The following is a 71,631-nucleotide window of genomic DNA, read 5'->3' on the forward strand; positions in this document are numbered from 1 at the left end:
CAAAATTTTCACAGGTGTGTTATGATTTTATGCAATGCTGAGATACACCAAGTGAGAAGACTGGTCTTTGACAAAGGTGTCTAATGCCTTTAATGGTGGGTTGAATATTTGTTTCTAAAACTTGTTACATTGTCTTCCGTAAATCAAACCGGTGTTCTAGCTTTTGAGTAGAAAAAAAAAACATGCAATAAACAAGGTCATAAAACCAAGGATTACTTTGTCTAATTAATAATGATAAAAAGACTAAAAACACACAAGTCTCTCAGGGTAACTCGTCAGATAAAAACCAGATTATATTGTCCGGGTTAGACAAAGAGGTGGAGTTTTCACGAGGACAAGTATTAATACACAATGTCCTACAGACCCATAGGCTCCCATATTATGGAAAATGGGCGTCCGTTAACTTTAACAGCCGATATCTAATGGCCAGTGTCAAAGTTATCTTAAAGGAACACGTTGCCTTGGATCGAACGAGTTGGTCTATAAAAAGGGTTTATAACCGTTTTTTTTATAAAATGCATATGGTTGGAAAGATGTATTAAAAGTAGAATACAATGATCCACACAAATTTGCCTCAAAATTGTGTGGTTTTCCTTTTACTGTGCGAACTAACACGGTCGGCCATTTATGGGAGTCAACAATTTGACTCCCATAAATGGCCGACCGTGTTAGTCGACGCATGTTTGTGTGGATCATTGTGTTCTACTTTTACAACATCTTTCTACCCACATGCATTTTATAACAAACGGTTACAAACGCTTTTCAAAGACCAACTCGACCGATCCAAGGCAACGTGTTCCTTTAAAGCAGCTCTGTGAAAGTTGGGCCCAGTAGATAAAAAAAAAAAAAACATGCTTAGCAGATACAAGCCACTTGCCAAATCTCATGAAGTTGATGTTGTTCTGACTTGCTGCCCATTTTCTGCAAAAAATCGTGATAGGCAGTATTTTCTGCTTAGTAGTTTTAATGATTTGGGCAAGGGTTGCATCAGGAGGAGAATTCTTGACACGTTGGTACTGGAAACACAAACCTCTACCGTCGATTTTACCAAACTCTTCCTAACTTAGGATTAATCTTAGGACTTAGGACGGGTTCAGCTCTGTATCCAAATACTTAGGACGCTTTGAAGTCATCCTAAGTTAAGACGGGTTACTCGTCCTAATTTGAGTTAGGATTAATCCTAGCGATTCGTGAAATCGGCTGCATGTCAAGTTGAACTCCATCACTGTCTCCTATTGCACATTGCCTCACATGGCCATTGCAAGCCATGCTCTACACTGCAAGAAAAAGAAAAAAAAGGAAACGAAGTTTAAGTAGGATTTGAAACTTTGCATGGTGGAAATACGGAAAGGTTTGTGGTAACACCATTTAATGACTATCTCTATCTCTTGACTGGTTTCAACTCGACGTTTCAGTCAGGAGAAAGTTTATTAAGTAACAAAAAAAAACTCCAAAACATCACACAACAAACACACAAAAATATCCATATTACTGATAAATAAAATTCACCCTAACCATCCGAAATAAAATTAGATTTATTCTTAAAAATTGCACGTTGCTAAAAAGAGCATATTGGTTGAGCAGGCCAATATATAAATATTTAGCTACTCAAGGCCTTCTGTTAAAAAGGTCAACCTTTGTATACAAATAAAGGTCTACAAAACTAATGACAAAAATTCTTTTTTAACAAAGCTTTTGAAACTATGCAAAGATTTCACTGAAAAAATTATTTTTTATAGCTTTAGAGAGGAATGTATGTTATAACAAAATGCTAGGGAAAACTGACTGAGTAAATATGTAACGATTTGGGGTTGAACAAAGACAAAATTGACCAGAGCAGGATTTGAACCAACGACTTCCAGTGCTATCTACCCCTATGTTGGCAGTCTGAATATTTTGTCAATATCTAGGTCCAGCGGCCAAGAAACGCTAGGATTAATCCTATCTAGAGTTAGGACGAGTAACCCTTCCTAACTTAGGATAGGTTCACTGCCCACGTCTTGAGATAGGGAACTTAACCCGTCCCAAGTCCTCAGATGAGTTTTGTGAAATCGACAGGCAGGGGTGCCACTCAAAAGCTGAGTAACCATTAAAGATGCTATGTCAGATTTTTGGCCCCATACATTAAAAAAATAGTTTTTTTTTTAGTGTATGGTATTTCAAAGAGTATCACCCGCTCTAACGAAAACAAGTTTAACTTTTATTTTGAATGGTCAGGAACCATGACAAAAATTTAAAACGTTTCTTATAAAACACATAAGAAATGGTCACGTGATATATTGTCGGGATCCCGACAAAAACTAATTTTAAGCACTTTATTTCACTGCTACTAATAATAGGCGGACTTTCCGAGCAATGGCTCAAATAAAGCTTGTAACTTTCTCGACCCCCATCAAAAACCTATTGAATTTTAAATCAAAATTTGGGGGTAAAATCGGCCAAAAATCTGACATGAGCATCTTTAACTGCGGTGTAAGCCAGGGTCCACAATCAAGTTCACGATACAACCTGAAAGCGCCAGCACAGTGCTGCGTTTATTTCAGATGTCAAAGATTAAACCACAAGAATGTATCTTGTATGTTTCTCCATTGTGAAGCAATGGAACTTTTGTCAATTACAAACGAGATTGTTCTCCACTACTTTTTGGACTTCATTCTTTTGGGCTGACTTTGACCGAATTTAAATAAAGGCAAAGAAAAAAAACGAAAAAAAACCCCAGTTGAACATCCCTTGCCTCATCCTTTTTGAGGCAGCATTCTTTTTTTAATTATCTTTCTGTGTATTTCTCATTTATAGGCAGTGGACACTATTGGTAATTACTCAAAATAATTATTAGCATGAAACCTTACTTGGTGACGAGTAATGGGGAGAGGTTGATGGTATAAAACATTGTGAGAAACAGCTCCCTCTGAAGTGGAGTAGTTTTCAAGAACAAAGTAGTTTTCCACGAATTTGATTTCGAGACCTCAGATTTAGAATTTGAGGTCTCGAAATCAAGCATCAGAAAGCACACAACTTCGTGTGCAAAGGGTGTTTTCTTTTTTCATTATTTTCTCTCAACTTCGATGACCGATTGAGCTCAAATTATCCCAGGTTTGTTATTTCATGCGTATGTTGAGATACAGCAAGTGAGACGACTGGTCTTTGACAATTACCAATAGTGTCCACTGTCTTTAACTTACTAATCATTTAAGAAACTTGTAACTACATGAAGTAAGTGGTGACTTTAAGCTGAAGAATTGGTGAGCAGTTTATATTAAAATGTTTGGCGGCCAGCTTTGAAAAAAAAAAATGGAAAAAAAAAAATCTTCATCCTCTTTTTGGAAAAACCTGGACAATCAACTGGTACAATTTTTTACTTGGCCTTACATGATGGTATTTCAAAAGGATTACCATGATTAATAATGTCAAACCAATAATGACACTCATGACTTGACACAACCAGTCCCTCAAGGTCTACGAATTGTCAAATAAAATCCAAGATAATTTAAAAACAAATCAGATAATATTTAGCTTATCTCTTTATGCCATCACCAAATAAGGGACTCAAAGTCCAATATCGAGCACTATCGTCTTGGGCCAAGACTACACATTTACCATGAAAATACAAAAAAGTCCTCTTTTCCACCTAAAAGATTGTTATATTGATAAAAAATCTCCACCAACAAGATTAAAAACACGCTTCTGAAAGAATTCAGTAATTTCAGCACTTCAGTAGGCCCCTAAACTAAACAGTACAAATTGTGTAACTAAACAAATCCTCATTATTATTTTTTTTGTTCAATTACATCACAGCAAATAATTCAGAGATTTGAAAACTGGTGAGGATTTCCGGCAAATGTTTATAAACAATAAAATTTATTAAAAAGCTGGTGCCCAGAAGAAAGTAGCGACTAAAGCAAAACCCTACGCAACATGCGTAATCTAATTAAGGTGTATGATCTACAAAAATCTCGGTAAGGCCTTTTTGCGGGTCAGGTCAGATTACCAGTCTACCTGACACACCGCCATACTACTACAGTGAGAGCGGCCTATTAGCCTTGATCAAGGCGCTACAGCCAGCCGCGATCTGCAAAATCCCAGTCCCCATCACTGAATTCCGCCAGCGCACCCCCATACATTAATTAACACAGTGCATATAATATGTGTTCAGCGTATGTACACATACGTACTGTACATGTACATGTACCATCTGTATACGGTACACTTACGGTACATGGGCACTTCCTAAGTAGCCACGTGTGCGAGGTTGAACGTAGAAAGACACGACCGTACTCACGACTATGCTATACTGTTCTCGCTGTACAATGTATGGTAATGTACATTTTTTATATGCACTGCATGCGTGTGCAGCGAACCGGGCCACAGTACGTCAACAGCCTTGATCAAGGCTAGCGGCCTATAAATGGAATCAAGAATTTCTTTTGCTGGTAGGCATTTCAAAGAAAAGAGTAAAGATTCCTCTGGTCGTATCAATTTCGGAAGTGATAATCAAAGGATGATCATGGTTGATTGGTCAAAACAAATCTTGTGATAGCAAAAAGAAAATATCTATAGATGCTGGTGGTGTTTTGGCAACAGTCATAGAAAAATTTAACAGATTTTTTTTGTGAGTGTACTTGCGGTATCTACAATGCATCGGGTATATTGACTAGTCAGTCAATATTTAAACACACAAATTTGGGGGTGGTTGATTTAAAAAAAAAATTAAAAAATTGTAACGTTGATTTTTCTGAATTGCCCTAACAGCATATTTTATATGCATAAAGAAACCATCACTTTTTACAACTGAATTTCCCTAATAAAGGTCATTTCTCGGCAGTATTTCCAGACAACTTTGACAAAATGACTCTTAAATTTATTCACTGAGCAATAGTAACCATCAGTTTCCGTTGACATGTGTCAACTTCGTTAAAAAGGGTTGATTGTGCTTTGAAATGATGTACAGAGTGTGTTGCACATACATGTAGACTCCTCTTTCTCGCAAGAAGATTTTTTGCCTATCGACCTATTTCAAAATGCCAAGTACTTTTTAAGGTACTGCCGTCGATTTCACAAAGAGTTAGGACTCGTTTTATCTCGAGACTCGTCCTAACTTAGGATTAATCTTAAGGTCTGCATGCTACAGTGCAGGGTTGGGACTCGTCCTAGTCTTAAATTAGGAAGAGTTTTGTGAAATCAACGGGTGGGCACCTTTGGTCAATTTGAGCTCAATTGGTTATCATAGTTGTGAGAGAATAATGGAAGAAAAAACACCCTTGCGTTCTTTCAGATGTTTGACCTCAGCTCAGGTCTCAAATTCAATTCAAGTATTTTAAGGAGAAATTACTTCTTTCTCAAAAACTACGTTACTTAAAAATGGAATCGTTTCTCACAATGTGTTATACTATCAACATTTCTCCATTGCTCGTTACCAAGTAAGGTTTTACGCTGACAGTTATTTTTTAGTAATTACCAATAGTGTCAAGTGCCTACAAGTAGAAGTCCATAGCAAAGATCCTATAGCGTTGCAAGATGAGAAGACTGGTCTTTGCCAATTACCAATAGTGTCCACTGTTTTAAGGTGGATTATGCACTACATTGTTATTTTTTCTATGTGATTTCTGATCCCCTTATCCTACTCTTTGAATAACCATGAGCATTTTGTAAACAAATACTTCGAATCATACATGTAGGTGTGGTTTTTTTTTTAATTGCAAAATCATTTACCGTTTTTCTTTTATATTTATATAATGTTCTCTTAAGAATGTTATAATGTTCTCTTAGTTAAAATGTTCTCTTCCGCCTATAACATTTTATTGAACCATGTTACCTACAGAGTACAGCAGGTGCATGTAGAGAAAATCAACCAGTATGTTTGCTTTCCTCTTGAGATTATTTTGTTATTTTAAATTGCCTCACCCACAATTTGGTCAAGACGTCCTACACCACCCGCATATTTTTACAACCTCCCTTTTTTATATAATCTCAAAATTGAGCTTAGACACAGTTTTTGTCATACACTACAACAACCAGGAGTTACTGGCATTCAGCTGGTTGCTTATAAATCCTAAAAAATACGTGGAAATTTGGTAATAATCCTGTTTTTATCAAGGAAGAAATTTTATGCTAAGCCAATTATTGTGCTTTGCAGCTCTATGAAATTGGGCCCTGGTTCAGGGGTTAGACTTTTCCAATATAAAACTCTGGAAGTCAAGGTCAAATGGCGCTCATGTGAAAATAATGTGACATTTTTTTTCCGTTTTCGCAGCAAGTACAGACAATGTCTTTAGCTGAAACTTTCACATGTGACTAATAAATCAGAATTCGAGTGACAAACGACCAATCTATGACCATAACTGAACTAAAAAAAAGAAGAAAACAATTAATAAATAAATACCCACAATGGTACTAGTAAAATACACTTTGCTTTATGATTTTACGCACATGTACAGACAGGAAGCATAGGTCACCTGAAACACATCGACTAGTTTCTTTTCAGATAAATCACAAAATTTCACTTTATCCCATGAATCAAGGAGCTGGCGCGGTGCCAATCACGCGTAGAACGACTTCCGCATTTTTAGGGCGAAGGTAAGTGTTTTTCATGAAGCTGCTGGTATGTACACAGTTCACACCTTGTTTTTCCCGTTTCCACAAAGAGGTTTTTTTTTAAAGGAATTATTAACAACTTAGTATCAAGGAAGAAATTTTATGCTAAGCCAATTATTGTGCTTTGCAGCTCTATGAAATTGGGCCCTGGTTCAGGGGTTAGACTTTTCCAATATAAAACTCTGGAAGTCAAGGTCAAATGGCGCTCATGTGAAAATAATGTGACATTTTTTTGCCGTTTTCGCAGCAAGTACAGACAATGTCTTTAGCTGAAACTTTCACATGTGACTAATAAATCAGAATTCGAGTGACAAACGACCAATCTATGACCATAACTGAACTAAAAAAAAGAATCAATGAGCTGGCGCGGTGCCAATCACGCGTAGAACGACTTCCGCATTTTTAGGGCGAAGGTAAGTGTTTTTCATGAAGCTGCTGGTATGTACACAGTTCACACCTTGTTTTTCCCGTTTCCACAAAGAGGTTTTTTTTAAAAGGAATTATTAACAACTTAGTATCAAAACAGTTGCAAGGTTGAAAACACATTGCAGTCCTAATGACGAGTCAGCTTCATATATTGCAATTTTGATTTAAAAAAATAGCAATTAGTTTCCGATACATTATTGTACTAAAGGCATCGGACACTTTCGAAGAAAAAAATCAAAAAAGAAATCACAGATTTCCAAATAACTTACTGGGTTGTTTGTTTGTTTGTTTGAATGATCTTCCCATCAAGGGAACTCGGCAAACTCTCACAAATGGATATAAACACCAAGCTGGAAACAGCCAATCTCTCTCATACAAACATTGGTTTAACGTCTATGATTATGAATTGCACAAATCAAGAAATTGTGATTCCTTAACTAGACGACAATATTTATTCTAGTCATTGTGAAATCACAGAAGGTAATGGTGAAAGACTTCTCTTAAAATATTATTCCATGTAATGCTATACTTTTTGAGAGAACATTAAAACAATATAAATTCTCGATATCGAGAATACAGATTTATTTTAAACACATGTCATGACACGGCGAAACGTGCGGAAACAAGGGTGGGTTTTCTGGTTATTTTCTTCCAACTCCGATGACCAATTGAGCCTAAATGTTCACAGGTTTGTTATTTAATATATAAGTTGTGATACACGAAGTGTAGGCCTTGGACAATACTGTTTACCGAAAGTGTCTGATGGCTTTGAAGTATTAAAACCTAGCAAAGGGCACCACAGCAAAAGTCCAGGGCATCCTGGCAGTTGTTGTGGGTGCCAGGGGTTAATTCGGGATCTGGACTGGCTGCATGCAAATCCAAGGATACACAAGACACTTATGACAACTCACTTCATGCAAAAAGGAGTCTAACAGAATGTGATTTTCCTTCAGTTTCCTCCCCTTACTTTACCGATGTGTGAAAAGTACCATACACATGGGGTGCTCCCGTCCTACCCACTAAAACTTAAGAAAGGGTGGTGACCAACTTGGTCCTGAAAGTCCCAAAACATGCGAGACTTGCACAGTCTATCAAAGCTATTCATGGATGAAGAAAACTAATCTACATTAAGTTGTACATCCCGACTTCCACAAAGAAGCCACTGGTGCAAAGGTTGTGGCTTTTGAAGTGATTGATTTTACATGCTCTTTATTGGAAAAAGGAATTTTAGTGGTACATACCTCTGGCTTAGAAATTCCTAAAGAAAGGCTTTAAAAGCAAGAAAAACAGAAAGATTATGAGAATTCACAAATGATTTTTCTTTTATTCAAAGCTATCTTTATACCAGCGCATTGTATCTCTATACAATGCAGTTCTTATTTTATTTTTATTATCATTATTGTTAATCCAGCCTAAATAATCCATGGTTCCATAACTAGTACGGATCACATAAGAAGAAGTTAAAGGCAGTGGACACTATTGGTAACTGTCAAAGACTAGCCTTCACAGTTGGTGTACCTCAACATACGCATAAAATAACAAACCTGTGAAAATTTGAGCTCAATTGGTCATCGAACTTGCGAGATAATAATGAAATAAAAAAACACCCTTGTCACAAGAAGTTGTGTGCGTTTAGATGGTTGATTTCGAGACCTCAAGTTCTAAATCTGAGGTGTCGAAATCAAATTTGTGGAAAATTAATTCTTTCTCGAAAACTATGGCACTTCAGAGGGAGCTGTTTCTCACGATGTTTTATACCATCAACCTCTCCCCATTACTTGTCACCAAAAAAGGTTTTATGCTAATAATTATTTTGAGTAATTACCAATAGCAGAATAGTGTCCACTGCCTTTAAGAAGGTCATACTATTTGGCAAGGGCCAAGGTACACGCTTATGTATTGTTTATCTGTCTGTCAATAAATGTTACATAAAATGAATATTGTGTCATTGAATAACGATTGCACTTTACACAACCCTCAACAAAGACGAAAAGTTGAGTTCCAAAGCGATCAAAGTTGATTTCCCAAGAGAGCAAAGTGATTACATGAAGGTACACATGCAAACAAACATACAGATAAGGACTGTCAAAAATCGTTGCTTTTAAAAGGTCTGGCACGTCTGGTGACTTTTTACACAATGTCCACAGATTTTACATTAAACTTAAACAGCTTTGAAGAGAATTAATGATGGTAGAAAGCTTCCCTTAAAATATTACCTGCTGAGGTGCTGTAGTTTCTTGAGAGATGAGTAAAACAATGTCACAAAAGTTATTTTAGAATATATTTTTAGGGAAGCTTTCTACCATCATTATCTTCAAACTGAGTAAGTTTATTGTAAGTCTGTGGAAATTATGTTATTTGTAAAAAAAAAAGTACCAGGATCCTTCAATGGGTCGTTCATAATTATCAACATTTTCACAAGCGTAAATAGCGCACACTTTCCCGCCCCTAAAAGTGTACAAAGAATTTGTTGTCGTCTTCACACTATTCAACATCTAAATGTAGTGATACTTGAATGTAAATTACATGCAAACCCTGTTTATTAAGAGCACAGCTGAAAAAAAAACATATTTAAAGAACATGATACATAATGTTGTTATTTCCTGCGTCCACACACCCGGCTAAACAGGCGTGGCCAAATGCACAAGGCGCAATGGATTTGACCAAAAGGCATCCCCTTTTTGACCACTGCAGCGATGTCTTGAACATGAGATCTGGTTTTGCGGTTACATTTATAATACTGGGTTGATAAGATTGCAAGGAAAAGCATGAGATTTGATCCATTGAAAATACTGGCAAACTTTGTGGGGGGGGGGATGTCAAAGTTCAGCTAAATGTACCTCAACTTTTGTGTATAAAGGCACCGGACACTATTGGTAATTACTCAAAATAATTTTTAACATAAAACTTTACTTGGTAACGAGCAATGGAGAGCTGTTGATTGCATTAAACATTGTGAGAAAAGGCTCACAATGACAGTGATTAGTCAACTCTATGTAGGGGTTGCGTTATGGTTCTTTGGCTTCCACAGGCGGCCCTGTGGAGAAGGCCTCTTCCAACCTTTCCTAGGTCAAACAAGATTGGTAAAAAATGCTTTAAAAAACACAACTTGTAAAAAAAGGGTAAAAAAGAGAAGAAAATTTCATAAATATTTTTGCTCTTCATTTGTGCAATTTGCTTCAATTGATAAAATCATTTTGTGCTACGTGCTTGTACCATGCACTATTTTTTTTTATTCAAAGCTATCTTTATACCAGCGCATTGTATCTCTATACAATGCAGTTCTTATTTTATTTTTAGGTGTTCGGACTCGAGTCCGAAGACCTCTTGTTTTTGTTTGTTTTTTTTTTTTTTTTACTTCGTCTTCTTCTACGTGGTTTTTGTCCGCTAACAAAGACATACTTGCTAAGCTCACATAAACTTGAAACTTCACACATAGTTAGATATTCATTAGTAGATGAAACCGTTTTAGTTTCGTCATGATGACGTCATCAGGTGTCGAATTACAAGGTTTTTAGGTTCAAAAAGTGACCATTTGCTTTTCGCTATATGTCTTCGAATTTTACAGTTATGATATTCATAATTACGCATCTGATAGATCAAGACTGGGACTACATTTGAAAAGTTAACGTCAAAATCGTATGACCCCTCCTTCCGTTCGTACCGGAAGGTCAAAGTTTGCAATTGGATATATTTTTCTTCAAAAATACATCTCCGTCCCTTGCCCTCTAACAAAAGCACACTTCCCAAACATGTATGAACTTCTAACTTCACACATAGTTAGATATTTATCAGGAGAAGAAACCGTTTGAGTTACGTCACGATGACGTCATCAATTCTTGAGTTATGAATTTTCAAAGTTTATTATTTCAAAAAATCATAACTTTTGATCTACATGATGAGTTGTTACAATCGACACATCATCGGAAAATTCGTTAAAAACTCCGTAAATGCCTCACAGACATAATCCCATTTTGATCTCGTCTTCTGGTTCAAAATCGAGTTTGAAAATACATAATTTCATGTATAAAGAACTACGAAATTTCCCCATTGGTTGTGCCTAACAGGTGTGTCGTACACGTGTAGTGTATTAGGCATCATTTATTTGGTGGCATGCTGCCAAGTTTATTGTACTCTGTGCCATAGCGTGGTATGCATAGAGCTATATAGCTTTATTATTTAGAGCTGTATAGCTTTATTTATGCAGAACGCTGCGAAAATGATTTCCTCTCAATCTTCGGCGTCAAAATTGTTCAAATGTTACCCTTCTGATGGCTTAGTGGTCAATGTGGAATTGAAGACGAAGTTTCGCTGAGATGGCCACCTACTTCAGTGATTCATGGGACTTTTAATTATATGAGAAAACAACAGTACAAAATGACGAACATTGGTCATGTTTTGGTCTTGAACTTAGCATAATCATCAATTGTTTTGATTATTTGTTAAAACAACTATCCAAGTTATTCTGATTTAAATACTTTGAAGAAAAAAAATCTCTGGAATAACATAAGCCCTTTTAAACTTTCTCTAGTAGGAAAGGACGTTACGTAAACTAATCTATTTCTACCTCCATGCACAGACATGGATGTTACAATACAAAACATTCAAAGAAAACAGAATGGTTAAAGTAAAAGGCCCAAGCAATTAGGAGTGGTCTTGCTAAAATAAACTGCCGGATTAAACAAAACTTTAGTACAAACAAATAAATAAAACAATCCAGATTTTCATCTTCTTCTTCTCTTCGTCCCTTGTCCTCGAACAAAAGCACACTTCCCAAACTCGTATGAACTTGAAACTTCGCACATAGTTAGATATGCATTAGGAGTGGAATAATGTGTTAATTAGGTCATGATGACGGCATCCATTCTTGAGTTATAAAAATTCAAAGTTTATTATTTAAAAAAAAACATTATTTTTGATCCACGTGATGGATTCTTACAATCGATACATAATCGGAAAGGTCGTTAAAAACTCCGTAAAGGCCTCGCAGACATGACCCCATTTTTACCTTGTCTTCTGGTTCAAATCAGATTTTTTGTGTATTTTCGTCAAAAATACATTTTTTGTTTTGACTACTACCGTACTGCGTTGATCACACCGGTTCTCGTCCGATCAGTGAAGTTAAGCAACCTCGGGCCCGGTCAGTACTTGGATGGGAAACACGCTAAACCAGTTGTTGATGGTTTTTTTTTAAGGTGTTCGGGCAACAGCCCGAACAACTCTTTGATTTTGTTCGGTTTTTTTTTTTAGGTGTTCGGGTAACAGCCCGAACAACTCTTTGTTATTGTTCGTTTTTTTCTTTTTTGGGTTTTTTCTTCTTCCTCTCGCTGTCGATTGTCCGCAAGAAAAAGCATAGATGCGAAGCTTGCATTAATTTGAAACTTTGCACACAGGTAGACAATAACCAGTAGATGATGCAAAAGTTGTTACGTCACGATGACGTCATCAGTTGACGAGATACACTAATTCAAAGTTTATTATTTCAAAAAATCATAACTTTTGATCTACATGAGGGATTTTTACAATCAATACATCATCGGAAAGGGCATTAAAAACTCTGTAAACGCCTCACAGACATAACCCCATTTTGATTTTGTCTTCCGGCTCAAAAGAGAGGTTGAAAATCTCAGAATTCATGTATAAAGAACTACAAAATTCCCCATTGATTGCGCGTAAAGATTTTACGATTACATGTACATGTACTTTGTCACCATGTGTAAGCATGCGGTGCAATGCGGTCACCACGTGTAAGTATGCGGTGCATTGAGGAGCATAACCACGCTCTGCACCACGTGTTGATCGTTTTAGTCTGCGTTCAAGGCGTTCTCAACACAATGTCAATTTTCTTCAAAAGTAATTACTTGGTTTTATCTACGACCATACTGCGTTGATAACACCGGTTCTCGTCCGGTCACTGAGGTTAAGCAAAATCGGGCCCAGTCAGTATTTCGATGGGAGAGCACGTGACGACCAAAATTTGTACTATTTATTTTTGTATTTAGTTTTTTTTTTCTCCTATAAATAGCCTCGTTTTTAGTCTTTTTTCAAGGTGTTTTCAACAAACATTTCCCTTTCGGTTAGTTAGTCTATTCTCCAGTCGTCATTATGCATAAGTTCATATGTCCTCAACCACACAAGCTATTTTGACAATCTATACATCATATGAAAGGGCTTTACGTACGTAGTCTGTTTTCAAGGTGTTTTCAACAAACATTTCCCTTTCGGTTAGTTAGTCTATTCTCCAGTCGTCATTATGCATAAGTTCATATGTCCTCAACCACACAAGCTATTTTGACAATCTATACATCATATGAAAGGGCTTTACGTACGCAGTCTGTTTTCAAGGTGTTTTCAACAAACATTTTCCTTTCGGTTAGTTAGTCTCTTCTCCAGTCGTCAGTATGCATAAGAGCCTTTGTCCTCAACCACAAAAGCTATTTTGACAATCTATACATCATATGAAAGGGGTTTACGTACTTCACAAAAATGGATATGTTGGTGACCTTCTCTTGACCTTTTTAAACCGGAAGTGCATGTAAAATGCTATGAAAAGGCCTATTTTCATGGGTTTTTCCTTTGATAATTGTCCACCAGGGTGTATTTTTGTACTCCCGGAAGCCGAACACCTTATTTTTGTTAAGACAAAAACTTGAGTCTAGTTAGGTGTTCGGCCACCAGCCGAACAACTATTGTTATTGTTCTGTTTTTTTTTTTTTTTTTTTTTTTCTGCGTGTTCTTCTCCTCGAACGTTCTCGCGCGATTTTCGCAAAAACTAAAGCTTGTATGAACCTGAAACTTACCATATATATTGATCTTAATGAGTAGACGAAACAGCAACATTTTTGGAATGATGACGTCATTGATGACGTCATTACGTTCAAAAAAACGCTAAAAATTGGAGAGTTCATATCTTGAGAACTACAAATGCCACACACAAGATATTTGGTGCATATAAAAGGTCTTGTAATTAGCTACAAAAGTCGTGCACAACGTGACCTCATGTGACTTTTACTTCCGGTTGAAACCGGAAGTTCAAAATTTCAAAAGTTCATATCTCAAGAACTATATATCATATTCGCAAAATTTGAATATCAGTTTGAAGATCAGTTATCCTGCTCAAACTTTTGCACAAACATAATGCCAGTTGAATTTTGCCTTCTGGTCGTAAAAGCGCGCGTTTGTGTTGACCTCCATTCATTACGCGTAGAAACCAGATAGTATCGCCATTCATGTATGTGAATGCTACTATTGTATTGTGGGTGTGTGGGTGTGTGTGCGTGTAGTTCATGTAGGCCTACATTGTATCCATGCTCTACGACAAAACAGCACTGCGTGGCTGTGGGCATTACGGGTTGTGTATACACATGCAGACTCCGTTGAAGGCGCGCGTAATTCAAATTCCACTACGCTGGGATTCGCCTCATCTTTCTTCGTGCGATTTTGAACAAAATGTTAAACTACTATGAACTTAAAACTTATCATAAACATGAACCTTCATGAGTAGATGAACCCGCAACTTTTTTGGAATGATGACGTCATTGATGACGTCATTATGCTCAGAAACACGTTAAACACTAGAAAATTCATATCTTGAGAACCTCAAATGCTACATACAAGATTCTTTCACTACATGAAACCTCTTGTAATGTTCTACAAATGTTGTACACAACGTGACCTCATTTGACCATTCACCCGAACACCCTGAGTTTGTACACAAACTCTCAATTTCTAGTTATTATTATTATTGTTAATCCAGCCTAAATAATCTATGGTTCCATAACTAGTACGGATCACATAAGAAGAAGTTAAAGGCAGTGGACAGTGGACACTATTAGTAACTGTCAAAGACTAGCCTTAACAGTTGGTGTACCTCATAACATGCATAAAATAACAAACCTGTGAAAATTTGAGCTCAATTGTTCATCGAACTTGCGAGATAATAGTGAAAGAAAAAAACACCCTTGTCACAAGAAGTTGTGTGCGTTTAGATGGTTGATTTCGAGACCTCAAGTTCTAAATCTATGGTGTCAAAATCAAATTTGTGGAAAATTACTTCTTTCTCGAAAACTATGGCACTTCAGAGGGAGCCGTTTCTCACAATGTTCTATACCATCAACCTCTCCCCATTACTTGTCACCAAAAAAGGTTTTATGCTAATGATTATTTTGAGTAATTACCAATAGTGTCCACTGCCTTTAAGAAGGTCATACTATTTGGCAAGGGCCAAGGTACACGCTTATATATTGTTTATCTGTCTGTCAATAAATGTTACATAAAATGAATATTGTGTCATTGAATAACGATTGCACTTTACACAACCCTCAACAAAGACGAAAAGTTGAGTTCCAAAGCGATCAAAGTTGATTTCCCAAGAGACCAAAGTGATTACATGAAGGTACACATGCAAACAAACATACAGATAAGGACTGTCAAACATCGTTGCTTTTAAAAGGTCTGGCACGTCTGGTGACTTTTTACACAATGTCCACAGATTTTACATTAAACTTAAACAGCTTTGAAGAGAATTAATGATGGTAGAAAGCTTCCCTTAAAATATTACCTGCTGAGGTGCTGTAGTTTTTTGAGAGATGAGTAAAACAATGTCACAAAAGTTATTTTAGAATATATTTTTAGGGAAGCTTTCTACCATCATTATCTTCAAACTGAGTAAGTTTATTGTAAGTCTGTGGAAATTATGTTATTTGTAAAAAAAAAAGTACCAGGATCCTTCAATGGGTCGTTCATAATTATCAACATTTTCACAAGCGTAAATAGCGCACACTTTCCCGCCCCCTAAAAGTGTACAAAGATTTTTTTGCCGTCTTCACACTATTCAACATCTAAATGTAGTGATACTTGAATGTAAATTACATGCAAACCCTGTTTATTAAGAGCACAGCTGAAAAAAAACATATTTAAAGAACATGATACATAATGTTGTTATTTCCTGCGTCCACACACCCGGCTAAACAGGCGTGGCCAAATGCACAAGGCGCAATGGATTTGACCAAAAGGCATCCCCTTTTTGACCACTGCAGTGATGTCTTGAACATGAGATCTGGTTTTGCGGTTACATTTATAATAATGGGTTGATAAGATTGCAAGGAAAAGCATGAGATTTGATCCATTGAAAATACTGGCAAACTTTGTGGGGGGATGTCAAAGTTCAGCTAAATGTAGCTCAACTTTTGTGTATAAAGGCACCGGACACTATTGGTAATTACTCAAAATAATTTTTAACATAAAACTTTACTTGGTAACGAGCAATGGAGAGCTGTTGATTGCATTAAACATTGTGAGAAAAGGCTCACAATGACAGTGATTAGTCAACTCTATGTAGGGGTTGCGTTATGGTTCTTTGGCTTCCACAGGCGGCCCTGTGGAGAAGGCCTCTTCCAACCTTTCCTAGGTCAAACAAGATTGGTAAAAAATGCTTTAAAAAACACAACTTGTAAAAAAAGGGTAAAAAAGAGAAGAAAATTTCATAAATATTTTTGCTCTTCATTTGTGCAATTTGCTTCAATTGATAAAATCATTTTGTGCTATGTGCTTGTACCATGCACTATTTTTTTTTTATTCAAAGCTATCTTTATACCAGCGCATTGTATCTCTATACAATGCAGTTCTTATTTTATTTTTAGGTGTTCGGACTCGAGTCCGAAGACCTCTTGTTTTTGTTCGTTTTTTTTTTTTTTAGGTGTTCGGACTCGAGTCCGAAGACCTCTTGTTTTTGTTCGTTTTTTTTTTTTTTTTTTTTTTTTTTTACTTCGTCTTCTTCTCCGTGGTTTTTGTCCGCTAACAAAGACATACTTGCTAAGCTCACATAAACTTGAAACTTCACACATAGTTAGATATTCATTAGTAGATGAAACCGTTTTAGTTTCGTCATGATGACGTCATCAGGTGTCGAATTACAAGGTTTTTAGGTTCAAAAAGTGACCATTTGCTTTTCGCTATATGTCTTCGAATTTTATAGTTATGATATTCATAATTACGCATCTGATAGATCAAGACTGGGACTACATTTGAAAAATTAATGTCAAAATCGTATGACCCCTCCTTCCGTTTGTACCGGAAGGTCAAAGTTTGCAATTGTATATTTTTCTTCAAAAATACATCTCCGTTCCTTGCCCTCTAACAAAAGCACACTTCCCAAACCTGTATGAACTTCTAACTTCACACATAGTTAGTTATATATTTATCAGGAGAAGAAACCGTTTGAGTTACGTCACGATGACGTCATCAATTCTTGAGTTATGAATTTTCAAAGTTTATTATTTCAAAAAATCATAACTTTTGATCTACATGATGGGTTGTTACAATCGACACATCATCGGAAAGTTCGTTAAAAACTCTGTAAATGCCTCGCAGACATAATCCCATTTTGATCTCGTCTTCTGGTTCAAAATCGAGTTTGAAAATTCATAATTTCATGTATAAAGAACTACGAAATTTCCCCATTGGTTGTGCGTAACACGTGTGTCGTACACGTGTAGTGTATTAGGCATCATTTATTTGGTGGCATGCTGCCAAGTTTATTGTACTCTGTGCCATAGCGTGATATGCATAGAGCTATATAGCTCTATTATGTAGAGCTGTATAGCTCTATTTATGCAGAACGCTGCGAAAATGATTTCCTCTCAATCTTCGGCGTCAAATTGTTCAAATGTTACCCTTCTGATGGGTTAGTGGTCAATGTGGAATTGAAGACGAAGTTTCGCTGAGATGGCCACCTACTTCAGTGATTCATGGGACTTTTAATTATGTGAGAAAACAACAGTACAAAATGACGAACATTGGTCATGTTTTGGTTAAACACCGAGAAGAATAGAGACGTTGCATCGATCGACAACTCCCCCTGGGTGAAGGGCGTTTTGGGCCCACGGAATTCACGTCAGTATTACAATATATATTACTTCTTGAACTTAGCATAATCATCAATTGTTTTGATTATTTGTTAAAACAACTATCCAAGTTATTCTGAGTTAAATATTTTGAAGAAAAAAAATCTCTGGAATAACATATAAGCCCTTTTAAACTTTCTCTAGTAGGAAAGGACGTTACGTAAACTAATCTATTTCTACCTCCATGCACAGACATGGATGTTACAATACAAAACATTCAAAGAAAACAGAATGGTTAAAGTATAAGGCCCAAGCAATTAGGAGTGGTCTTGCTAAAATAAACTGCCGGATTAAACAAAACTTTAGTACAAACAAATAAATAAAACAATCCAGATTTTCATCTTCTTCTCTTTGTCCCTTGTCCTCGAACAAAAGCACACTTCCCAAACTCGTATGAACTTGAAACTTCGCACATAGTTAGATATGCATAAGGAGTGGAATAATGTGTTAGTTAGGTCATGATGACGTCATCCATTCTTGAGTTATAAAAATTCAAAGTTTATTATTTCAAAAAATCATTATTTTTGATCCACGTGATGGATTCTTACAATCGATACATAATCAAAAAGGTCGTTCAAAACTCCGTAAAGGCCTCGCAGACATGACCCCATTTTTACCTTGTCTTCTGGTTCAAATCAGATTTTTTGTGTATTTTCGTCAAAAATAAATTTTTTGTTTTGACTACTACCTAGCCCTATATAGGACTCTTTCTCTGTACACAGGAACAGAGTCCTAAGTATTGAGGCCCGTTTCTGGGGCGGAAAAATTTCACAGCTTCAAAACTTAAATCTTACCTGCAACAAGCCACTAATTTCAACAGATTCACATTCCATGACGGCATACATTTTTCTGCGGTGGGTTTTGGTCCTCATATTTTCCTCACGAATCCGTCATTTTCGTGAAATAATGCAGCTTCCAACGTTAAAAAATTCCCGTTTCGATCGTTTTCTCACAGTGTTGTCTGTTATCGTGCGTACACGTATACATTCGCGTGCAAGACGCATGATGCAAGCGTAGACGCATGAATTCTTGGTCACCGTATCTTGACTGCACACAGCGTTAACAACACAATTCAAAATGTGCGCGTCGCGCGTCTTGCGTACACACGGCAGACTGTGAGAGTACGGACAAAAATGGGAATTCCTTATCGTTGGGAGCTGCATTATTTCATGAAAATGACGGATTTGTGAAAAATATATGACGATCAAAACCCACCGCAGAAAAACATATGCTGCCATGGAATGTGAATCTGTTGAAATTGGTGCTTTCTTGCAGGTAAGATTTGAGTTATGAAGCTGTGAAAATTTTCCGCCCCAGAAATTTACCCTGATGTCCAGGACGTCACTGTAGTACAAAACGAAAGTGTAAGGCCTCCAGGGCTAACTACTACCGTACTGCGTTGATCACACCGGTTCTCGTCCGATCAGTGAAATTAAGCAATATCGGGCCCGTTCAGTACTTGGATGGGAAACCCGCTAAACCAGTTGTTGATGTTGTTGTTGTTTTTTTTTTTTTTTTTTTTTTACTTCTTTTTTAAAATATTACATCAGCTTCGTTTGTAGTCTGTTTTCAAGGCGTTTTCAATAAACATTTCCCTTTCGTTTAGTTAGTCTCTTCTCCAGTCGTCATTATTCATAAGTTCCTATGTCCTCAACCACAAAAGCTATTTTGACAATCTATACATCATATGAAAGGGCTTTACGTACAGAGTATATTTTCAAGGCGTTTTTAACAAACATTTCCCTTCCGTTTAGTTAGTCTCTTCTCTAGTCGTGATTATTCATCAGTTCCGATTTCCTCAACCACAAAAGCTTTTTTAACAATCTACACATCATACGAAAGGGCTTTACGTACTTCACAAAAATGGATATGTTGGTGACCTTCTCTTGACCTTTTGACCTTTCTTAACCGGAAGTGCATGTAAAATGCTTTGAAAAGGCCTATTTTCATGGGTTTTTCCTTTGATAATTGTCCACCAGGGTGTATTTTTGTACTCCCGGAAGCCGAACACCTTGTTTTTGTTATGACAAAAACTTGAGTCTAATTTTTACTTCGTCTTCTTCTACGTGGTTTTTGTCCGCTAACAAAGACATACTTGCTAAGCTCACATAAACTTGAAACTTCACACATAGTTAGATATTCATTAGTAGATGAAACCGTTTTAGTTTCGTCATGATGATGTCATCAGGTGTCGAATTACAAGGTTTTTAGGTTCAAAAAGTGACCATTTGCTTTTCGCTATATGTCTTCGAATTTTACAGTTATGATATTCATAATTACGCATCTGATAGATCAAGACTGGGACTACATTTGAAAAGTTAACGTCAAAATCGTATGACCCCTCCTTCCGTTCGTACCGGAAGGTCAAAGTTTGCAATTGTATATTTTTCTTCAAAAATACATCTCCGTCCCTTGCCCTCTAACAAAAGCACACTTCCCAAACCTGTATGAACTTCTAACTTCACACATAGTTAGATATTTATCAGGAGAAGAAACCGTTTGAGTTACGTCACGATGACGTCATCAATTCTTGAGTTATGAATTTTCAAAGTTTATTATTTCAAAAAATCATAACTTTTGATCTACATGATGGGTTGTTACAATCGACACATCATCGGAAAGTTCGTTAAAAACTCCGTAAATGCCTCACAGACATAATCCCATTTTGATCTCGTCTTCTGGTTCAAAATCGAGTTTGAAAATACATAATTTCATGTATAAAGAACTACGAAGTTTCCCCATTGGTTGTGCCTAACAGGTGTGTCGTACACGTGTAGTGTATTAGGCATCATTTATTTGGTGGCATGCTGCCAAGTTTATTGTACTCTGTGCCATAGCGTGATATGCATAGAGCTATATAGCTCTATTATTTAGAGCTGTATAGCTCTATTTATGCAGAACGCTGCGAAAATGATTTCCTCTCAATCTTCGGCGTCAAAATTGTTCAAATGTTACCCTTCTGATGGCTTAGTAGTCAATGTGGAATTGAAGACGAAGTTTCGCTGAGATGGCCACCTACTTCAGTGATTCATGGGACTTTTAATTATGTGAGAAAACAACAGTACAAAATGACGAACATTGGTCATGTTTTGGTCTTGAACTTAGCATAATCATCAATTGTTTTGATTATTTGTTAAAACAACTATCCAAGTTATTCTGATTTAAATACTTTGAAGAAAAAAAATCTCTGGAATCACATAAGCCCTTTTAAACTTTCTCTAGTAGGAAAGGACGTTACGTAAACTAATCTATTTCTACCTCCATGCACAGACATGGATGTTACAATACACAACATTCAAAGAAAACAGAATGGTTAAAGTAAAAGGCCCAAGCAATTAGGAGTGGTCTTGCTAAAATAAACTGCCGGATTAAACAATACTTTAGTACAAACAAATAAATAAAACAATCCAGATTTTCATCTTCTTCTTCTCTTCGTCCCTTGTCCTCGAACAAAAGCACACTTCCCAAACTCGTATGAACTTGAAACTTCGCACATAGTTAGATATGTATTAGGAGTGGAATAATGTGTTAATTAGGTCATGATGAAGGCATCTATTCTTGAGTTATAAAAATTCAAAGTTTATTATTTAAAAAAAAACATTATTTTTGATCCACGTGATGGATTCTTACAATCGATACATAATCGGAAAGGTCGTTAAAAACTCCGTAAAGGCCTCGCAGACATGACCCCATTTCTACCTTGTCTTCTGGTTCAAATCAGATTTTTTGTGTATTTTCGTCAAAAATACATTTTTTGTTTTGACTACTACCGTACTGCGTTGATCACACCGGTTCTCGTCCGATCAGTGAAGTTAAGCAACCTCGGGCCCTGTCAGTACTTGGATGGGAAACCCGCTAAACCAGTTGTTGATGTTTTTTTTTTAAGGTGTTCGGGCAACAGCCCGAACAACTCTTTGATTTTGTTCGTTTTTTTTTTTTTAGGTGTTCGGGTAACAGCCCGAACAACTCTTTATTGTTCGGTTTTTTCTTTTTTTTGGTTTTTCTTCTTCCTCTCGCTGTCGATTGTCCGCAAGAAAAAGCATAGATGCGAAGCTTGCATTAATTTGAAACTTTGCACACAGGTAGACAATAACCAGTAGATGATGCAAAAGTTGTTACGTCACGATGACGTCATCAGTTGACGAGATACACTAATTCAAAGTTTATTATTTCAAAAAATCATAACTTTTGATCTACATGAGGGATTTTTACAATCAATACATCATCGGAAAGGGCATTAAAAACTCCGTAAACGCCTCACAGACATGACCCCATTTTGATTTTGTCTTCCGGCTCAAAAGAGAGGTTGAAAATCTCAGAATTCATGTATAAAGAACTACAAAATTCCCCATTGATTGCGCGTAAAGATTTTACGATTACATGTACATGTACCTTGTCACCACGTGTAAGCATGCGGTGCAATGCGGTCACCACGTGTTAGTATGCGGTGCATTGAGGAGCATAACCACGCTCTGCACCACGTGTTGATCGTTTTAGTCTGCGTTCAAGGCGTTCTCAACACAATGTCAATTTTCTTCAAAAGTAATTACTTGGTTTTATCTACGACCATACTGCGTTGATAACACCGGTTCTCGTCCGGTCACTGAGGTTAAGCAAAATCGGGCCCAGTCAGTATTTCGATGGGAGAGCACGTGGCGACCAAAATTTGTACTATTTATTTTTGTATTAAATTTTTTTTTCTCCTATAAATAGCCTCGTTTTTAGTCTGTTTTCAAGGCGTTTTCAACAAACATTTCCCTTCCGGTTAGTTAGTCTCTTCTCTAGTCGTCATTATGCGTTAAGCTCCTATATCCTCAACCACACAAGCTATTTTGACAATCTATACATCATATGAAAGGGCTTTACGTATGTAGTCTGTTTTCAAGGTGTTTTCAACAAACATTTCCCTTTCGGTTAGTTAGTCTATTCTCCAGTCGTCATTATGCATAAGTTCATATGTCCTCAACCACACAAGCTATTTTGACAATCTATACATCATATGAAAGGGCTTTACGTACGCAGTCTGTTTTCAAGGTGTTTTCAACAAACATTTTCCTTTCGGTTAGTTAGTCTCTTCTCCAGTCGCCATTATGCATAAGAGCCTTTGTCCTCAACCACAAAAGCTATTTTGACAATCTATACATCATATGAAAGGGGTTTACGTACTTCACAAAAATGGATATGTTGGTGACCTTCTCTTGACCTTTTTAAACCGGAAGTGCATGTAAAATGCTTTGAAAAGGCCTATTTTCATGGGTTTTTCCTTTGATAATTGTCCACCAGGGTGTATTTTTGTACTCCCGGAAGCCGAACACCTTGTTTTTGTTATGACAAAAACTTGAGTCTAGTTATTATTATTATTGTTAATCCAGCCTAAATAATCTATGGTTCCATAACTAGTACGGATCACATAAGAAGAAGTTAAAGGCAGTGGACACTATTAGTAACTGTCAAAGACTAGCCTTAACAGTTGGTGTACCTCAACACACGCATAAAATAACAAACCTGTGAAAATTTGAGCTCAATTGTTCATCGAACTTGCGAGATAATAGTGAAAGAAAAAAACACCCTTGTCACAAGAAGTTGTGTGCGTTTAGATGGTTGATTTCGAGACCTCAAGTTCTAAATCTATGGTGTCAAAATCAAATTTGTGGAAAATTACTTCTTTCTCGAAAACTATGGCACTTCAGAGGGAGCCGTTTCTCACAATGTTTTATACCATCAGTCACTCCCCATTACTCGTCACCAAAAAAGGTTTTATGCTAATAATTATTTTGAGTAATTACCAATAGCAGAATAGTGTCCACTGCCTTTAAGAAGGTCATACTATTTGGCAAGGGCCAAGGTACACGCTTATGTATTGTTTATCTGTCTGTCAATAAATGTTACATAAAATGAATATTGTGTCATTGAATAATGATTGCACTTTACACAACCCTCAACAAAGAAGCAAAGTTGAGTTTCAAAGCAATCAAAGTTGATTTCCCAAGAGATCAAAGTGATTACATGAAGGTACACATGCAAACAAACATACAGATAAGGACTGTCAAAAATCGTTGCTTTTAAAAGGTCTGGCACGTCTGGTGACTTTTTACACAATGTCCACAGATTTTACATTAAACTTAAACAGCTTTGAAGAGAATTAATGATGGTAGAAAGCTTCCCTTAAAATATTACCTGCTGAGGTGCTGTAGTTTCTTGAGAGATGAGTAAAACAATGTCACAAAAGTTATTTTAGAATATATTTTTAGGGAAGCTTTCTACCATCAATGGGTATGTTCAGACAGCGTACTAACTTAGACCCGAACCGGTCTAACTTTTACGAGCAGCGGGGGTGGTCGTAAAAATAAAAACCCATTGCGTTCAGACAGCACAGAGTTAAACCCGATCCGGTTTATCTTCGGTTTTAAGAGGTCCAAGTAGACGCGACCCCGTTGCTCTAACATCCGGTTTTATTCATCAGATTCACGCACCGAGTATGCCGATATACTGAGTGCCCCATGCCCTGGATGATCAGACAGGGCACAATTATTGGATACAAATGGCTCAATCGAACGCGGTAACAGTTTTACCGTTAGGAGGATATGGGCACTTAAAACAAACATGAACACGACTCGAAATTATTTTTTTAAACAAACAAAATATTGATACAAACCGCCGAGAAAACTCACCAAAATATTGTCCATATTCCATGAAACAGAACACGTTTCATTTTTGTGTTTTGTTTTATACCACTGTTTCCGATTTAATAAATACTTTTAGTTTGTACTTCAATCGATTGGAAGTTGCGATCTCTCAAAAGCTGGTGCTGCGATTTTTATTCCGATTCGTTCATAAACACAACTATACACGTGCAAGTTACGTAAATACATCTACTTTGCAGTATTCTCCCAACTTCCCAACAAAGTGGTGATATTGCTGGCGTACGGAATTTCCCCTACACACAGCCTCGCGCCCACTGCAGTTCATTCTCCTAGATTGAAAGTACAGCACGCTAGTAACGGTGACGGCAATAGAAAGGCACATCCACGGGATCGGTGATGATAACTATGGGATATCAGAGAGTGATCACTATGGGATGGCAGCGCTGTACATGTGAGAAGCAATACAAAATATGCTTCTTCGCTGCGCTCGTAGTAAACGCATGAAAAACAGTTTCAATTTATTGTAGGACACTCAACAAAAAAAGCTTGGAAAATATAATTTTGTTTCAGAATTTAATAAATCATGGGCGTGGGCCTGTGTTAAACTGCATACACCGATGTGATCGAGAGGGTTTCGCCAACTCGGTAAGCGGCAAGAAAGTAATATAAATACTCGGTGCTTTTCAGCATCAGAGGCAACAGAAACCGTATACAAGCACTCCGGGTCCCGGGCGTGTGCGTTGAACCACACAATGGGTCGTCCGTTGTGAGTTAAAACCGGATGTCATTCTGTCCACACGCAGTGTTAAAAGATAAACCCGAACCGGTTTAGACTTAGACCGCCTCGCTGGACGGTTTAAGTTTTGGGGTTTAAACCCGATCCGGTCTAACTTTATTTGCGTTCACACGCACAAAAGTTAAACCCGAACCGGTCTAAGTGGACTTAGACCAACTTTAGTACGGCGTGTGAACGACCCCATTATCTTCAAACTGAGTAAGTTTATTGTAAGTCTGTGGAAATTATGTTATTTGTAAAAAAAAAAGTACCAGGATCCTTCAATGGGTCGTTCATAATTATCAACATTTTCACAAGCGTAAATATCGCACACTTTCCCGCCCCTAAAAGTGTACAAAGAATTTGTTGTCGTCTTCACACTATTCAACATCTAAATGTAGAGATACTTGAATGTAAATTACATGCAAACCCTGTTTATTAAGAGCACAGCTGAAAAAAGAAACATAATAAAGAACATGATACATTATATATACTGTAATGTTGTTATTTCCTGCGTCCACACCCGGCTAAATAGGCATGGCCAAATGTACAAGGCGCAATGGATTTGACCAAAAGGCATCCCCCTTTCGACCACTGCAGTGATGTCTTGAACATGAGATCTGGTTTTGCGGTTACATTTATAATACTGGGTTGATAAGATTGCAAGGAAAAGCATGAGATTTGATCCATTGAAAATACTGGCAAACTTTGTGGGGGGATGTCAAAGTTCAGCTAAATGTAGCTCAACTTTTGTGTATAAAGGTACTGGACACTATTGGTAATTACTCAAAATAATTTTTAACATAAAACTTTATTTGGTAACGAGCAATGGAGAGCTGTTGATTGCGTTAAACATTGTGAGAAAAGGCTCACTCTGTAGTAATGTAATTTTTAAGAAAGAAGTAATTTCTCACTAAAATATTTGAATTTAATTCGAGACCTCACCTGAGGTTTCCAATTTAAGTATCTGAAAGCACACAACTTGTGCGACAGGGGTGTTTTTGCTTCCTTTATCCTCTCGCAAATTCGACGACCAAACTCAAATTTTCCCAATTTGCTATTTTATGCATGTTGCGATACACAAAGTACACTGCAAAAGGTGTCTATAATGTGCCTTTAATGATAAAAAAAGGTGTGTACCAGGGTTATAAGCCAAGTAAACAATAGAAAGCATTGACAAATTATGGAGGTGACAATGTACAAAAATACAAAAACATATTGAGTTTCATCCTCCGTACAAATCAACTGGTTGATTTAGCTAGAGTATAGAATTCTCATTTCACATTCTAAAGTATTGCACTATATAACCTGTAATGCCCAACTTGCATTATATGTCAACCCACGTCACCCTCAGTAATGGACCCTTCCCATGAAAATGCTCATTACATGCACGCATGCCTAAAGACCCTGTTGGTTGGCAAACGCCATAGAGTTGTGCACTAAGCAGACGCGCAATCGCGTCTGCGTCACACACCCATTAGCCGTGTACAAAACAGCGCGTTGTTCCCTCATTTTGCCAACCAAAACGTTAGTGCGCACGCGCTATGGGGATGTGTAATTTACATATTTCATGGGAAGGGTCTATTGCTGTGGTGCCCTGAGTTTTGCTGGTGCCCTTTGCAAAGTTCCAATTTGTGCCCCTTTACTAGAGGAAAATCACTGTGCCCCTTCAAGAGTGAAGCTAAAGGCCTGCATTTGTGTTTATTTTTAAATGAAATGGGAGATGAACATTTTAAGCTTTAGACTTTGCACAGCTTCTCTGTTTCTTTCAAATGACAGTGATTAGTCAACTCCATGCAGGGGTTGCGTTATGGTTCTTTGGCTTCCACAGGCGGCCCTGAAAAGAAGGCCTCTTCCAACCTTTTCTTCTCTATGGTCAAACAAGATTGGTAAAAAAAAAGCTTTAAAAAACACAACTTGTGAAAAAAGGGTAAAAAAGAAAAGAAAATTTCATTAATATTTTTGCTTTTCATATGTGCAATTTGTTTCAATGAATACAATCTATTTGTGCTTTAGTGCTTGTACCTTCTTTTTCCGGTTCATTTTCATCGTCAGCCTCAACTGGGATTGCTTCCTTCTTCTCCACAGGGTCATCCCTCGCAACAACACCATTCCCGTTCTTCACTGAAAGACGGACCGTTTCAATTCCAGTCTCCATTTTAGGTTTATTATTCTCAGGATCGATGACAATTTCTATGACATTTTTGTCAGCTTTCTCGTTTGGTTTCCGTTTCTTGAGTCGCATACACGGCCTGAGAAGAGTCAGGAGTACGGGTAGGAAGAGAATGCCGTGAAGCAAGCCCAGGGTCATAACCAGAAACATAGTCTTAAAGAAGCTGCGGAAGATGTAAGCTGGCGATGTTGCGATGGCGATGATGCCGACAATGGTTGACAGTGCGCCCTGAACGATCGGCATGCCTAGACTGTGCAGGGCGTAGATAGCCGCTTCGTTACCGGTGTCACACGGGGCGGTGACGAATGAGTAAGTGATGTGCGCAGAGAAGTCCACGCTGAAGCCGATGCATAGAATGATATTGATCATGGAGACACCGTCCATATTGACTCCCCAGAATGACATGAAACCGATGATTCCGACCTCGATGGATATGATGCAGAATGTAATCATGAGAGCTGAGATGGGATGGGGGATGAAAATTAAGGAAATAATGCACATGCAAACGGTAGCGATGATAAGATTCTGAATGGTGTTGGGCAGGACCACCAAGTATTGCTCGAAGAACTCAAAGGGGGGCGAAGTAACCAGGACTGGCACAGGGGCAGCATCAGCCAAGGCACGTATCTCTAGCATGAAATTGCTCTCCTCTATCGTGGTGGTCAAATTCCCCGGCATAAGGACCAGACGAGATGAAGCAATCACCACCTCGTCTGAAACGGTTTCAAATCTAACATCTAAACTAAACTGTTCATACAATGGGTGGGTTAGAAAACTATCCTGAAGCCTTGATATAAACAGATCCTTATCCAAACCGGTAGAATTGCTACGTATACTGTAAATCTCCTCCATCTCTAGATACTCCAGATATTTGCGAAGCCATGAGTCTGTAAATCTTGAATCGTAGACGTATTTATTTTGCTCAAATGTCTGTGTGATGTTCTCAACCTGTAGTTGGACGTCTTTCTCCCAGTACGCGAGAGGCTCGGTAAAGACGACGCCTACGGGTACCGCAAACGCAGTGAAATACTGCACTCTCTCTATCATGAACGTATGCGCGTAGGAGTCATCCGAGAAGATGTCCTTATACTGCATCCCTTCTGTGACGTGGAAGCATCCCAGTATAGCTGCAGCGACGTACACCATGTACAGCAACACAGTAAAGACCTTCATTATGGGGGTAGTGATGAAGGGGCCGTAATAGTTCTTGAAGAACCTCATCAGGGCGTGCTCTGAATGCTCCCCGCTTGAAGAGGTCTTAGACACGCCCCCTGCGCAGCAGATGTAGTAGCATTTGGACGTGGCCTCGTCCTTTGGGAGTACCTGTTTGAGAGTGGTGCAGTGCTTGTTGTTTGCCTCTCGCCGCCCGGTGTATACCATGCAAGCTCCGAAAAAAGAAATCTGCCAAACGAAACAAAAAAAAGAGACGATTCGGTCGTGTTCACACAACAAGAATATTGTTAAAAACAGAATTATTGCACTAAGATCTTGGCCTATAATTTCATACAGACTGCTTTGAGCAGAAAATTATGCTTACCTATTACTCAACTTAATAATAGCTACATAGCACGAAATCAATCATATGCTGTACTTTTTGTTATAAGATTCGGCTGGCAAATTTTTTGCGGTGAGCAAAAATGGTTTTAAAACATGAACTTGCAAAGAGTACCCCTATCCTCTAGTTTCAACTAACAGAGTTAACTGGAAAGCTATAAAAACATCAGTGGTAAGGTCGAAACAATGGGGGAAAAATGGTTTTGTCAAAACGTTTGCAAATGACTAGCTTATTCCCATAGCAGCAATCAAAATAAGACACAAGGTTTTGTGGGGTCCAACTATGCTGTTTTTCTAGACAGTATGTTTTTTCACACTGTAATCGCTCTCTAGTCTGGGCAAATACTGGTTGGTATTAACTTTATAGTTAGCGGACATGTAGACCTTCAACATCGCTCTTGAAAGGGCACAGCAATTTCTCTCTGGCAAGGGGCACTTCTACGAGGAAAATGTTATCTGGGGAAAACTTTCAGTATCCTGCCACTACTTTTTCAGTCATTTTTACAAAAAGGATTTCTCATTTGAGTAAATTAAAAACTTTTTAAATTTCATACCGAATGAAAACATGGTGGCAGGATACGAAAACTTTTTCCGCCAAATTGTGTTGGAACTTTGCAAAGAAGGGCACCACAGCAAAAGCAAGGGGCACAATGGCAGTTGCTGTAGGTGCTGTGGGTGATTTGGAGGCCTGTACCATGTTTACGTGTAAATACAACCCATCCCTGCCCCACCCAGCCTGCCACGCCCACCACTTTGTCCACTCACGAAACACAAACAAATCTCACCTGATATAAATAATCAAAGATGATTGCTATTCCTGTGTAGAGGCAGAACACCCTAATGGCCGGCAGCTTGGTGATGGACCCAATTCCAAAAGCCAGAGCATCCGTGACGCTAGTGATGGTGATTGACACAGCTGCCTCCGAGTATGTCTGGCCTAGTCGTTCTTCTACCGGCAGTCGCACTGACGTCTTCCGCCATGTTGCAAGCATAATGAACATGTCATCAATTCCGATGCCTGAAGTGTCGAGGAATAAATGTTTACATTTTAGTAAATAAGTAATAATTGTCAAGTCACTCCAAAGGGGCACATAGACACTGGGGTTAGTTCATTGCAAACGATGTATCTGAAATCATGACATTTGGAGGGTTAGTATCATAAGTTATGCCTGGTTGTGTCGATGGCCAATATTTGAACAGTTTTAAGCTGTAACAAAGAGAGGCCTACTTTTACAAGTTTTCCACCCTCATACATTACACCCTCACCCTTGCTAGAAACAGCTTCAATCCTCTTAAACGATATATATTAGTTTTATGTTTGGCGTCTACTGTCTCTAAAATCAAGAGTATCACCCATAAAATAGAAGAGATAAATCTGATGTTTGTTCAAAAAAAAAAACTTTTGATGACAAAACCGTGTTCTCAGTTTGATTCCGGTCTCTTTTCATTTTGATTCAGTTTTGTAAATAAAATCCTGGTTCAGTAAATATTCTGAGCTAACAAGTCATGTGGTCTTGTGGATCTGTCCCCCAAGTTTGATCCTACTGCACTCACCAATTGCAAGAAACGGCATCGATGCTGTGACCTCATTGAATGGTACGCCACAGTACGACAAGAGACCCATAGAGGACGCTATGGCCAACATCGCCGAAATCACCCCAAACTGCCCCAGCCATGGCTTGCTCTGTACCCAGTCGGCCATCATGCAGGACCCCACAGCAAACATGATGAGGAGACTGAATGTAATGCAGAACCTAGGCATCACGCGTGACGCCATTGCAATCAGCTCGTCAGAAAGGGTGCTGGAGGCAAACATTGAAAGCTCAATATGTTTGTAGGTTTTGCCGACCTCCACCAACTTCTGCAGGAAAAGCTGCTCCCATTCCCCGGCAAGGAGTGTTTCTTCCTCAGTACTTGATCGTAAAAAGTACATTAAGAACATCGCCTCGGCAGATTTTACAATGTCCGTACCCTCATATAAGACGACTCCGCCTAAAGTTGCCCCAATATTTATGCTTATGTTTTTTGGAGCATTTGGGATTAGATAGCTTAAATCGGGGAATGCAGATAGAAAATCTCCTGCGTCATCAAACGAAAAAGGATTGCCTTCAGACAGTCCTTCAGGAAGGAAATCAAAGGTTGTATCAGCAGGCATGGTTATCATATCCGCAAGATTTAGGTAAGAAAGAGGGTACGTAAAATTCATGGTCTTCACATTTTTTGAGGTATAGTTGAGCAGTTTTAGTACTGGATCATCGAAGCATTCATCTGGTTGGAAATGGACACAGATGTCAGCAAATGTTATTGTTCCATTGAAGCCTACACTTTTCAGCTCCATCGTTCTGACAAGTTTGTTCAACTGAACTATCTCCTCCATAGTGTCTTCATCAAGGACGTTCCCAGAGCCTTTTGCCGTCACGACAATGTTGCCGCTCTGTTCGTAGTTTGTCAAAAGACGATTTGGATAAAATCTCTCGTGGTCAACAGGGAACAGCTTTGACATCTCCAAAATTTCGTCTTTTGCTCTGCTGTCATCGGGCGTGAAAAGGTATGTGGCGTCTGTCTCAATGGTTAAAAACAACATCCCAGAGCTCAGACAGGCTGCAACAACTAACGGTACAATTAGAAAGACTGCAGGATGGCGAGCAAGCAATTTGCCATAGCGATAAAACTGCTTGCTGATGAAAACGTTGAAGCAGTCCAACCGTGCCATTTTCCTAGCCAAGATCTACAGTTAACAAATATCTTTTAAATTCTGTTCTGACTCTTAACACCAATGTTCAATGCCTGTAGAGGATCATACTGTGTGTAGCTTAATACCAGCTTATCCTGGTGTGTGTAGCGAAAACTGCTGGCTGATAATGAATCAGTTGTTTCACAATATGACTAATCAGGTGAACACAGTGTTTGAACTGCCTCTGATTGACAAGGTTGTTCCTGGAGTGGGGGAAAAAAGGTGTTAAATTTATCAAGCAAATCAAGCAAATAGGGCTTAATGGCAAGGTAAAACGAAATATAGTTACGGTGTTATTCTACTACTATGCAGCTCACTCTCTATTTATTCTAAAGATCAATATGGAAATAAAAGAGTAGACGACGAGGTCTCGAAAGGCTAAAATCGACAGGGTTGTTGCGGGGTTGTTGTTTCAAGTAAATTAAAACCATGCATTTATAAGCTTGCGAGCCAGGCCTCTGTTTAAACACTTCTCACCGTGCCACCCAGGGTGTACAAAATCCATGGACCCCAGTCACAGCGTGCACCAATTGTTTTGTTATACCTTGGTAACATTGTTATTCCTCTTCTCGAAGTCTGTTGTCATCTTCAAACATTATTCAGACAGAGCAACGCATAGTTTAATCATGGTTTAATAAGCAGACGAACAGTTCAAATAAGAAACAATTCTTCACCTGTTCCCTCGAACCCCCGTGTGTTTCGTACAGCGCTGGAAATCGACCAATGGTGGGAACGATCAAGGTGATGTACACCGGTGTACATCACTTTTCGTGTTACCCGGCGCGCTGTGCATTACGCGTAGCGCACATCTTTAGCCATGATACATGCGTATTTGTTGCATGGCACGTGATTGGTTCTCGACTAATCAAACTTCACAATTTGTACAGAGGTATAACAATGATGATTGATAACTACATGCATGGAGCCTAGCCTGGGATAACTTTCCGTATCACAGCACGCCACCTTTTCACTCATTAGATACTTCTACGGTACTTACTTGGCATAGTCCTTCAGTCAGGATGTATACTATACAATCATAGCGAATGAAAAAGTGGTGGCGTGATACGAAAACTTGTCCTTTCAGTATTCTCAAGCTTTGCATATGATAAATAAACAAAACAAACGAACAAACAAACAAACAAACAAACACCGCAAGAACCAAACAAACAACAAAAGTGAGTTTGGTCTATTCAGTTACAAGTGGTTCCCAACAAAATAACAAAGTTACAAATTCAATACAAAGTAGACTTAGGAAGTCGGTTTATGTTTATACAATAAAATAATACAAATCGTGCGTTTTTCGATCACTCTCACAGCCCAGACTCAGTCAGAGAGGGTCAGAATAAAATACTGTCCACCAACCTTTCTGAAGCGAAGTATTCACCAGTTCACTGAACATTGAAACTGACCATGCACTGCCAGAGCATTGTTTGAAATGGTTTGAAGTACCATCACGTTGTTTCATTATCACAGATAACCATTCATTTCGTGGTTTGACAAGGACTTAAAATTAACTGTCTATGTGTGTCACACGGTCACAGTTACACGATTGCACAGAGAAAGTCGTCTCTAGGCAGAGAGTAGCTAGCTATTTTGCTCCATGATATAACTACGTGAAATGCATGAGTAATATATAATTGATGAGAAAGTATTAAATGGGTTCGCGCGTGCGCGCGGTGGTGAACTCAGAGACATGTTCTATTATTAAAGAAGAAACTTTAATTCCATAAAATATCATAGTTATTTACTTTATCCCAAAATTCGAGCAGAACTTATTTTATTGACCTACAAATTTTGATTCTCTGCAGTTATAATGAAGTTAAGTTGAATGAATTTGGGAAAATAATTGACCCTGTAGAAATACAAACCTTACACTTCCAAGAAGATTTGTCAAGCGCCCCTAAGCGCAATTATGGACTGGTCTGATTACAACGGACATTGGGTGCGTTTGATAAGCTTCCCTGGGTCGACCCCCAGTGCTCACTCGGTCGGGTGACCCCACTGGATCTCGAGTGGGTGCATCGTTTAGCTTCCCTGGGTCGACCCCGGTGTGTGGCATTTTTTTTCCCAGGACGAACGTGGGTAATTATCTGCACACTTTTGTCCTGGGAAAAAAATCTGCCATACACCGGGGTCGACCCAGGGAAGCTAGGTCAGTGGATCGAACGATCACACTCGCCCTCTCGTGGTGACGGCATGCACCTCCGGTCGTCACCCTTCGCCAAAGATACTTCTTCCGATAGCGCCCTCTCTTGGGGGGGGGGGTCCCTGACAGAATGACTGATAATCCAATTATTTTGCGGACGGATTTATTGTACTCAGAAGATGTTGGTGAAAAATAAGAAAAACAATATTGTCAAAAAGTTTGAAACACTGATCTAGCCCCATAAATCGGTCCAATCCACTCCGTATCCTTGGCCCCAGCACCACTGATATCAAAACCTTTCGTTTTTTTTGAAAAACGGTAAAAAGAGCGGTAGTTGAGAAAATTCACACTCAAAATTCATTTGATTTTTACTCAAAACCTGTGATACATATTTGAACAATTCCAAGTGTAGGGCTATCTGCAATTTTTGAAGCATTCGATCGGTAAAAGTTTCATGATGCAGGTCGTTTTTTAAAAAACCCAGAAAGGTTTTGATATCAGTGGTGCTGGGGCCAAGGATACGGAGTGGATTGGACCATTGGACCGATATATGGGGCTATGATCTATACAAACAAAAGTTTCAAAAAGTGCATAAAAGTTAATTCACTTATGTCAAACCATGGAGCAATAAACTAGACTAGTTTATTGCTCCATGGTCAAACTTGGCATGGTCCGGATCTAGGGGGTGGGGGGGGGGGCGCTAACGGACCGTATGTAAATTGGCCAGGGCGCAATTTTTTTTTCTGTACATCATCAAAACATTTGTCACTGACGGTCTCGTATTAAAAAGAGGCCTACGGAAGTGCAAACATGGGGAACAAATCAGGACAAAATACTCTATACAGAAAACAACTTGACAGGCGAATTTTTTTTCTACCTCCATGATTACATCATGGAGATATAAATAGCTCCATGATTACATCAACGCAGCCCCTAGCAGCTAGCTAGGCGCAGGCGTCAGATAACATAAGCCAGGGGTCAGTATAAGGGGAGATCGTACACCACTGGAAACGATGCTGCACGGTGACCAACCACCGTATCATGATTTGCTACGAGGAAAGAAATAGGTACCAGACGGACAGATTTGAGAACGAGGTTAACCATAATAGCTGCACATAGAGTTTCTGCGTCCCGTTTGTCCGTGTGTGAAAAATCATAACATTGGTTTACAAAATACAATCATGTTTTCCACAGTACCAACAACACAAAGTTCACAAAATCAGAGTAAGTAATCGGTTGAAGTGATTGTTTTCTGTCGGAGGGGACCCAGAGTATGTTTGTATGCAATAATTATTTAGAATTTAGAAGAGAACCCCACAAAAAGTGACAAACGTAAAATCCAACCAAATGAAATGTCATGTTTTTAAAACGTCACCTCACCTGATCATGATGAAGTCAGTGACTCATCCAATAATTATATTATAATAAAGGATTGGTGATATGACTCTAGTATATCTAGCTCCTTCCCAGCCAGTGCATTGTTTGTTTTAGGGAAAAGTTTCCGTATGGCGCCACCACTTTTTCATTCGAAATAAAATACTATAGTAATTAGTACTCCTAGAACTATTTCGGTTTCGTCCGGCTATCGTCTCCCGTAACCTCATAGGTTTATATCTCTCACGCGTTAAACGACCCATGGTTCAATGAATTTTGGCATCAGGAATCTCTCTTTTTTTTTTTTAATCTCGCCAAAATTAGGCTCTATGTGTCCTTTGATGTATCAATGTGTATTCTTTCGACCAGAGAATCCACTCCACAATCTCAAAAATTGTTAAAAATGATAAATTCTTACCGTAATTTCAGATTCCCTATCTACTGTACGTGTTACTCCTCTGCCAACAATAATTGAAAATTACCCGACCTCGTTTTGCGAAAATGCGTCACGAGAGGGCGGGTACGATCCGTGATTTGTGTACAAAACATACACGGAACCACGAAGCTCGCACAGGGTACCAGTATGTAAACGGCTGTGTGCAAAAAGTGTACATACTGGTACCCTGTGCGAGCTTCGTGGTTCCGTGTATGTTTTGTACACAAATCACGGATCGTACCCGCCCTCTCGTGACGCATTTTCGCAAAACGAGGTCGGGTAATTTTCAATTATTGTTGGCAGAGGAGTAACACGTACAGTAGATAGGGAATCTGAAATTACGGTAAGAATTTATCATTTTTAACAATTTTTGAGATTGTGGAGTGGATTCTCTGGTCGAAAGAATACACATTGATACATCAAAGGACACATAGAGCCTAATTTTGGCGAGATTAAAAAAAAAAAAAAGAGAGATTCCTGATGCCAAAATTCATTGAACCATGGGTCGTTTAACGCTAGAGAGATATAAACCTATGAGGTTACGGGAGACGATAGCCGGACGAAACCGAAATAGTTCTAGGAGTAAGTAATTAGTATCTAATTAACCTGATTGATATATCCCTTTTTGTAAAAATGATTGAACAAGTGGTGGCGCCATACGGAAAGTTATCCTGTTTTAGCCCCATTTCTTGTGTGACCAAGGAAGGATTTACTCCTAGACGGTAGAACTATTTCGGTTTCGTCCGGCTATCGTCTCCCGTAAGGCGTAACCTCATATAGGTTTCTATCTCTCACCCGTTTAACGACCCATGGTTCAATGAATTTTTGAATCAGAAATCTTTTTTTTTTTTTTTTAATCTCGCCAAAATTAGGCTCTATGTGTCCTTTGATATATCAATGTGTAAAAGCGTGACCAGAGAATCCACGCCGCAATCTCAAAAATTGTTAAAAATGATAAATTCTTACCGTAATTTCGGATTCCCTATCTACTGTACGTGTTACTCCTCTGCCAACAATAATTGAAAATTACCCGACCTCGTTTTGCGAAAATGCGTCACGAGAGGGCGGGTACGATCCGTGATTTGTGTACAAAACATACACGGAACCACGAAGCTCGCACAGGGTACCAGAATGTACACATTTTGTGCACAGCCAGCCGTGTAGGAAGGATTCAGCTATCCTTGGCCACACAAGTGGGGCTATGTTTGTTTGTTTGTTTGTTTTACTATGATATTTCTGTCAAGGGAACTCGGCCAACTCCCACTGGGGGGGGGCACAAGGGGAGATCATGGACAACTGATGGAGTTAGAGAATAGACCCATTGCGCCCTGTGCGTCACGTAATATATATAGTCTTCATTCATAAACATACTAAGGATTGTAAACATGGAGGTAGAGATGTAAACAAATATGGCGTAGGGCCTACTGCACATACATACATGTGTTAAAAAGACAGATTGCTGTTTAGTGTTAATAAAGACTCAATTTCCCTCGAAGTCAATGAAGAATATTCTGGAGTTTATAACATACCAGCAGTAGTGGCTGAATAATGCCAGTTATCGATAAACACGGTTCCACCAAATAGGAAATTCCAACAGAATGTTTACAGGGGTCGAAATTAAGTGTATTTTCATGGTAGTCAGCAGGGCTAGTAACCAATCATTTTTAGTAGCCCTGATGAGATTTTGGTAGCCCGAAAGACACATTATGTCTCGAGTCACGGCTTAAACTTTACAATACACCATAGAACAGTTCTTTGTTGTTTGTAATGATGATTTTTTGCATTGTTTTTCCACTAGCCCGTCGAGCTATCAAACTGGAAAAATCAGTAGCCCGGCTGTAAATCTGGTAGTCCCGGGCTAGCGGGCTAGTGGCAATTTCGACCCCTGTGTTTATATGATGTCATGTGTATGGTGTGCACGGAAAGTCTGGTCATTGTAATGATTTTGCTGACAATATTTTCAACAAAAGTGTCCTGAAGAAGCTGCAAATCCCTTTATTTTCATCCTCAAATTATTTGATGAAGGGGTACATACATAGCTGTCAGATATGAGTCGGACAACTTCGTGATCTCCCTTATCACAGCCCGACTTCGTGCACAGTGCAAAATCCACGGCACGCGAGCTCGCTCAAACCTCAGTAATTTACATAGTTTAACCATACTCTCAAAAGAAACCTCTTTAGTAGTATAGAACTGGAAATTTCAACAGCAAATGTGATTTAAATCAATGTCACAACATTAAGCTTCATAAAAAAGGGCTTTGTTTAAGTTAAAAAGTGTTATTTATTGAAAATACAGCTATTATGGTCCATTGGTATGAGTCTTCCCATGTCTTTACTGTGCAGCTTTGTTTTTCTTTACCCACTATAGGTCACGTTATCACATGTAATTATTTGTAGCGCAATCAGTCTATTGGATAAATACATGTACCAAGCTGACCACAGCCACCAGCCATCTCTCTCCACATGTTTAAACAAGTAAACATCATGAATTGCACAAATCAAGAAATTGTGACTCATTTCATTTTCAGTGACAAGATACAACAAATACTTTATATCTAGTTATTGTAAAATCAGCAATTTGCTAGGTGTTATATGGAAGTCGTGGTTTGGTATTGGTAGCATTCAAACCCACACAACCATCAAATTGGAGATACTTCCTTCTCGAAACGAAACGACATGAAAATGTATGTTAAAACATTCTGCTGATTCTCAAACATGATTGATTTTGAGTAGAAACCCATCAGGATATTCAATCTCTGTTGATGTTTTTGCTTTGTCTCAAATTATAAGTTCTCTGTTTCTTTGTTTCTTGTGCAGATGCATCAGCCAATAGGCCGGAGCTGTATGAAGTAAGTGAATAATAAAAAATATAAAAAATAAAACACTGAGTAAAATCTTTCAAAAGTTTAGACAGCAGTGTACAAAGCAACTCTAAATGCTGTGTTATGAAAAAGACACCAAAAATTTGGTTACTTACATGAACTTAAAAAAGGTTTGTTTTATAAAAACCTTTAAAAAAAATGAGTTAAAAAAATGTAAAATCTTTCAAAAGAATGTAAATTATGACAAAATACAGTGTCAAAGTTTCACAAGTGTCAGGCAATTTCCATTTTGCAAATGGCATTTCCATTGGAAAGTTTGGCCGTATCCGACTTGGTGGCTACGGCTGTTGCTAAGGGTGTTGCTAAGGACTTCCTATACTTTAATGAATGATTGTGCGAAAAAACTAGCCGTAGCTGTAGCCGCTAGTTTGGACACAGCCTTTATGGACTTCCAGTTCTAAATATGAGTGTGTACACTGACCAGCTTATAAATGTTTCGTTTAGGAGGTGAAACTTTTCCGGAATTTCCGGGAGAGGGAGAAATATGACAACATGGCGGAGCTGTTTGCCGTAATAAATACTCTACAGTGGTTGGAGAAAGCCTATATCAGGGATGCTATCACGCCCAAACAGTAAGTGGAACTGGGTCTGTCCCATAGAAATAGAACCCGGAGAACGCTGAGTGTGTCATTGTGCGTGGGTTTCGTTGGAGACCATTCTTATGGACATGCGTACGCCATTTTTTTTACGTGTATGGCAAAATATTTTGAAATTTGTTGAAAAAAAATAGAATCGATATGTGTACAATGCCATTTTGCCATACACACATGTTATGTAATTGCAAAGGTCATGGGTTCGAATTGCACTCGAGTAAAATGCCTGTGATTTTTTTCACAGGACTCGGGGAAAGTACTGAATATACAGTGCTACACACATCGGTGTATATGGGTAAAAACCAAAACCAAACCTTGTCAACCCTTAGAAGATGCTAAATAATTGGGTCTCAGAATTCATAACTTTCAATAAACTATCCTTCTGAAAGTTTGTATATTATGCTCAGTCTCGGTGCTTTTAATACCTTGGTTGGTAGATCAAGCGCTACATGATAAGACTTCAATATTATTATTATTATTATTATTATTATTACTATATTAAAATGCACTACATAAGAACTAGTTATTATTGTTGTTGCTATTATTATCCCATTTACAGGTACACTGCAGCGTGCTCTAAGCTGCTGGTCCAGTACAAGGCAGCATTCAAGCAGATACAGAGCGATCAGATCCGCACTGTCGAAGACTTCATGAAGAAATACAGGGTAAGGTCCTCTATTGTCACTCTTCAGTCATATTCTTTGGGAGTTTGAATTGAATTGAATCAAAAAACCAAAACGGGACACCGCCAACAATTTTTTGTGTGACATTGTTTTACTCATTTCTCAAAAATGACAGCACCTCAGCAAGTAATATTTTAAGGGAAGCTTTCTTGAATCATACTCTTCAAACTGTGTAAGTTTAATGTAAATCTGCGGACATTGAGTTTTGTGTTAGAAAAAAGTACAGAGACGCTTTAAGGACATTTTCACATTTTTGTTCCCCTCCTTCAGATGGATTGCCCAGCAGCGATGGAAAGAATAAAAGAAGACCGACCAATCACAATCAAGGGAGATGACGGTAACACTAGCGAGTGTATAGCACAAGTAGTTTCGGTAAGTATCAAGTAATACATGAATCAATAGAAGAAAAAAGAAAAAAAGGAATTGTTTTCTTTGCTTGTTGTATGCTCTTTTCAGCCATGTATAAAACTCAACAAGTTAATTTTCCCCCTTGTGACTCAATTTTCACAGAGCCCATCACAAATGATCCCCCAAATTATTGTTGTTTTTGTTTTGTCCAGCTTTTCATCACCGTCATGGACAAGCTGAGGTTGGATATGAAAGCAGTAGATGAGATTGAGCCAGAGCTGAGGGAGTTGAGCGAGACAATGAATAAGATGAGCCTATTGGCCGAAGACTTTGAAGGCAAGGAGAAAGTCAACTCTTGGTGAGTAGTATTCCTCTTAGTTAGTGTCCGTTCACAATTATCAACATTTCCATAAGAAATCGTAAACTTTTTCATTACCCCCTCCCCTCCTCCCTTTATATGGCAGTGGGGACTATTGGTAATTACTCAAAATAATTATTTGCATAAAACCTTACTTGGAACGAGTAATGGTGAGCTGTTGATAGTATAAAACATTGCGAGAAACGGCTCACTCTGAAGTAACGTAGTTTTCGAGGAAAGAAGTATTTTTCCATGAATTTGATTTTGAGACCTCGGATTAAGAATTTGAGGTCTCGAAATCAGTCATCTGAAAGCACACAACTTGTGTGACAAGGGTGTTTTTTCTTTCATTATTATCTCGCAACTTTGATGACAGATTGAGCTCAAGTTTTCACGGGTTTGTTATTTTGTGCATATGTTGAGATACAGCAAGTGATAAGACTGATCTTTGACAATTACCATTAGTGTCCACTGTCCAGTGTCTTTAAAGTGTACACTATTCTACATAGAGATACTTGAATGTGAATCGCATGCAAGCCCTGTTATTATGAGGCAGATTATCAGATAAAAGAAATATATAAAGCATGTCTAGTGTTAAAAGGTCTATGTACTTTTTTGTAGGACACAAAACACACTGTTCACCATGTTACATACATACAAAAATGTTTTATATACCGCCATTTCATCAAGCCACAGCGGTTTGTGATGAAACAGAGAAACAAATAAACGATGAGACAAAATGCAAGTTAAACCAAAGAGCTAAACAATCATTGTGGGAACAGGTGTGATTTCAGATGATTCTTGAAAATATGAAGTGAATCAGCAGAGCGCAGAGATGGGGGGAGACTATTCCAAAGTTAGGATCAGCAAAAGAGAAGTCAGCAGCTGAAGCAAGAGATCTGTGGTTTATTGTGTGTTCGACCATCAGTATCTTCTAACCGTGTAAATTTAACGTAAATCTGTAGACATTGTGTTTTGTGTCCTACAAAATGTACCTAGACACTTAAGGGATTTGAAACACTTTGGGGTTTGATTAGTAAACTATTTTCCCCGCGACCAGAAAGAGAGTCCATGGTAGAAATACCCGCAATTCAAAACAATATTTAACTCTTCCAAAGAGAACACCCCGTTTGAAAAAAAATCTGGTCCCTTATTTGGTCACAAGCAATGGAAGAAAAAACACCCTTGTCGCTCAAGTTGTGTGCTCTCAGATGCTTGAATTCGAGATCTTAGCCGCGGTCTTAAACTCAATTCAAATATTTTAGTGAGAAATTACGTCTTTCTCAAAAACTTAAAAGCGATACTTCAGAGGGAGCCATTTCTCAAAGTGTACTATACTATCAACAGCTCTTAATTGCTCGTTACCAAGTAAGTTTTTATGCTAACAATTTTTTTGAGTAATTACCAATTGGAGTCCAGTGCCCTTTAAAAAAAGTTCTACAACAGCACAGAATACACATAAATACAGACAATAATGTCTCTGAACGATTTGGCACCCCGATACTGCTCACTTCCAAAGCCCTGCTAAATTTAGGTTGGTTGTATGGTTTGAGGTGTGATCCCGCTGTGGGGGAGAGTGGCGGCAACAGAGAACACCATACTCTCACACTGACTATATTTAGTGCCATCGTTTCCCTTTTTAGAGATCCTCGTCGCATTGCTGAATGTCATATCTGTGGCATTCCAAGTAATAAATGCAGACGTAACTTCAGTTTAATTGGCAATTTCAATTTTTAATTACATTGGCTGCCTGTGAATGTACTTAACCCCCCCCCCCCCAAAGGGCCCACAGTTTTTGGTTTTTTCCCCTTTTTTAATGACACCTGTCTTTTTTTTTTAGGGGGGGGGGGAAGCAGAAGAGAATTGTTTGTTAACAAAATCATTGAATTTCGGGGGGGGGGGGGTATATGAAGCTGTGTTCGAATTATTAAATTTATTTGTTACAATGTTTGAAACAGATAAGTCCCCCTCCCCCTCTACATGGCCCCAAACAAACCAAAGTGGAAATTGATCTTGTGTGTGCAAACAATGAAACGACTCGTGGCTACTTCGTGAACGACTGTCAGCCCCCCCCCCCCTCTCCTACTACAATCCCCTCACCCCTTCCCACCCTGTCCCAAGCCATAGTGATATATCTTGCAAGCCTAGCACCACACTGCGTGGACGACGGACCTCAGCTGGTCCTTATTACTGGAGATGAGATTTTTCTCAACTCTCAGCTGTGACCAGTGAACCTGTTTGGAACCAGAGGTGTGCGCCAAGGATAGTTAACACACACCTGCATGTGAACTACACTTTGCCCCCCCCCCCTCCCTCCCTGGAGGGCTTCAAAAGGTTTATTATAATACTGAAGGATTTGCATGGATGCTTTGTATTCAGCATAGCTTTAGAATGCATTTTTAAAGGAATGCTGTTGGCCAGAGAATGAGATTCAGTTCCTGATTTTCACTTCACTTTGTGATTAAATGATTTTTATTTTAAACAAAAACTAATCGTTTCTATAGGAACATGGTTGGATCGCAAAATAAATTTGAAAAAACAAAATCTCCTTGCATTGATGCATTGAATACAGCATATTTTTAGAAAGCATTTGTAAAGGAATGCTGTTGGACACAGATTCAGTACCGATGACGTAAACAGATGATTTTCATTTCACTTTGTGGTTAAACGATTTTTATTATCAATAAAAACTGTTTTAAGCTTGTTCATGGTTCAGTGAAGTGGCTCAGTAGAGCTATATGTTTTGACTGAGTATCGTCAACATTCTGGAACGAACTAAATATTCTCTGTACAGAGAATATTCCAGCAAGTTCCACACAAATAATTTGGTACATGGGTGGATCACAAACTGGATTTGACCTTGGAGCCCTCTTATAAAGGCAGTGGATACTATTGGTAGTTACTCAAAATAATTATTATCATAAAACCTTTCTTGATTACGAGTAATGAGGAGAGGTTGATAGTATAAAACATTGTGAGAAACAGCTCCCTCTGAAGTAATTTTCCACGAATTTGATAGAATTTGAGGTCTTGAAATCAAGCATCTGAAAGCACGCAACTTCATGTGACAAGGGTGTTTTTCTTTCATTAATATCTTATTTTATGCATATGTTGAGATGCACCAAGTGAGAAGACTAGTCTTTGACAATTACCAATAGTGTCCAGTGTCTTTAAGCATCTGAACTGACTTTGTTATCATGTTAATGGAATGCAGACTTATAAACCATTCAAACACAAGGTAAACATCAGAGGCATTTTTTTTGTACATGATGCGATCAGGCACGAGGTGTTTGTCTGAAATGTCATTATGGAAATACCAACACCGGTGGAATTTTCAAATATCTTTGTTAGGGTAAATTTTAATGCAAAAATATACCTTCCTTTTATATTGGGAACTTCCTGATAATCACATCAACACGGGGTTCAAATTAGCATTGGAAGAAAATGTATGTCATGTATGTTTAATAACGCGACTTTAAAGGGTCTGGGTACTTTTTGAGGACACAAAACACAATGTCCACAGATGTCCAGAAAGAAGTTATTTCTCGCTAAAAAAATATTTGTGTTTGATTTTGAGGTCTCGAATTCAAACATCTGAAAGCACACAACTTCGTGTGACAGTGTTTTTTTTTCTTCCATTATTATCTCGCAACTTTGATGACCAGTTGAGTTCAAATTTTCATGGGTTTGTTATTTTGTTATTTTCACAGCTTTTTTATTTTGACTGGTTGGTCTATGACAATTACCGAAGGTGTCCAGTGCCTTTAATATTATTTTTTTTAATAATCTTTTGTTTGTCTCAGGTTGAAAACCATGTCGTCCATGAGGGCGTCAGATGAACTAGATGAAGACCAAATCAGACAGATTCTACACGATCTAGACTCCGCTTATCAAAGCTTCATACGTATACTGGGTACAGGATCGTGAGTAAAATAGACAAAGTTAGGAAAAGGAAAAAAAAAATTTAAAAATGTAAATTTACTTGTATTATACTTATTATAACAAGCGCTATTTTTAGTTGATATATATAATAAAAGACATTTACTGATGTACTTTGAGGTATTTGTCAAGTTTTAAGTAATGTGTTTCGTCAAATATAATTATTAGGGCCCAATGTCATAGAGCTGCTTAATGTCTGATTTTGATTACTGTGCGATTTCCATTTCATAGCGCTGCTAACGGTAAGCACGAGAAAAGGCATACTGTAAAATGAATGACATCACTGTGCATCCATGATGAAGACGCAAAGATGGCGGCCTAACACCCAGCAGGGTGGATATGTGGGCATTACAAGTCTTTACTATATATTTATTTTATTTTATTTTATTGCTACTTTTATTGTGAAATTAATTTGCTCTGCTCTAGCAAAAAATTTCTGCTACAGTTAGCACAAAAGTTTGCTTACCGTTAAGCGACGCTATTAAATTTGGCCCAGAATGTATTTAAACCTAACCTTACACACTGACATGATGTCATTGTTCTGTCTGGGTTTTCTATATTATTTTATATTATAGACGTTTATCCTGATGTGGCCATCTTGATTTTACTCCATTCCAACTCATTGTAACCAAACTGAGGCTGGATGAAATAATAGTCTGGTGGCATGTTTTCGCAATGAATGTTAGCATTCATTACTGTTATTGGAAACAATGATTATTATTTATTATTATTAAGTATACAGTATTATATTATTTATACAGGGTAGCCCCATCAGTGTAAAAACACTGTTCTCTCTGGGGGCCCTGTAGAAAAAGCAAAACACAGAACAAGAGATAAACAAATACACATGTATGAATAACGAACCCCACAAAAGCAACAACAGCACTCTCTACCACCAGGAACAAAACAGAGAGAAAAGGCAACAAAAAGCCAATAATGCAAAATAAATCAATGACTCCGTAAACGCCAGTACCTAGAAGTAAATGAAGTCAAGGTTGGCTCATTTTTTGAAACCCATCTAAATTTCGAAAATACAACATCTGGGCCCAATTTCATGGCTCTGCTTACCTCACAATTCTGCGCTTACGATCGTGATTCCCGCTTACGCACAAACGACGAATTTCTGCGCTAGCCTTGTAAGCCTAGAATGCCTAGTAACATGAAGTACGCATGCGCAGAAGTCAAAATTCGCCGCTCACCTGTGAAATACGCTTGCCTTAAGCACAGAATTCCCTGTTTCCGTAAGCGCCGATTCTGTGCTTACGGTAAGCAGAGCCATGAAATTGGGCCCAGTAGGGGGTTTGAGGGTCAGCTTGCAGTATAGTGCGTCCCATTTTCTTTTGCAGTTTGATAAGACTATCTCTGAGGTTGGCATTACAATTTGTTACAATAAAGTTACAAAATTTGTTTTACACATGTCTTGCTTAACACCTAGGTTATTTCTTATTAACTAAACTCCTTTTTGCAAAACTGTACTGGATTATTCATGCAAAGGAAATAAATCACACAAAAAGTGCACCCGACCCTCTTTTTTGATTCTTTTTATTTCATGTATTGGCCTTGGCCACTTCCTTAATGGTCTAATGGTGGCATTGTGAAATGTCTCCAAATGGTCATTAGTATCCAAGTCGCCACTTGCCACTTGCCACTTGCCCGTGATTATTCAGTGATGATAAGAAATACTTAAAGGCACTGGACACTATTGGTAATTACTCAAAATAATTGTGAGCATAAAAACGTACTTGGTAACGAGCAATGGAGAGCTGTTGACATTATAAAACATTGTCTGAAGTAACATAGTCTTTGAGAAAGAATTAATTTTCCACTAAAATATTTGAATTTAATTTCAAGACCTCAGAATTTGTTTTTTGAGGGCTCAAAATCAAGCATCTGAAAGCACACAACTTCATGTGACAAGGGTAGGGTGTTTTTCCTTCCATTATTATCTCGCAACTTCAACTTCAATGACTAACTGAGTTCAAATTTTTCACAGGTTTGTTATTTTATGCATGTTGAGATACACCAAGTGAGTAGACTGGTCTTTGACAATTACCAATAGTGCCCAGTATCTTTAATCCAGCTGATAATAAAAAATAATAGTAATAATAACAATTGCATTTCTATAGCGCCAAAAGAAAGTATCTAAGAGCTCCAGAGGAACGAAAGCTACATTGTAGACATTATATTCCCTTATTATTGTAAACTACTATATATTTCTTGTTGCAAAACTAAAGATGTCTCATAAGTGAACTTAATCACTGTAGCTCATCACAAGCCTGAGGAAACCTGTAAATCAAGGTGCTTGCTATCTGAACCAGAAACACCAGGGTTAACCCCTACTCGTCCATGAAGAAGAAAGAAATGAAAGTCACGACTGGGAACACCCCCCCCCTCCCAATAGCAGATTCTGCGATGGCAGTCTATTACCCAAGCTGCGCAGCCACCTGCCTCCATCCCATTTCCATGAATAATCATCTCAGAATTAATTAACACATCTCAAGTCACTGTTATTATAAACAAAGGGAAATGGAATGGAAGTGTGCCCTTCAAGAGCCCCCCCCCCCTCCCCTCTGCCCCACTCGCCATGTAGAGCTGAGAACCAAGCGTGTCAAGCCGAGAGAGGCGTCAAGTTATTAAACGGGGGGTATTAAAAGATGTGATTGCTTGACACTGGGGTGTCAGATGAATGTGGATTGCTGTGCGGACGGAGCTGGAAGTTTGGGATACTTACCTGACGAGATCGGTGGAGACGGTTTGGATTTGCAGATTTGTCCGGAGCATAGGATTTGGAATTGTAAGTACTCTTTCATGAATTCTTTTTAACAAAATTAATAGAGTCTTTATTCTGTTTTTTTGTTGCAAGCTGACAAATATGAAATGTTGGCAATTTAGAGACAGGTATAATGCGAAGAATGGGTAATTTTAAAACATTTGCGTTGAACAATGACAAATTGACTGGAGGGGTTTTATTTTATCTTAGTTTTCCCGAAATTTTACTTCAATTGTGGTTTATTACTTGATGTATAAATAATAAATATTTAAAAACTATTAGTTCCAATCTAAATGCTCTTTGATTGAAAAGTTTACCTCAGTACAAATTCCCCAAAATTCTGTCAAATTCAAAGAAATAAGTTTCAGAAGATCCTGTAAATCACTGAACTGCTTATTTTATTGCCTCAACTGAAGTAAACATGTGAATGTACATGTCTTTGAGGCATTGGATGGCGAGGTATCAAAAATATATTTGGTTTACGGTAACACCATGTGTGTGTCTACTTGTCAGGTAGAGTTTGGTCTTGCTTTATATTTTACTATCGCTGAATTGATTTTCAGATTGTCGAGAGACTTCTCAGTTCTTAAAAGATAAGTCCTGCTTTTCGAATACTACCTGGGCCAGGTATTGAAAATCAGCTGGGACTACTACTTCAGCTTGTAGGATAGTCATTAACTACACTAACCACAGAGTGAGTTTTTAATTGGTCTCAACGTTTCGACTAGCTTGCTCTAGTCATCGGTAGAAGACTTGTCTGTGTCAAAACACCAACAAAAATGCCACAATCAAATTTGTTACATGGTATTAGAAATGTTAAATTTGCATTGGGGATAAAGAATATTAGTTTTTGTTTTTTTACCTTGGGAAAGTACTGAGTATACAGTGCTAACACACATCGGTGTATGGGTAAAAAAATAAAAATTAATATTCTTTATCCCCTATGCAAATTTAGTATCTATTATATTTTGTGTGGTGCCCGCTGCCAAAACATAAGACTGCCTCCAGCATCCGGGCAACCTCGGTAGTCTAGTTGGTAAGACACAGCTCTAGAATTGCAAGGGTCGAGGGTTCGAATCCCACCCAAGTAACATGCCTGTGATATTTATTCACAGGACTCTGGAAAGTACTGAGTATACAGACAATGCTAACACATGTATGGGTTAAAAACCAAAATCTAATAATACATGGTATTGTTAGACGTTTTACCGAATACTATGATGGATCCGAGTTTTGATTACTAAAAATCAAACAAAGACAAATTTGCTCTTAAAGGAACACGTTGCCTTGGATCGGTCGAGTTGGTCTTTGAAAAGCGTTTGTAACCGTTTTTTTTATAAAATGCATATGGGTAGGAAGATGTTGCAAAAGTAGAATACAATGATCCACACAAACATGCCTCGAAATTGCGTGGTTTTCCTTTTACCTCGTCGACTAACACGTCGGCCATTTATGGGGGTCAAAATTTTGACTCCCATAAATGGCCGACCGTGTTAGTTCGCACAGTAGAAGGAAAACCACGCAATTTCGAGGCAAACTTGTGTGGATCATTGTATTCTACTTGTAAAACATCTTCCCAACCATATGCATTATATAAAAAACGGTTACAAACGCTTTTGTTTTGACCAACTCGTCCGATCCAAGGCAACGTGTTCCTTTAAAGCCACAAGACACCTTTGGTATTTGATTAAGGCCAGTATTCTCACTTGGTGTATCCCAACATAATGTATACAATAACAAATTTGTGAATTTTTTTTACTCAATTGGTCATTGAATTTGCAAGAGAATAATGAAAGAAAAAACGCCCTTGTTGCACAAATTTGTGTGCTTTCGAAGATGCATAAAAAAGGCTTCAGGCCTGAAGTGTTTTAATATTTGAGTGAGAAATTTTATCTTTCTCAAAAACAACAAAGAAAAAACGCCCTAATTGTTGCACAATGCAATTGGTCATTTTGCAAGAGAATGAAAGAAAAAACGCCCTTGTTGCACAAATTTGTGTGCTTTCGAAGATGCATAAAAAAAGGCTTCAGGCCTGAAGTATTTTAATATTTGAGTGAGAAATTTTATCTTTCTCGAAAACAACGTTACTTCAGACATGTTGTCAGAGGGAGCTGATCTCAAAGTGTTTTATACTATCAAAAACTCTAGTTACCAAGTAATATCAGTTTTTATGCTGACAATTAATTTGAGTAATTTTTTTTTTTTTTTTTTTTTGGTGGGGCGGAATCTGACTTGGTTAATTTTCAGTTGAACAAAAACAAATTGACTCGAGCAGGATTTGATCCCATGACCTTGGATTGACAGATTAAGTAATCCAATGAATTTATTTATGCTTGCTTTATGGTGTAGGCAATTAATACATCCCAAAGATCTACTACAGTATGGGTGATGAAGAGAATGCAGCCTTAGTTATTGACAACGGATCTGGGATGTGCAAAGCCGGATTTGCGGGGGACGATGCACCAAGAGCTGTCTTTCCCTCTATTGTGGGTCGGCCTCGTCATCAGGTAATTTCATAATAATAATAATAATAAAACATGTAGTGGCTTCTTATGTGTTATCCGTCACTCAGTGATGCTCAAGGAGCTTCAACAAACGGTACTTTCCAGCAAAAAAGGGGTCTACCATTGTGGTTCATCTGTTTCTTTGTATTTGGTTGTGTGTTTTTAATGGACGTGTATTTTCCCCCTTTAATTTTCTTCGTCCTATTTAAAAACGTTTTTTTTGTAGTTCTCAAAATGTATGTGTGCTTGGATCTAGTGCTTTTTTAAATGAATGTGCAATGTTTTTCTGTGTAAATTTTTAATATTTTATCTTAAGTTAACTTCTGTAGATTGTTATTAGCTGGGATCCATGAGAGATCAGTGAGTTTTTCTTACTGAATGGATTTCCCAGGATAAACAATAAATATATAAATAAATAAATAAATAAAGAAGAAAAAGAAACCACAGAGCAAAATGTGAATGTTCTTATGGTGGCATTCGAACCGGGGCCCAAGGATGTTAACATGAGAGAAGTAACCATTGAGTCGGTGTGAATGCTCTAATGGTTCAAGTGGGATTCGAATCGGGGTCCACAGAGATGACTGGGGAAAAAAAGAAACAACCGAGCAAAATGTGAATGTTCTTATGGTGGCATTCGAACCGGGGCCCAAGGATGTTAACATGAGAGAAGTAACCATTGAGTCAGTGTGAATGCTCTAATGGTTCAAGTGGGATTCGAATCGGGGTCCACAGAGATGACTGGGGAAAAAAAGAAACAACCGAGCAAAATGTGAATGTTCTTATGGTTGGATTCAACTGGGGTCCACAGATTAACATGAGAGAAGTAACCATGAGTCAGTGTGAATGCTGTTATGGTTCAAAGTGGGATTTGAATCGGGGTCCACAGAGATGAAAGGAAAAAAGAAACCATCAAGTAATAGTGAATGATTTGATGGTGGGATTTGAACCGGGTTCACAGAGGTTGAGAGAAGTAACCATTGAGCCGTTTGAAGGCAGTAAAGGTTTTGATGAATTTTAAACAGGGTCTACAGAGATGAAAGGGAGTAAAAAAACACTGAGAAAATGTGAATGCTCTGATGGAGGGATTCGAACCGGGGTCCTCACAGAGATGAAAAGGACCAAAAAAAAACCACTTGGAGTGAATGCTCTAATGGTTTGAAGTGGGACTCGAAGGTCCACAGAAGTGAAAGAGAGAAAAGAAACCACTGAACTAATGTGAATGGTTCCAAGTGGGATTGGAACAGGGGTCCACTGATGTGGAAGGTAAAAAAAAAACTTAGTTGAGCACCGAATCCAGTGGTTGAACTGCGGGACTTGCAAAAGCCGTGGGTTCAAAGCCACCAAGCCAGCCTCTGATTTCACACTGGTCGACTAGTTGCTGAATCACAATTTCTTGATTTGTGCCATTCAAAATCATAGACAAGGTGAAACAAATGTTTGTATGAGAGAAGTTTGGCTGTTGCCAGCTTTGTGTTTACATCCAAAGTGAGAGTTTGCCAAGTTACCTTGGACGGGAAGCTCTAAAAAAAAATGAAAAAATTTCTAATGCTTGATATAAGGTTAAAGTAGGATTCGAACCAGGGAATGAAGAAATACAGAAAAATCATAAAATCTATAATAATTTCTCATCATCATTCGGCAAGACTTGCGTCCGTGGCTGCCTCATCCTCAAATTGTAATGGAGGCGCACTCCTGGAGTCGCCGCCCTGTTCTCTTTCAATCGCTGCTCTTCTCAGCTCTCCTAGGCTTCTAACACTCCACTCCATCCACTATTATTTCTGTGTTAGTAAAAAATCTGTGTCTCGTCTCTTCAAAAGGGTGTAATGGTCGGCATGGGACAGAAGGACAGCTACGTTGGTGAGGAAGCCCAGAACAAGAGAGGTATCCTGACCCTCAAGTACCCCATCGAACATGGCGTCGTCACTAACTGGGATGACATGGAGCGAATCTGGCACCACACCTTCTACAATGAGCTACGTGTGGCTCCTGAGGAGCACCCCATACTATTGACCGAGGCCCCGCTGAATCCAAAAGGCAACCGAGAAAAGATGGTCCAGGTAGGCAAGGGTGGCTTTAAATCAGAAGAAAAATGATATGTTGTTCAAATTAACTTATCTTTTGCCCGGCAACAACTTTGGGGAACATATTATGTAAATCACCAAAAAACTTGATTTATCAAGTGCTTCACGATTCACGCTTAAACCAATTATAATAGTGGCTTCTTGTAAAGCGCTCAAATTCATAACTCAGTGATGCTCATGGGGCTCCAATATTCAGTGTTTCTTTAATTCCTAAAAGGTATGTGAAGCTATGTTTTGAGACCCAAGTATGAGACCTATTCTTTTGTAGCACAATTTAATGGTTTACAAGGTGCTGTGGTGCAATTTGCTGACATTCTAGCCAGTAACACCTGGGATAACTCACTTCTGTTTTCTTTTGTGTGCCTTACACAACACACAGGACCAACAGCTTTACGTCCCATCTGAAGGACGAAGCAATAATGGTCGTCTTGCTTTAGGATACAAATGTCACAACCAGGACTCAAACCCACACTCTGCTGATCAGAAACACCAGAGTCCTGCGCTCTTATCTGCTTGACCACGACATACCCTAACCAGGAGCGCCTGTATGGGCAAATCCCCTTCTCTTTACAATAAGTGCACAGCTACGTCCCATCTGAAGGACGCAGCAATTCACAAGTAGGAAATTTAAAAAGTGTTCATCCTTTCTGTTTTTCAGATCATGTTTGAGACGTTCAACTGTCCCGCAGCCTACGTCGCCATCCAGGCTGTTCTCTCTCTATATGCATCAGGTCGCACCACCGGGATAGTCCTGGACTCTGGTGACGGTGTCTCTCATACTGTACCCATCTATGAAGGGTACGCCTTACCCCATGCGATATGTAGGCTGGACCTGGCCGGGCGTGACATGACGGACTACTTGATGAAGATAATGACGGAGAGGGGCTACTCCTTCACAACAACTGGTAAGGGAGGAGGTTTATTTAGAATAAGGGGCGTTTCCTACGGGTGTGCTTATTTTCGATACCTCATGGAGACCAATGACAAAACAAAAACGAGAAAACAAAAGGAATCAATAAGGGAATTCTAAAGACAGGGTTGCTAGAAATTTGTGCGCAAAGTCTATTGGAAACTATTGGAAGGTGCAAGGAATAAGGAAAGAACAAAAGAATGCGCCACAAGGATACATTTCTCAGAATAGGTGTTTATCTTGGAAACGAGATTATGCAAACACAAGGTCTCGGATTTTTAGAAAGTGCCTCTGTGAAATGAATCGTATTGGATGTATGTATGTCTAAATTTACAAAAAAGTTTTCTCCTGACTCTTTGTTTCAGCTGAACGTGAAATAGTTCGTGATATTAAGGAGAAGTTGTGCTACGTTTCGTTAGACTTTGAACAGGAAATGAAGCTAAGCGTTGGAAGCTCAGCGATAGAGAAAAGTTATGAACTCCCAGATGGGCAGGTTATTACTATAGGTGAGTGGATCAGGACTTCATTTTTAGGTGGATGAGTAGTGTTGGTTCTAAGACCTTTTGCACTGAGAGGCAGTGACAATCCGGCAATGGGTTGCTATCAAGGCTACCATTTTGTTTTTCTTGATTGTCGCTTGATGGACTGTTACTTTCATTATTTGACATTCAGGGAGCCCGATCATGCACAGTACTGCTGCCAGCCTGTGTCCGTAAAAGTCTCCTGCTGTAGTTCCAATTACTGTTCTTTAATGTCTCGTGTCTTAACTTCCAGGGAATGAACGTTTCCGTTGCCCAGAGTTGATGTTCCAGCCCTCATTCATCGGCATCGAGTCAAGCGGTATACAAGAAACGACCTATCAGAGTATAATGAAATGCGACGTCGATATACGCAGAGACCTCTATGCCAATACCGTCCTGTCTGGAGGCTCCACCATGTTTGCCGGTATCGCCGACCGCATGCAGCGTGAGCTGACGGTCCTGTCTCCAAACTCCATGAAGGTGAAAGTGGTGGCCCCTCCGGAGAGGAAGTACTCGGTGTGGATCGGAGGCTCAATTCTGTCGTCGCTCTCGACGTTCCAGCAGATGTGGATCAGCAAGCAGGAGTACGATGAAATGGGTCCTGGCATAGTACACAGGAAATGTTTCTAAAACCCTCCTTTAGAGAAGGTACATTCAATGTTCCCCCTTTCTAGCTTCCCCCCCCCCCCCATCCTAAAAAAGCAAAAGAAAGTTCTAAGACATAATGATTCAAGGAAAGACAAGATATAGTCCATCAACCTCTACAAAAGGAAAAAAGGTTAAAACATGAGGCTTAAGGCAAGGGTGTAGTGAATGATGAAACAAACAGTTATATGAAGAGGGCTAGGAAATGTTTTTAAAAAACAAATTGTTTGAAGGAAAGACAAGATATAGTTCAATAAACCTAGAACAAAAGCAAAAAGAAAGGAATTTAAAACATGAGGCTTATTAGCAAGGGTGTTATGAATGATGCATCAAACAGTAAAAAATGAAGAGGGACAGGAAATATACAAAGAAAGTTGTCAAAACTTACAAAAGAAAGAATCTGAGGGTACCAATTTGTAACAGTACTAACAAATATTTCCATACTTCTTTGAAAGTAATAAATTGTAATAAGACTTAGATTGCGGTTTTGATTTGGAGACACTTCTGAAGTTTTCAAATTGATTGGCTTGCTTGTACAATAGCGATTTGGGAATTCAAACATCACTTTTTAAACTCAGTACTAATCATTTTTATTAAAGAGCACTTTAGTGTGAGCTTCAAAGTGACCTGGTATTATATCGTAACGACCTTAAAGGCAGTGGACACTATTGGTAATTACTCAAAATATTTATTAGCATAAAACCTTTCTTGGTGAAGAGTAATGGGGAGAGGTTGATGGTATGAAACATTGTGAGAAATGGCTCCCTCTGAAGTGACATAGTTTTCGAGAAAAAAAGTAATTTTCCACGAATTTGATTTCGAGACCTCAGGCTAAGAACTTGAGGTCTCGAAATCAACCATCTAAACGCACACAACTTCGTTTGACGAGGGTGTTTTTTTCTTTCATTATTATCTCGCAAGTTCGATGACCGATTGAGCTCAAATTTTTACAGGTTTATTATTTTATGCATATGTTGAGATACACCAACCGTGAAGACTAGTCTTTGACAATTACCAATAGTGTCCACTGGCTTTAAAGTCCTTCTTTGCTTTTCAGTTGGGGGAGAGGGCAGGGTCAATGTTTCGAGTGCTTAAAATGCAACACTAAAATACTTTAACTAATGATCATTGTACAGAACGAGGGTCAACATTTAGAAAGAATGTGCATAAGTCTGTTTTCTACACAACTTTTGACAATCAGTAACTTTAGGTCATTTCAACAGTATTTGTAAGTTGAACTGACGTCAACCTTTAACATAATGTAGTATTTTAAATTTTCTTGAGTGTGCATACAACATACCAACCATTTTTTAGACTATTTGTCTTGTAAACTTGTGTATTATTTGTATACTAGCTACAATGTTTTGAGCTGTTGAAGTCTCTTTGTCAGTGTTGTAGTCGAGACCTGATGGTCTGAGACCAAGACCTAATAATAAAATAATAATAATAAGACTTGTAATGCGCACATATCCACCCTGCTGGGTGTTCAAGGCGTAGACTTGGATGAAGGTGCGGAGTCTGCACAGACCAGTCTTGAGACCTACAACACTGCTCTTTGTATGATTGGTGGCATGGTGGGCTTCTGTGTAAAGCGCTCGCCTCTCACCAAGGTGACCCCAGTTCGATTACCGGTCGGGGCCATATGTGAGTTGAGTTGTGCGTTGGTTCTCTGCTGTGCCAAGAGGGTTTTCCAGACTATTTGGTTTTCCTCCCTCAGGAAAAAAATAAAACACTTTCGATCTTGGCTGTGCTCCGTGTTCATAATGGGTCGATGTGGCTGGCAGCTGAATGCGCCCTTGCATGCCTGCTTCTCGAACACGTAGTAGCCGCGTCCTTCGCAATTCAGCTCTAGCTGCAAGTAAGGACGATTAGCCCCCCAAATTATTATTATTATTATCTAGGCGTGACATACTTCATACTTTGATATGGATTTTTGTTGGCCTACAAAAAATATTTTCATTCTCAAAAAAAACTTATCAAGACCTATACAATATGTAAGGAATTAAGCTCTTGTACTAAATAATAGCAAAAGTGCTTATATTATAGCGCATTTTACGATTGCGAATCAATGCGCTTTGCATAAGTGCCCTGGGGTCGATTTCACAAAGAGTTAGGACTAGTCCTAACTTAGGACTAGTCCTATAGTCCTATTTTAGGACTAGTCCTTGGAGATTAAAAACTTGAGGCTAGTCCTAAATAAGGATGAGCAACTCGTAACTCGAGATAAGACTAGTCTTAACTCTTTGTGAAATCCACCCCTGGTCATTGAGAAAATAACAGCTCCTTTCCCAGCTCCCTGTGGAGTATACAGCCCGAGCTGAAGAGGGAAACTGCTTTAATATGAACGCACGAAAAGGAAAATATGCTTGAGTTTTTCCCCCGAAAATGACCGGGAAATTCAAGTAAAACAAATCTTGATTTGTTCTTGGCATCAGAAAGGCATTTTATGACGTTTAAACTGGCTGGGTATTTCCTTACAAACACCTCCAGTATGTACCAGGTGCCACCTTGACAAGGTTTATGAATCTGCCCATGACATACATATTATTATATTATATTTGATTTACACTGTGCGATTTCTTTTGTATTCTATTTAAATATTATGTAAATGTTGCTTTTATTATATAGTTGATATGGCTATAAATGGATACATTTTATGATAATGGTTTGAAATAAAGGAACAACAAATTATAGCTTAGAATTCTGACTTTTCTAGTCTTGTGTGTTATTCCTTTTGTGGACCTCTACAGTGATTATGGTTTATGGGTTATGATAAGTTGGGATAATGTGGGTTTATAGGGACAATGGTTTGGGGTTAAGGTAAGGGTTTGGGATAAGGGTTCGGTCATGTCGGTTGGGTGGTGTTGGAGTAATGGTTTGTGATATTGTTTGGGTAAGGGTTAGGGTTTGGAATAATAGTTGGGTATTGTGCGGATTGGGGTAGGAGTAGTGATGGGTATTGGGGTTAGGGTTTGGGGGGATGGTTTGGCAATAAGGTTTTTTTTTTTTTTTTGGGGGGGGGGGGACGACTCATGTGAGTACAATTTGGTCTTTTTTTGTTCTTCAACTCCTCTCACTGAAAAACATGCATTGGAAATAGAGTCTGCCGACAGTTAAATTCATATTTAATATCATTTTATAATTTGCTCATTTATAAGTTTATCAAGTTTGGTTAAGAACAGAATAAAATAATATTTCAAGTGTAAAATCGCATATCATATGAATCTCTGAGTAACTTTGTTTAAGTTGAATAAATACTAATTTGTTGATAGCTAGGCAATTTTAACAATGAGGCAATTAAAAAACTATAAATAAGTGTTCATAAAAACTCATAAAATTGAACACACGGGTTTGGTGGAAACATAAATATTTCATACTGGAAAATAGTTATATGAGTTTTTAAATATATATATATTAAATTTGGTCATATACAACTCTTATTACATATATTTATTATGTATAAACTTCCTGTTTGAAGTGGAAGGGTCCATTGGCTGGTGCCGGATAAAGTGAGCATGTCTTGTTAATTATTCACTTCAAAGTGACACAAAAATAGTGAACTTATCCTACAAGTTCACGAGATACAAACTGTCCTACAAACTAAACTTATAATTAAAATGTATTTCGGGCTCTGATGAAGGCACTGACCAAGTTGACCGTAAAAAAAAAAACTAAAAGGAAACAAGTACATGAAGATAAAAGAAAAAGCTTATCCAAACCAAAAGCAGAAATGTTACCAATTGTAAACATATAATTAGTAACCCTAGTTAAATAATTGTATGTAAGAAAAAGTAGGGGGGAAAGCAAAAAGAAAAAAACACAAAAAGAAGCTATGAATTCAAATGACCACCTTGTTTCCACAAGAGGCATTCTTCTGACTTATACTATCCTAGAAAAATGTATGTGACAGTTCATTCTTCTTAGAGATTTGTTGTAAATGACATATCCCTTAAAGGCACTGGACACTTTAGGAGAACGAGGTAATTTCTTACTAAAACTTTTGAATGTGAAAACGACTTCAGGACTGAAGTCTTTTTCAAGCATCTGAAAGCACACACATTTGTGCAGCAAGTTTTTTCTTTTATTATTTTCTTGCAACTCCGATGACCAATTGAGCCCAAACTTCACAGATTTTCTTTGATAATAAGAAAGGTGTCCAGTGCCTTTAAATCCGACCCCCCCCCATACCTGATCTTGAGTAATTAGCAAATGTGTACCTTCCCTTTAAATCCATCCCCCGTACCTGATCTTGTTTGGGAGATACACCTTGGTCAGGTAGTCTATCGAGATGGCAGTCAGGCACTGGGTCTCAGCCTTCTTACCCATATCCAACAATATTTGCATCTGTAGAAAAAAAGGGAAATCAATATTTATTTCCACATTTGCACACTTAGGGGGTATATTCATTTAAACCAGGGGTATATTCCATCAAACCCAAAACAGTTATTAAAGATAAAGACTGGAGCACATTACCACCACAGACTCATATTCATCATGGACAATGAGACCTTTAAAGGAGCCGTTATAATCCACCTCTAAAGCAACTTACAACTAAGGGGCAACAAAAGTGTCAGAACGCTGACTAAAACTGTGCAGGACGAATCGCGTATACCCCCGGAAGTGATACAAATATTATTGAGAGCGCCCATACGGCGCTTTGGGACCTGTACACGTACCTCTTTCATCCAGTCAGGGAGATGTTGATAGTAGGGTCTTTTCATGAGCTCCTTGGCCTTCCGAAGATCAGACTTATTCAGTGGAATCAAGACATCTCTTGAGACCTGTAACCTCTGGATGTCTGAGGGCAGAACACCGAGCCATCGGATGCAGGGTACGGTTAGACTGCGAGACTCGTACGCCATAGACTGAAATAAAACATTGAAAACAGATGTTAATTCTGACTTTCAGCATAAGTTAAGGTACAGCTCATTTTATTAGCAACCACTTATGGTTGGATTCGTTATAATAATAAAAAAATACATTAAAACTTACAAAATACATCACAAAATCTTGAAACAAATAATTATTTTTACAAGACAAGAACAAAATATAATTTAGGGGTGTAAAAAATAAAGGTGAAAATCATGGGCAATAATATTTAAAAATTTCACCGAGAAATAAGTGGAAAGAGTTAATAATGATAACAATAGCAATAAATGACTTTTTAAATAGTGTCCAAAGTTTACATCACAAAAGTGGAAAGCACAAGGAATGTAATTCAAGAGATCACATAAATACATTACACAAGTTTAAACAAATTTAATATGGAACAAAAGAAACTAAAGAGCTAAAGAAAACTGTCTTACCCTTGATCCGAACTTGTAAACACAGAGTATCTCTAAACCTGAAGAATACAGTCACACAATACAAATATTTAAAAAAATAAAATATTGGTTGGGATTCAAACCGGGGTCAAAGAAATGAAAGACAGGAAAAAAACCACTGTGCCAACCTTATCCCTGCACTATTGGCATAATTTTATTTATTTATTTCTTATTTACTCTGGAGAGACCTCTCAGTGAAACACAATTTTTCAGAGGTGCACAGCAACTACAAACAAACATCAAATTTTTAAAAATTGTGAGAATGTGAGGTGAAAACAAATTCAAAAGTTGAGAAACAAATTCCTACCGTGAGGATCTGCATCAACCAGACAAAGTACAGGTATTTGTAGCACATCCCAGAGCTTTCTAACCATCAGGCGAGTGTTTACATCAGGAAATCCTTTCCCCTAGAAAAACAACAACAACAACAACAGTTAGTGTCCGTAGTATCTAGAATGTACAAAAAGGCAAAGTACACCTCTAGTTTTTGGAAGGTTTGATTAATTTACTGCAGTTACACTTTTTAGGTTCAAATTTTACGGCATAAAAACTGAGATTTTGTTTATACTTTTATAACCAAATTACTCCAAAGTAAAATGTTTCTGAAAATGATATACAATAATAGTTTTTGTTCCCATTAATTTTAAGAGTGACTACACAATGTGTAATTTCCCTTTCAGGAGATTTTGATACTTAACAGTATAAGGTATTAAGTTAGGTGAGACACTTACAGTGATCATGATTGAAGGCGCTAAATCTTGAAGAAACCCATCATCAAGAATCTTTTGGAAAGTTGCGTCTTTCTCAACCACCAGGATGAAGCGAGCTCTAGATTGAATGTCTAGTAGAGAGGATCCATTGTTAAGGAAAAACACTCAACGGGAATGGGGGATGTATTCACTTGTAGAAATGTTTGTTTGTTCAGAAATCATTGACATGTTGGGTAATAATTCTACAACTCTTCAATGGGTTGAAACACTTTACTGGGATCAAAATGTCAGTGACTAAGAATTAACTTGAAATAACTTAGAGCAACTAAGAGTAACTATGAGTAACTGAAAGGAAATTAAATTGATAGAAAAAAAAGGATACTGTTAATTCCTTCAACATGAGCTGGAACAAGAATACCCTGCAAGGCAAGAAAATAAAAGTAATAGGCAAACAACTTGAGGCACATATGTCAAAATGCACAAATCACTTTACAATTAAGAAACAAAAGCAAGCACAACTCTTCACAACATTTAACAATTCATTTAAATTCAATTCATTTTAACATATATTTCTGTAGTCACAATCAGAAAACCCCCAGAATCATTTGGTTTTGGACAAAATTTGTGACAATACAAGCAAAGAGACCAAAGAAACCTAACATAAGAAACAAAAGCAAGAAAAACTTGTTATCAACAGTCCATAATTTCAAAAACATTTCACAATTAAATTAAACTCAATTCAATGCTTATATCAACAGTCCCATAAGAAAATACAAAATCATTTGGGAAAAAAAGACAATTCAAGCAATGAGAACATAGAAACCTAACCTAAGAAACAAAAGCAAGAAAAATTTGTTATCCACAGTTCCATAACTTCAAAACATTTCACAATTCAATTAAATTAAATTTAATTCAATTCAATGTTTATCTCCATAGTCAAAGAAAACACAGAATCATAGGAAATTGGAAAAAAATGAAAATTCAAGCAATAAGAGCATAGAAACAAAAGCAAGAAAAACTTGTTATCAACAATTCTATAACTTAACAACTTTTCACAACTCAATTCAATTCAATTCAATGTAAAACTTATTTCCGTACAAATCACAAAATAAAGAATCATTTGGACAAAAATAGTGACATTAGAAACAAAGAGACCAAAGAAATCAAACCTTAAAAAACAAAAGCAAGCAAAACTCTATCTACACAGTCCCATAGCTTCACAACATTTCGCAATTCAATTCAAATCAATGTTACAATTGTTTTGGTACTCGTAATAATAAAGGACAGAATCATTTTGACAAAAAGGTAGTAGTACAATACAAGCAAAGAATAAACATGACCAATGATAATGAAAACTTGTAACAAATAAGCTGTGAGTCAGGAGGCTTTCCTATAGTTGTTCCCAAGGGCAAAATAAATAGAAAATCAGACTAAAATAGGAAAAATATCATGCCTGCTTAAGACTAACTTGGCATTTTTAGCGTTTCTGACAATTTTGTAAATAAATTTTGTGTACAACTTACAGTTCCTGATGAGCTACAATCTATGTGATTCCCATCAACCTCCGTGTATTTCAGATCGCCCGCAATAAAACCCTTGGATGTAGCCAGCTGAAAAAACCAAAAACAACAAAACCCAACCAGTTTATTTGCGAGCTTTAGGCAATATCTGAATGGGAGACTTTCGAGACGCGGGCGGCAGCAGACAAAGCGGTCCTTTTTTGCAGCTCTGAAAAACAAGGTCTCCAACATCAGTTGTTTCCAATGGCTTTTTTGGCTTAAACAAACAACTTTGTAGTTTAGTCAGGAATGATCCTGCCAGTTCAGCCAGCTAGGTATTTTGTCTTCTTCTTTTCAACTATGGGTGCGTTCGTTTAGCTTCCCTGGGTCGACCCCGGTCTGCCCCCGGTACGTTCAAATAGCTTTGACGTCATTCCAGGGGCTCAACCGGGTCAGCCCCCAGTGCCCTGCTTGTGGAGTGGGTCACTTGGGGGTGACCCGAGGTGCATGACTTCACCACGAGAGGGCGAGTGTGATCGTTCGATTAGCTCTCGTCAGGGGCTCACCCGAGTGAGCGCCGCAGGGTCAACCCAGGGAAGCTAATCGAACGCACCCTATGTATTTTTAAAATAAAAAATTGGAATTCGATTTTCAGAAATCTTTAACAATGACTATTCTGACTGGCTCCTTAGATTACAAATCATAAAATTCTTGAATCATTTGTAGTGTAGGTATCCTTGGATAATCTTTTACTGGTAATTACTCAAAACAAATATTAGCATAAAAACTTACTTGGTAACAAGTAATGGGGAGCTGTTGATAGTATAAAACATTGTGAGAAACAGCTCCCTCTGAAGTAATGTAGTTTTTGAGAAAGAAGTTATTTTCCACGAATTTGATTTCAAGACCTCAGAATTAAATTTTGTGGTCTAGAAATCAAGCATCTGAAAACACACAACTTTGTGTGACAACTGGGGTGTTTTTTCTTTCATTATTATCTCGCAACTTCGAAGATCGATTGAGCTCATATTTTCACAGGTTCGTTATTTTATGCATATCGTTGAGATACACCAAGTGAGAAGACTGGTCTTTGACAATTACCAACAGTGTCCAGTGTCTTTAAAACTTGTTATGATGCCTTACCACATGGAGGCACCTCCTGGGTACAGTCAGCATACAGCAAATATTCTCCAAGACACCATCAAGCATCGACTGTCTCCCAAACAGCTTGGTATCGTTGTAGTATAAATCCCTGGAAATCAAAACCACTTGAAAATCAAACTCGTATAATTGAAATTTGGTTGGCAATCCTGTTTTTATCAAGGAAGAAATTTCATGCTAAGCAAATTTGTGTGCTTAGCAGCTCTATGAAATTGGGCCCAGATCATAAATGTGCAGATCACATCTTAAGCGACTCACCTCTTTGTTGAGTAGGCGTTACTCTGTACCAGTTTGTAACACATTGCCATCACCTTCACAGTCACACCTACAGTCAATAAAAACCATTTGTGTGATTTAGATTTTGAATAATAATTGGTATGACTTGATTGGTCACAAGTGAACACTTATTGTTTTCCTAGAAACTGAAGACAGTTCTGAGTCACAGATAATAATAACAAATAATAAATATAAACTAGTTCTTATATTATAGCGCATTTTACATTAACCGCCTCAATGCACTTTACATTAGTGCCCTGTGGTGGATTTCACAAAGAGTCAGGACTAGTCTCATCTAGAGTTAGGACCAGTTACTCGTCCTAACTTAGGACTATCCATGCAATTTGTATATCTCCTAGGACTAGTCCTAACTCTTTGTGAAATCGACCCCTGGTCTTTGGGTCAATCACATTCATGTTATCTTTCTCAGCTCCCTGGAGAGTATACAGCCCCAAGCTGCCGGGGATCCAAAGGATTTTTCATACGCAATTTCAACCTCTACCCTCGCAGGTACCCATTTAACCCCTGGGTGAAGAGAAGCAGTTATAGCAAAGCATCTTGCTCAAGGACAGAAGTGTCCATGTTAGGGATTCGAACCAACAATCCGATGACTAAACCACCAGAACTTGAATTTGATGATCTAAACTGCTCGACCATGACAGGCCTTCAAAATAATAGCATTGAAATCAAATCCATCTCACTCATCAAGAACGATTTCTCTCCCCCGTAGAATGCTCACATTATTTTTGTTCCAGTGAAAATAAAAATACTTACCAAACTTATTGATGGAATTAGCTGAATCAAATCGGACCTCGGTGAGAGCAGGATTGTCTCTCATCTCCAGTCCAACATCATCATTGAACCTTAAGAAATCAAAATGATAAGGTAGTTCTTTATTCAAAATACATCACACTGACTGATTGAAGGAAATGAAGGTAATAACAAGGTGTGCATTTATTATTATTTTTGTATTTTTCTGGTAAGGAAACCCAAGAGACCAAAGCGACCAGCACTGTGACATGTAGGTCTGAAGATACCTGTAGAGAGAAGATGATGAAGAAATGTCAAGTTTTGTGGGAGGAAACCCCCCCCCCCCCAACAATAGGAAAAATCCACATAAGTAGGGACTGAAAACAACATGCAAGGATCCGGTCTGCGATTCAAACCAGGGTCCACAAGATATGGCAGTGAAGAATTTACTTCGCCAAATTGCAGGATTTGATTCTACTTGAAGGGTTGGAAGATAGGAATTCCTGGAAGATATTACTTTTGAACATCGTATTTTTCAGTTTTAAGAATGCATATATTAAAAGACAACAAATTGATAAGAGTCTTACTGAATGTTATCCCATCTGGTCCTGCTGTTATATGATAGTACTGGCGCTCGATGGCTGGATAAACTTGTCACTATGTCCACAAATGTTCTCTCCAATCGCCTTAAGACTTCTTCCCTGCAATATTATGGGATTAAACTGGTTGGATGAGCTAAAATCCCAAAGGGCAAGGATTTTAAAGGAAACATGTACCTTTGGTTTTTGAAACCATTCAATTGTTTTAATCACAATATACAATCAAACTAAACCTCTTCATTTCAAAAGGTCCAGTAGCATTTTTGAGATCATATAAAATACTGAATATTCTGCATCAGTAAAATTATTCAAAAGTTTTTATTTGCCAACTGCAATTAGGAACCTTACGAACCTCAAAATTCCAAGGAGCTGATGAAATATCCACTGCCTTTTTTTCAATGTAGACATGCCTTAAAATCCTACCATCCAGTTTCAATTTCACACTAGACAGTAGGGTTTGCGATGGGTCGCAGACCTAGTAAGACACGTCGCGGCTGCGACGAGTTTGCAACTTACGACGTGTAACCGGTCGCAACCTGCACTTACGACACGTCGCAGCGCTTCGTGAAATCGGGGGCAGTACAACTACAATTTTCAGAAAATTGCAAAATTTTGAAGAACTCTTCAGTTTAGTTGCTTGTCCGGTTGTCGGGTGTGGTGTACAATTATAACCTATCCCCGGAGACTTGTACTACCAGGCTACTGTACTAGTACTAGTACAGTGCACAACTAAATTTTTTTTTGTGTCGACTTGCATCACTGATCATTGTTCATACACATTATTGTTCATACAGTTTTCTGTTTGGTGCCAATCCACAACAACAAGGGTATACACATTCCATATACAAAGTATGCAAAGTGGATTAGCACTAGTAAAAATGGGGCTAAATTTCTCCCTCTTTATGTACCTTTTGACGTGGCCAGTGTTCAGTGTTGACTGTCCACATTCATCCCCCTGTCTTCTATCACTCAGACACCGTCTTTTTATCTGCTTTAGCTGTTCTTCTCGTAACAAATACTCTTGTAATTCATTCAACTTTTTCCATTTGACACTTTCGTCATTCTCCACCATTTTGAACTCTTTGTGTCGTCTGCTAAAAAAATTAAACAGCTGTGACGCGTACATAACGCGTGCGCGAACGAAGGCAAGTGACGTAATCTTCCAAAGTTTCGGACGAATTCATTATCACAATTCGGAACAAAAATAAGAACAAAACAAACAATTCACAACGAATCATAATCTCAGTCTAATTTCGAAATACTCAAAAGCATTTTAAGACTAATATGAAAAGTTGAGATAGTACTTTGTGAAATAACTACTTCACTTTGGAGCATTTGTTGTTGTTGATTTTATACTAGACAGTTACTACCCCCTCTGATAAAGATAGACGAGTCTCACCGTCAGCGCCCTCATTTTTCGCAAGAGGGCGCCATATAAAATTGAGGCACTATTAGAAATCGACAGTAGTAGATCCGTCACAACTGTATTACGGATTGTGAGGGCTGAATTCCATCTAATAAGAGCAGGGTAAAGTTTCATAAAGCATATAAGCACACAAATACGCTAAGCACAGAAAAGTCTTGCTTGCAGAAACTCTTTATCAGCCAAAATTGCATTATTTGCATTGTTGTTAGGGATGCACCACTCAATTTCTGTTTAGCAAAATAAAATGAGCTGTATTTTCAGCTTTATGAAATTGGGTTCAGGCAGTGTATGTAGCCTACAAGTCACTGTGTTGCTAAAACTTGCCCGCGGGACCCAAACCAACACCGGCGACAAGGAGGCGCAATCTTGCCAAGACCTTTACCTGCTCCCCGGGTTCGAGTTTCCCTATCTAAAGAGCCTCAGGAACTCACGTCACGAACAATCAAGAAACTATGTCCAAAAACATAACATCCATTTACCTACGAAATTGTTTTCCCCATTCGGCAACAGACTAGACACGGCCCAAAGCTAGCTTTAGGGATCCCGGAGGTTGTGTGTTGTCGTTTGTTGGTGTTGAAGTGTTGGCAAACAACATTAGCTGTGCTGGCGATGTGGTAGGTCCAATGACGTCTTCGAAGACGTAGAGAGCGAAAAGTGATATGAGGTTGCAATGACACATGATGGATCTTCTGATAAAGAAATGAATTGCAGAAAGAGGGATTTTCTTGTGAAGGGGTGTGAGAAGGGTGGGACGGGTTGTTTGTTTGTTTGTTTGTTTGTTTGTTTGTTTGTTTTGTTTTTTTTTGTTTTTTTGTTTGTTTAGATGACCTTTTCGTCAAAAGGGAACATAAAAAGCTGATGACAGCCAATCTCTCTCATAAACATTGGTTTAAGGTCTAATGATATGACGTTTCACAACTCAAGAAACTGTGAAACAATCATTGTGAAATTAGCGGCTTAGCTTGGTAGCTTGGTTAAAATCCACAACCTTGTGATTGCAAGTCCTGCAGTATACAATCTGATCAATATTACAGCCACTGGGGTTCTCGATTCTTCGCATGTGACTCCTACTTCTAATCTTGGGGCCCTGCTTTTGCAGCACCTAAACCAATCTGAAATACTGGGTGCGTTCGTTAAGCTTCCCTGGGTCGACCCCGCGGTGCTCACTCGGGTGAGCTCCTGACAGAGCTAATCGAACGATCACACTCGCCCCCTCGTGGTGACGGCATGCACCTCAGGTCACCCCCAAGTGACCCACTTCACAAGCAGCGCAAGCAGGGCAATGGGGGCTGACCCGGGTGAGCCCCGTCAAAGCTATTCGAATGGGGCAGACCGGGGTCGACCCAGGGAAGCTAAACGAACGCACCCACTGTAAGCCCCTTGTATTTACATTATTATATACGTATATATTTTTTAAATAAGAATAAAAATAGGTTTTTATAGCATTACCCCCAAATCACATTTGCTTATGCCTACTTCAAATTAAGAATGGATGTGTGAGGGCGTGGTGTTACCATAACAACAAAGTATCGTTAACCCATTATTTTAGCCATCTTTACATAAAACGGTAGTGCGCAGCAATAACCCAGTTTTCCTGTATTTGGTTTCGTATTATTTCATAATATTGTTTTCCCTGGGGACTTTTTTCCAGAATATTTTTAGTATGAGTCATTGGGGCTTAAAGGCCTGTGGTCATTACATACAGTTATGGGTATAACTCTTACCGGACATACAAAATCTCACCGAAGATAATAGTTTGTGCTTTACAAAGCCCAAGGTGTTCAAACAACAATTAATGTTATAACAATTTCGTTTAGCAATTAATACTATTTGGAGTAAAGAGTGGTTGTGATTATAGATATTTGGATTGGGCCTTGTATGCTTAGCAAACGTTTGTCTCGTGCTATTAAGTTAAGTAGATATTATTGTCTAACACGACCGATATTTGACAAAGAGTGCTCCCCAAATGTTCCCATGTATAGCGTCCACTGCCTCTCTTGAGCAAAAGTATACCCCAACACAATGGTAACACAACCATAAGAAGGCGGGCGATGAGGGGCACATTAGGCCACAATAGCACCTTAATAATGATCTTTGTTCTAAACGTTGCACCACATTTTACAGCTCTATTATCGTGAAATATCCAAAAGGTAGGAATTTCAGTCGATTTTTCCTCCAACTGTTTCTCGGGGATCATTCAGGGCTTAATTTCATAGAGCTGTTTAAGCAGACAAAAATACATGACAATTTTCTGCTTAGTATAATGAGCAGGATACCAGTCACAAATTGTGCAAGAGGCATGGTAGTTTGGCCTGTAACCAATATTCTGAAGAGCAAAATTTTGTTGTGCTTATATTGTGCTTAAAGGAACACGTTGCCTTGGATCGGACGAGTTGGTCTATAAAAAGCCTTTGTAACCGTTTTTTATAAAATGCATTTGGTTGGAAAGATGTTTTAAAAGTAGAATACAATGATCCACACAAATTTGCCTCAAAATTGCGTGGTTTTCCTTTTACTGTGCGAACTAACACGGTCGGCCATTTATGGGGGTCAACAATTTGACTCCCATAAATGGCCGAACGTGTTAGTCGACAAGGTAAAAGGAAAACCGTGCAATTTAGATGCATGTTTGTGTGGATCATTGTATTCTACTTTTACAACATCTTTCCAACCATATGCATTTTATAACAAACGGTTACAAACGCTTTTCTCGACCGATCCAAGGCAACGTGTTCCTTTAAGCAGCTTTTTAAATTTGGGTACAGTCCTGTATAAAGTATCGTATGTCTTTGTTATGATCTGCCGCGAACAAGAATAACACTGCGTGTTCCTGCACTTTTTTGTGTGTATAGACCACCTTCGGGGAAAAAAGCATGCAGACTCATTATTTGGGAAGAAAACAGAGATTGGTCTTTGGCCGAATACAAATACAGCTCAAGATGTGTGATTTCTACCCGTCTCCATAGTGTCTACGTAATGGAAACTTGATATGAAAATGATATCGGCAAAATAAACACCTCATCGTTTTGCGTGAAAACAACGCAAATGAGTCCACCGGGGAAGATTGCACTTTTGGCGAGAGACAGAGATACGAACACCCTGACATCGCGTCCAAAGTCCCCGCTGTGAATCGCCTGCTGACACCACTAGTGGAACGATGACGCATTATGTCAACTTCTTTATAATAAAAAGGGTGCGGTTGTTTATTGCTGTACATATCAGACAATTCAGAATGAAGAAAGAAAGAAAATAAAGCGAAAGTTAGATCTGTCAGTGGTGGATGCATGAGGACCGCAATTGATATCCATTGGCCCCTGCCTCTATGCTCTGATTAACAGTTTTAACCGGCCAATTTGCATTTTACCGGGAAAGGAAAACATCAGAAAAGAAATTTATGTCCAACCTGAGGATCCTTAAATCTATCTTCATTATTATTTCAATTAGTGGTTCCATTGGCACCATTCTTGCAGCCATAGATCATTGGAGTGGTTTCATCTAATAAACTAAAACTTAATTCAATATTATACTCCCATTGTAAAAATATATAGTCCCCAATTAGAAGTTTCGGTTTGCAATTTCGTCAAAGTGTCCAACTTGGGGTATTAGTGATTGGGAACCGCTTATCCCATTGATGATCACAACGATTCGCACTTGGGAAAAGTATTATGGGTGACAACGACATCCATTTCAATTTCTATTTCTTTCCTATATTATGCCATACCTATAGATGTCACTCTTTCGTCATTTGTTTATCATAGAAGTGTTGTGTGCTTATAGCAGAATCGGGTTCCCCAGTCAACATATCAATATAGGCTGCTCATTTTGACTGGTTTCACGCTTAGAAGACCATTTGCTAAGCGTTTGGTAAGTGCAAAGCCAGTCACAAAGAGTAGCCTATAATTGATTTATAGTTGACTGTTATTAAGCTGATTCTGCTAAGCACTTAACACTTCTATGCTAAGAATTTTATTTACTGCAAAGGAAACTAACATGAAAATTAGCCCAAATCTGCCATGACACAAGTCGATTTCACAAAGAGTTAGGATATAATATAACAAATGTGTGGCTAGTCCTAAGTTGAGACGAGTAACTCGTCCTAACTCGAGATAAGACTACAATCCCGGCCAAAATGCTTAGGACACCCTTTCCTAACATTATATAAAACAATTCCCTGTGCCCTTCCCATTCACAATAACAAAATGGTCCCCCGCCCCCGCTCAATGTTGACTGTAACTCAGAAGACGATCGGCAATTGGAACCAACATTGAAAGGGGGCAGGGGGGCCCCAACGAGATATTATGGCCGGGAGTGTAGTCTACACTTTTTGTGAAAACCACCCAGATGTTTTGGTAGCCTGTATCCCATTTTGGCCCTTCAGGCATCTACTGACCGAGTACAAACGACCACTCATGTATTATTTCATAACCCACAGTAGACCGCAATAACTTCCCACAATATGCTGAACAGAATTCTGCGGGTGGTGATGTTGCCACTTCAAAGCGGAACTGACCGGGAATGTTTTGCCCTGCTACAAGGCTTCAAGGAGCGTTGACCTCTTTGTAGTTTCCAGTGATTTATTGAAAGTAGTAAAATGAGAGTTTTGATATTTTTATGTAAACTTCTCACAAGGAAAAGGAATTTCATGTACTCCTTAATAATTACTAAGAAAAAAATATTGACTTGATTTGATAACTTTGCTGGGAAATTTTAAAGTCACGGGACGATGAAGGATGGGTTGGGGGTTATACTCTCCTGATGGGGGAGAACATTTTGTGACTGGTAACCTGCTCATTTCTGCTGAGCAAAAATGTGTTAAGCAGATTTTTTTCTGCTTAAAGGGTCTATGTAACTTTTGTAGGACAAAAAACACAATGCCCACAGATTTACACTAAACTTACACAGTCTGAAGATAATGATAGTAGAAAGCTTCCCTGAAAATATTACGTGCTGAGGTGCTGTAGTTTTTGGGAAATGAGTAAAACAATGTCATGAAAATAATTTTCGTCTCATGAGACGAAAACTATTTTAATCATTTACAAAGGTATATTTCCATGACATTGTTTACTCATTTCTCAAAAAACTACAACATCTCAGTAAGTAATATTTGAAGGGAAGCTTTCCACTATCATTATCTTCAAACCCTGTAAGTTGAATGTAAATCTATGGACATTTTGAAAAAGTACCCAAATCCTTTAAGCAGCTCAGTGATATTGGTCCCTGATATTTGAATCCTTCGGTCATTGAGGTTATGATGTCATGATGTCATAAGCTCAAAAGCCCCATGAGGACAAGTGTACTAAGACATTTTGCATAGCGCGTTCCGTGGATGTCGTATTCAAAACCAAAGCTCAACTTGAGGACTTGACTCCCAAAATGATTGAAAAGGTAGACGGGCATTCTTACGGGATGTAAGGGGTCTTTTAATACTTAGTTGCCATAAGCCAATTAACTGCTTTGAGCTATGGACATTCGATCAAAAGGCTGTGTCCGAAACGGTGACTTCGGCTACAGCTACGGCTGCAGCTCGTAAGTCAGTGTTAAAGAGAAGTTATATGGGCGAAGCCGAAGTCGCCTTTTCGGACACGGCATAAGCATAGTTTTTCAAACCTTTTTTCCCCAAAAAAGACACACTTCTATCACGCTGTCACCATCTTGGTCGTGTTCCCTGTTTCCATAACATTAATGCTGACATTCATTGCGCAAACATGGCACCAGACAAGTATTTCGTCCAGCCTCAGTTTGGTTATGATGAGTTGGAATTGAGTAAAATCAAGATGGCTACACTTTGATTAAGGTCTATAATACTAAAAGAAATATAGACTTTGCCAATATCTCGTCTGCGGACACATTTCCCACATTGATCTCAAAATAAGAGATCAGAGATTTTCCCCAT

The 71,631-nt window shown here is 38.3% G+C and overlaps 4 protein-coding genes across 7 annotated transcripts; 2 read left to right on the plus strand and 2 right to left on the minus strand.

Moving 5' to 3' along the window:
- Window positions 1-715: 715 nt before the first annotated feature.
- On the minus strand, window positions 716-33,809 carry LOC139952145 (patched domain-containing protein 3-like). 3 transcript variants are annotated; one of them, XM_071951126.1, is made up of 6 exons: window positions 33,670-33,809; window positions 30,622-32,004; window positions 29,853-30,085; window positions 27,366-28,914; window positions 8,259-8,286; window positions 716-1,277 (listed from the first exon to the last, which is right to left on the minus strand). In XM_071951126.1, exons 2-5 carry the CDS (start codon window positions 31,778-31,780, stop codon window positions 8,276-8,278), a joined length of 2,952 nt encoding a protein of 983 aa, XP_071807227.1. In that variant the 5' UTR covers window positions 31,781-32,004; window positions 33,670-33,809; the 3' UTR covers window positions 716-1,277; window positions 8,259-8,275. The 3 variants fall into 3 exon arrangements, with proteins under 3 accessions (XP_071807227.1, XP_071807226.1, XP_071807228.1); XM_071951125.1 differs by lacking the exon at window positions 33,670-33,809 and adding an exon at window positions 33,164-33,367; XM_071951127.1 differs by lacking the exons at window positions 8,259-8,286; window positions 33,670-33,809 and adding an exon at window positions 33,164-33,367.
- Window positions 33,810-35,063: 1,254 nt separating this feature from the next.
- LOC139952263 (vacuolar protein sorting-associated protein 28 homolog) lies at window positions 35,064-45,491 on the plus strand. The gene is made up of 7 exons (XM_071951340.1): window positions 35,064-35,171; window positions 38,577-38,608; window positions 39,086-39,213; window positions 39,794-39,899; window positions 40,188-40,289; window positions 40,478-40,623; window positions 44,427-45,491. Exons 1-7 carry the CDS (start codon window positions 35,129-35,131, stop codon window positions 44,548-44,550), a joined length of 681 nt encoding a protein of 226 aa, XP_071807441.1. The 5' UTR covers window positions 35,064-35,128; the 3' UTR covers window positions 44,551-45,491.
- Window positions 45,492-47,930: 2,439 nt separating this feature from the next.
- LOC139952262 (actin) lies at window positions 47,931-54,199 on the plus strand. Of its 2 annotated transcripts, XM_071951337.1 has the most exons (6): window positions 47,931-48,026; window positions 49,682-49,839; window positions 51,654-51,893; window positions 52,576-52,822; window positions 53,193-53,333; window positions 53,602-54,199. In XM_071951337.1, the coding sequence occupies exons 2-6, from the start codon at window positions 49,714-49,716 to the stop codon at window positions 53,976-53,978; spliced, it is 1,131 nt and encodes a 376-aa protein (XP_071807438.1). In that variant the 5' UTR covers window positions 47,931-48,026; window positions 49,682-49,713; the 3' UTR covers window positions 53,979-54,199. The 2 variants fall into 2 exon arrangements, with proteins under 2 accessions (XP_071807438.1, XP_071807440.1); XM_071951339.1 differs by lacking the exon at window positions 47,931-48,026 and having other exon boundaries at window positions 49,653-49,839.
- Window positions 54,200-57,093: 2,894 nt separating this feature from the next.
- LOC139952362 (meiotic recombination protein SPO11-like) lies at window positions 57,094-65,391 on the minus strand. Its single transcript, XM_071951474.1, has 12 exons — window positions 65,221-65,391; window positions 64,301-64,414; window positions 63,738-63,826; window positions 62,946-63,012; window positions 62,670-62,778; window positions 61,551-61,637; window positions 60,410-60,446; window positions 60,049-60,158; window positions 59,625-59,724; window positions 59,300-59,337; window positions 58,670-58,858; window positions 57,094-58,337 (listed from the first exon to the last, which is right to left on the minus strand). The coding sequence occupies exons 1-12, from the start codon at window positions 65,382-65,384 to the stop codon at window positions 58,218-58,220; spliced, it is 1,224 nt and encodes a 407-aa protein (XP_071807575.1). The 5' UTR covers window positions 65,385-65,391; the 3' UTR covers window positions 57,094-58,217.
- Between the last annotated feature and the right edge of the window lie 6,240 nt (window positions 65,392-71,631).

The sequence above is a fragment of the Asterias amurensis genome, chromosome 20 (assembly GCF_032118995.1).
Source record: "Asterias amurensis chromosome 20, ASM3211899v1".
Classification (NCBI taxonomy): Eukaryota; Metazoa; Echinodermata; class Asteroidea; order Forcipulatida; family Asteriidae; genus Asterias; species Asterias amurensis.

What these genes read in the sequence shown, in the direction of transcription:
- LOC139952262 (XM_071951337.1), top strand. Translation starts at nt 49,714, where the DNA reads ATGGGTGATGAAGAGAATGCAGCCTTAGTTATTGACAACGGATCTGGG. An exon ending in TGGGTCGGCCTCGTCATCAG is followed by an intron (nt 49,840 to 51,653) that starts GTAATTTCATAA and finishes TCTCTTCAAAAG; the next exon opens with GGTGTAATGGTCGGCATGGG. An exon ending in TGGGCAGGTTATTACTATAG is followed by an intron (nt 53,334 to 53,601) that starts GTGAGTGGATCA and finishes CTTAACTTCCAG; the next exon opens with GGAATGAACGTTTCCGTTGC.
- LOC139952263 (XM_071951340.1), top strand. Translation starts at nt 35,129, where the DNA reads ATGTTTTCCACAGTACCAACAACACAAAGTTCACAAAATCAGA. An exon ending in GATGCTATCACGCCCAAACA is followed by an intron (nt 39,214 to 39,793) that starts GTAAGTGGAACT and finishes TCCCATTTACAG; the next exon opens with GTACACTGCAGCGTGCTCTA. An exon ending in AAGGAGAAAGTCAACTCTTG is followed by an intron (nt 40,624 to 44,426) that starts GTGAGTAGTATT and finishes TGTTTGTCTCAG; the next exon opens with GTTGAAAACCATGTCGTCCA.
- LOC139952145 (XM_071951126.1), bottom strand. Translation starts at nt 31,780, where the DNA reads ATGGCACGGTTGGACTGCTTCAACGTTTTCATCAGCAAGCAGTTTTAT. An exon ending in GATGCCGTTTCTTGCAATTG is followed by an intron (nt 30,086 to 30,621) that starts GTGAGTGCAGTA and finishes TCGACACTTCAG; the next exon opens with GCATCGGAATTGATGACATG. An exon ending in TCTTTGATTATTTATATCAG is followed by an intron (nt 28,915 to 29,852) that starts GTGAGATTTGTT and finishes TTCGTTTGGCAG; the next exon opens with ATTTCTTTTTTCGGAGCTTG.
- LOC139952362 (XM_071951474.1), bottom strand. Translation starts at nt 65,384, where the DNA reads ATGGTGGAGAATGACGAAAGTGTCAAATGGAAAAAGTTGAATGAATTA. An exon ending in TTTACAAGTTCGGATCAAGG is followed by an intron (nt 58,859 to 59,299) that starts GTAAGACAGTTT and finishes GTTTTATTTCAG; the next exon opens with TCTATGGCGTACGAGTCTCG. An exon ending in TCCCTGACTGGATGAAAGAG is followed by an intron (nt 58,338 to 58,669) that starts GTACGTGTACAG and finishes TTTTTTCTACAG; the next exon opens with ATGCAAATATTGTTGGATAT.